Genomic DNA, 72,089 nt, shown 5'->3' with positions numbered 1-72,089 from the left:
AATTTTTTAAAAATAATTTTCAGTTAATAACTAGTTGAAACTTCAGTTACATCAAATGAAAGATTTTCTCTTTTATTTCTTTGCAAATGCCACCAGTTTGTTTCGCCCTTATCTTACTTTCGGAAAACTTGATCTCCGAAAAATGATATTAATATAATATAAAAAAATGATCAATGGCTGCACCTGCTAGCCATTCTGGTTCAAGCAGATAGGTAGAAACTAATTCGGAGGTTGTTATTTTAAACGATGAATAGTTACTTTTATCATTTAATTTTTCACATTTTATGTCAATATTCGGCTTTGAGGTTTTTATATACTGAATGAAATTTATCTCATTGTTGGTGGTATCCAGATGGAGTCTCCATAAATGAAGATGGATTTCTTTTTCGGCTACAGTCAAATGTGTATTTAATTTTGTTCCAGTTACTTTGTTCGGCTACAGTCAAATGACATTTTTTCTTTTTGTATGTCACCGTTTGAAAGGAATCTTCAGTGGTTTTGCTTTGACTATTGATACCATTATTAGTTGTCTTTGGGTCCAATATGAATTTTCCAATGGTATATTTTCATGTAAACAGAAGTTTCATTTGTTGGTATAGTTTTGAGACACTTAGTACATCAGTATTTATTATTTTATCGTTGGTCAATTGAATCATTATTGATCACTTGTTGTTGTTAAGATTCCCCGCTAACTTCACTTTGATTTTTTAAGTCGCATATAACCTTATTTAATGCTAATATTTCTGATTTAAGCTCTTTGGTCACTTCAAAAACTGCATTATTAATGCATTTATTGATTGATAATTTCACAATATTACTACTAAACTCATTCAATTTTGCTGGACCTACAACATATTTGATAATTTTGGAAATTTCGGAAACACTACGTGTACGTATTTTATCGTCGGCACCCATCTTGATTCCCATTCTGATCGCAGGCTTTAGTATAGGCTTTTCCATAATGTTCATCGACTCATTTTTTTTTCACTTCGTAATTGGTTTTAATTTTTAAACTTTAAACCAAATAGTCACTTTAACGACAGTGATGCCGACGATCAACCTATTATACCAAATTTTCATATTCATTGATGTATTTAAAAAAAAAAATCAAAATTTGAGTGTCCTATTGTCTGTAACTGAGTTTATTTCATATATAGAAGAAAAAATTTGCATAATTGAACTTGCCAAATTTCACAAATCCTCTCATAATGGACGAAACTCGCTGAGAAAATACTTTTGCTGCGTATTTAAACTTCATTTTTTTAATCTTCTGTGGATACACATGCCTATCAGTCAATCTATTTAACTTTCTGGTGTCATAATCCCCATTATCCATTTCGTATGATTTAATTATATCCTCCCAACAAGCAATTTGTTCCCACAAAGTGCTCCACAAAGCTCGAGTTTGTTTCAAGTTGTTTACCAAGCTTGCGGAGGATATTCCACTTTCCGATAAGTGGAAGAGATAGCCTGCTTCCACTTTCGCCTAATTCCTCGGACCATAAAAACCATAGCGTGATCAGCGTATTTAGACTTCAAGTCGTGACAATCATCAAAACGTATTATACGGTAGGATTTCCGATCATAATCCAAACCAGGCGTAAGGGACATTTCGTGGAAAAAAAGACAACAAAAGCGATCGTCTGCTTTCATCTTCTCCACAGAATCCTTGGGGGAATTAATGATAGGAGAAAGGATGCCACATTGAAAATTAATTTTATTCAGTAAATTAGCGATATTTCTGAAGGAATATACTGTAAATTTTGAGTTACCAAGTGGTAATATAATATGAGATGGGGTGTGTAAATTTGGTAAAAGTTATGTATATTGATGGTAAGTACCAAAAATCTATAAGAAAACCCATTTGAAAGTCTCGCAGAGTGAACCATACTGTATTCAAGTTTAAAGGTATTTAAAATAAACGTGGAACAAAATCGCTGGGCCCGGCCGATTCGTTACAGAGGCTCGTAAATCTTTTTGCTTAACGCTTTTAAAGATACTTATTGGATCTGAAAAAGTATATAAAAAAAATTAGACTAAAAATATATTTTGTTGTCACCAAACTGTAACAATAATAATTTATTAATATGTGAAAACTGTAACAACTTATTTTGCTTTGTACTATCTTTATAACAAAGCAAAAATATTAAATATAAAAATAGTTTTTTGAATTCAAAAATAAAATACAAGTACATAAATAGCGTACATACAGATAATCCATAAATTTTAAATATTTCATATCTGTGGACTGAAGACAGTCCACACTAAATTTAGATATCCATATACAAAATAACACATTAACAAATGTCATGTCATTTTTAAGCTCAAAATAAATCTTTATCGATCGAAAGAAATTATTTTATATGAAAAATGAAAATACATTCACAATTTTAAATAAATGTAAGTAAATAAGTAGAAAATTAATTAAATTATCGAAATACGAATGATGTACTTAGAATCAAATAAAATTTCAATTTAATGTTCGTAAATCTCAAACCGTGTATAACCCCAGACAAAATTCAATAATAATTGCTTTCGACAAAAGAAACAATTTTAAAAGGAATACTAAATACGACAAACAATTATTGGTTATTACAAGTTAAAATCTATATCGGTAATTATTTAACCGTACTAGAAATAGTGTTTGATTAAATAATTCTAACAAAATTTTTTGAATATTAAAACGATTAAATTAAATTAAATCAAATTAAATAAAATCCCAGAAACTATTTGCATAGTAACTGAATATCATGAAAATATTTTACTAACTTTGATTAATTGCAGAAAATTATTAATGAAATCCAAAAATATGATAAATCAATACGTACAATTTTAAAGATGGATGTTGTTAAATCGAATCAAAAACGTGGTACGAAATAAAGTATAATTGAATCAAAACAGATTGTAAATGGACAAAAAATATGCCGTCTTATGGAAAATTATAATGGCGTTAATCAAAAAATATCGGATGGTGGATGGTAGAAAATTCTTTGTTTTAGGGGAAATATTTCCGCAGCCAGTTGTCACAGAATGCTAATAAACTCAATTACGTCAGCCCAAAAAAGTTGTAAAATCTCGTAGGCAGAAAATTTTTCGAAAAAAATTAACCCAAATGATGTAAATTTATTGAGTAACTTTTCCGAAAGGAAGCATTTAAGTATTACGTAAGCAACTTTTTCGGCGACTTCACACCCCCACTCACCTCTATAGGAGAAAAAAATAAAATCGTTAACACCCTACTACCTCCCTCTCCCTTCTCTAAGATATGACGTAAGAATTTTTTCACAACTTTTATTATACATCAAAATTTAAATAATCAAAGTATTTTTAAGGTAAAAGTCAAGCACTTTCTTTAAAGGCCTAATTTTGTTTTACTAAAGTACGAAAATGATTGGTATAAATACGTACTAAGGAGAAACTTATACAATAAATTTATACCAATCACTTTCGTAGTTTTGTAAACAAAATTAGGCCTTTATAAAGTAGTGCTTGACTTTTACCTTAAAAATACTTTGGTTATTTAAATTTAAATTTTGATGTGTAATAAAAGTAGTGAAAAAATTTTTACGTCGTATCATTAGAGGAAACTGAGGGAGGTAGTACGGTGTTAACGATTTCCTTTTTTTTCTCTTATAGAGGTGGGTGAGGGTGTGAAGTCGCCGTAAAAGTTGCTTACGTAATATTTAAATGCTTCCTTTCGGAAAAGTTACACAATAAATTTACATTATTTGGATTAATTTTTTTCTAAAACATCATCAAAACTTAAATAATCAAAGTATTTTTAAGGTTAAAGTCAAGCACCTACTATAAAGGCCTTATTTTTTTTACTAAAGTACGAAAATGATTGATATAAATTCGTTCTAAGGAGAAACTTAAACGATAAATTTATACCAATCACTTTCGTAGTTTTGTAAAAAAAATTAGGCCTTTATAAAGTAGGTGCTTGACTTTAACCTTAAAAATACTTTGATTGTTTTAAATTTAAATTTTGCTGTATAATAAAAGTAGTGAAAAAATTCTTACGTCATATCATTAGAGGAAGCTGAGGGAGGTAGTACGGTGTTAACGATTTCCTTTTTTTTCTCTTATAGAGGTGGGTGAGGGTGTGAATGTTGGAAGTTTGAGGTCGCACGTGAAATATTGCGTCGAGTAAAAATCACAATAATTCAAACTAATTTTAATCTGTTTATTGTCAATCATTAAATACAAAAAATAATACACAATTATGTTGTTTGAGTTGTTGTAATATTTAATAACATTTATTAGAACAAATAAACTTATATTTGCATAAAGATGAAGCAACATAAAACTTAACATCCGTAATAGTGTGTCTTACACAAATCATTAACTTGCACTTATATTTGAATATATCTTCCTTTTCCGCTAAGTTACAAAATATAAAGAATTATCTCTATTAGAATTATATCAACAACATCAATACAATGAACTAAAGTACTAAACTATTAAGTGGCAAATTTGAAATTATTTACAACACCTTCCCTTAATTTCAAATTTCCTCTTAATTAATAAATTTATTTGATTTTAATCAAGTTAAACAAAAAATATGATATCAACAAAATTAAACAAAAAAAAATATCAACATACAAAATTGAACAAAAAAAAAATAAAAATAAACATTTTTTGATATTCTTAACAAAAACAAAAGTTATTTAAATATAAAATTTCTGTGCTGTATAAACTTATTTAAACCTAATGGTTTTGTAAAAATGTCAGCATGTTGATCATTCGAATTCACATAATCAATTTTTATCAGTCCTTCACTATTTTTTTCTATAATGAAATCTATATGTTGCGATCTTCGATTTAATGTTCCATTTTTAATTAATGTAATGGCACTTTGATTATCCACTAACATTTTTGCACTATGCTTACGTCCGCTTATTGTTTCAATCAATGTTTTTAAATACAAAAGTTCTTTACAACACTCTGCTGCTGCAATAAATTCCGCTTCTGTTGTAGACAAGGCGACTATCGGTTGTTTACGTGAACACCATGCTATTGGTCCACCACAGTAGAATATTATATATCCCGTAGTACTTTTTCGAGTTTTTACATCACCAGCGTAATCAGAATCACAATACGCCAATAATTCATCACACGAATCACTCTTTGAATAGCCTATACTTAAGTTTAGATTACCGTTTATATATCGCAATATTTGTTTTAAATTCAAAATGTCACTAACTGTTGGATCTTGTACAAATCTGCTGGCGTAGCTGACAGCAAATGCTATGTCCGGTCGTGTTTTATTTGACAGATAAAGCAGACTACCAACAACTTCTCTATATGGGTATTTAGAATCACTTGTATTTTCACTTTCACCTTTAACGTTTGGTTGAATTGGAGTTGACGCGAATTTTCCATTATTCATTCCAAATTTGTTTAATATTTCTTCTGCATACTTTTCTTGACTTAAACGAATTTGATTCACTTGTACATCCAATTCAATTCCAAGAAATCTTTTCGGAAAATAATAAATAGTAACTTTGAATACACTGTTCAAATTTGAAATTAATTCATATTTTCTTCATTTGATCCTACTATCAGACCATCATCGACGTATATAGCTAACAATAACGAACCGTCGTAATTTTTAAATATGCATTTTTCGAAATTAATTGGAGTTAATCCATGATTTTTTAGAAAATTAGAAAGATGTTCATTCCATCTTAGTGGTGCCTGTTTCAAACCATATAATGCCTTATTAAGTTTACATATTTTACCTGGTTTATTATAACCATCAGGAATTTTCATGTAAATGTCTTCTTGCAGTTTTCCATAAAGAAACGCCGTTTTTATATCGAACGTAATAATTTTTGATTGTGTAGATGCAGAAACAGCTAATATTAATCGTAACGAATTGGCATTTATTACAGGACTGAAGGTTTCAAAGAAATCAATTCCATGTGTTTGTTCGTATCCTCTGACTACTAATCTAGCTTTATATCGTCCATCATCTTTTATTTAAAAAATCCATCTACTACTTAACAACTTTTGATCTAGATTTGATTCTTTGTTGACATAAGTCCATGTTTGGTTTTCTTCAAGAGAATCTTTTTCGTCTTGTATTGCTTCTTTCCATTTTTCACTATCATCTCCAGAGATAGCTTCTTGATAAGTTAAAAGAACGTAATCTTCTAATTTTTTTGGTGGTTTTACGTTACGCTTGATTTTTGATTCAGATGAAGCTTCCGAAACTTCTGTAGGTTCTTCAATTTCTTCACTTGAATTATCATTTTCTACTGAGTTAACTTTAATTTTCGCAATAGTATTATTTGTTTTATCATGATTGAGTGTGTTTTCAGAAATAAAAATGTATGCGTCAGTCCAAAACTAACAGCGTCAAAAGTGAAACTTTTTATGTAATTCAAAAACTGTCAATGAGTGTACAAAAAAATACATTGCAGCAAAGAAAAATTGACTGGAAATTATAATAAAAATGATTTATAATAAAAATCAAGAAAAATCTACAGACTATCCCGAATTAATTACTACGGAAGTTTCACTTGTACGTATATGTATATAGTTTTATGTATATGTAAATAATAGTACGTACAAGTGAAACTTCCGTAGTAATTAATTCGGGATAGTCTGTAGATTTTTCTTGATTTTTATTATAAATCATTTTTATTATAATTTCCAGTCAATTTTTCTTTGCTGCAATGTATTTTTTTGTACACTCATTGACAGTTTTTGAATTACATAAAAAGTTTCACTTTTGACGCTGTTAGTTTTGGACTGACGCATACATTTTTTGTATCTTCATTGACAATAACTGAGAATAAAAACAATATTAAAAAATTTTTAATATGAAATAATTTAATAGACATATACATATATATATATATATAACATATACATAAACATTCTGCATTAAGAAAAGAACTATATAAGTAATTAATATGACTTATGTTAATGAATCACAGATTCAAATATCTTTATCTGCACTGTCATTTTTATTTGGCAAAATAGAAATAATTGGCTTATGATAGCTAAAGTAGGATGCAAATACTTCAGATCTCAATGAATTCAAGTGTCTTGAAAAAACAGCATCCAAGCAAGTTCCATATCTTGTTGTTGAAATATGAATGTCATTGTTTATTTTTAATTGTAATTTATCATATAAAAATGAAATGAGTGGTTCTGAACTTTTGTCACTAAAATTTACATTAAAATCTCCAGCTAAGATCATTGGAATCTTATCTTTTTCTGATTTAGCTTCGGATGCATGTGGTATAGTATATATTAATAATTTGTTGAAGATAAACTCGATAATTTCATTAATTTTTTGTTTCGGATAAATATATATTGATATAATAATTATACATAATTGTTTTGCAGTTGTACATATTACTGCACACAAATCACCGACACTTAATTCTTGTGATCTTTCTAGATTTTCAGCATCATACGGTGATGAATGATTGTTATCAGTTAATTCTAATGTATTATTACTATCTGAATTTTTCTGAAATATTGCAACACCTCCAGCTCTTCTTTGTGGTCATTTATATTTAATAACACATCTAAAATTTGTAATTTCTATATTTTCATCATCGTTCATCCATGTTTCAGATAACAATAATATATCACAATTTTGTAGGACTTGATCCTTCAGATCTAACTTATGAGCTCGTAAGCTTTGGCAATTGAATGTATAAATAGACAGTCCTTCTGCTTCTTTAATCATATCAACTATATGTTGATCTATTGTTATTAAACTTTTAGTTTCTAATCTTTCTAACTCTTTTCTTACTGCTAAAGTAGAAGGGGTATTTCGACGTCCATGATAGAATTTAAAATCGTTATTTGGTGTGACAATAAATAATTTTTCTAAAGTTGTGGCTCTTGATAATGCAACATACACTAATGATCTTGACTCTTTTCATATTCATAAACGATTTCATCGAAAGTACCTCCTTGAGATTTATGAATTGTCATTGCATTTGCTGGGACAAGTGGGAAATGGCATCTTTTTAGTAATATTGTTTTATTGTTATTTAACGGTATTGATGCTGTTCGTTGAATAATAGGAACAGCTAATTTATCTAAATTGTTTTTTATAATATAAGAAGAACATTTTTTTCGTAATTTTTCGCCTGTCTTTTTATCAGGAAATAATAACCATACTCGATTTACAGTTTGATCACTTGTGTATTCAATATGACTTAATTTACCAACTGCGCCATTAGCCAATCCATCAGATACATCAATATTAGTTGTAATTATGTAATTTTTGTTTCCGACGAAAATAATTTCTTCAGGTAAACCTCCAGTATCAATTGTTGATTTTTTATGAACTTTATCACGCAAAAAAATTTGTTGCTCATCGGAGTGACAGTTAATATAAATGTCTATTGCCTTGGAAATAACCTTATTACTTGATTTTGTAAGAACAGAATTATTATATTGAGTAACAGTATCATTTTTAAAGAATAATCTGACTCCATTTGGACATAGTCTGTTTACATCATCTGTGTCAAAGAATCTTGATTCAATTATTTTTAATTCTTCTTCATCTAATTTAATCCCATCTCCAATCTTTGTTAAAAGATTAGAAAATATCTTATTGTCTTGTCTCATTACTTCATCTAATTTGTAAAATTTTAAATTGCGCCATAGATCAATTCTTGTATCCAAATTGCCTTTGATTGGCTTGAAAATAGCTGTAGCTCTAACTGGGGCAGTTGTCTTAAATCTCCAATTAATATGATATCTAAATTTCCATAATTAACTTCATAATTTCCTGTTATTTCTTTAAGTCGTTTATCAATTTTATGAAGTAGTTCTGCGCTTATCATACTAACTTCGTCTATTATAATTACTTTTACATATTTAAAAAGTGTTCTGTATTGAGCCAATACTTCATATGATAATGGTAACAATTTACACAAAGATATTTTAAGAGCAGTATGAGCTGTTGTGCCATTTATCGCAACAGCAGCTTTACCTGTAGATGCGCATGTTATGTATGCATTACAATGTCCGTCTGTATCTGTGTAACGATTGTAAATTTCCATTAAAAGCTTGATGACATAAGTTTTTCCACACCCAGCAGCACCAGTGAAAAACAATTGCAGTGGCTCTTTATCGCCTGATAAATTCTTGTATATAAAATGAAGTAAGAGACTTAGTTGTTTTTTGTTGGCACTTTGCATTAACTTCCAAAAATTTTCATTTTCCATAAGATTTTCTTTTTTCTTCGCAATAGGACCTAACTTATTGATGCTTGCAAAAAACAAATCTTCATTAACTGGATCATCACCATTAAATATTGCTTGATCGTTATTTTGTGGCAAAACATTAGGTATATTTTCAGGCTGTGTTTCGTTCTCAAATTCACTATCCCGGCACAATTTCCTACAAATTTCAATAGTTTTACTTATATCCAAGTCTAGTTCAAATTCTTTTCTACGCTCAAGAATAGTAGCTTCATTTTCATTGTAAATTGTTATATATTTTGATTCTTGAAGAATGTCTTCATCTTCATCTTTAAATGGAAAGTGCAAGGTTACCATTTCTCTCTTATATTCATTTAAGTCGGTGCCCATGTCAAAATGTCTGTACCTTATAATGTGCTTATGTTTTCTCTCTACATATTCTTCTTTTTTATTTAAATAATATTTCGAAACAAATTGAGCTAACGTTATATTATCTAGTGATTCTGGTTTATTTTGATATTTATCGAAACAATTTTCTTTCCATATGTCTACACTTTCTGCATCAACATTAATTTTATCTAATTCTTCTTTTGTTTTCTTGATTCTGTGTCTATCCTGTGGCCACATTTGGTATAGTTGGTATAAAGATTACTTTTATTGAACATTTACACATTGGTTCTCGTAACAAATACCAAGCAGCTACCTGACTAGACATTTCAACACTGTTTAACATTTTTATTCCTAACTTTCTTGCTACTTCTATAATATCAAATTCTGGATACTCATCCATAACATGACTTATTTCTCTTTGCAAATTACTGATACCTCTATCTGTTTTATTAACATATTCTGCAACATACTGAGCACATGAATATTCTTCGGTAATGAATTGAATATCCATGTTTGACTTAGTCTTATTGAAAATAAAGGCATTAAAAGGATTTATCCACTTTTCAGTAGTATCACGTTTCAGGAAAACTCTAGGACGATTTATTCCAGCTCTTATTATATTTATATAATGATCATCACTTAAAATTCCGTTACTTTTATAATAATCTTCGAAGTTTTGATAATCATTACTTTCTAAATTACTTCGCAAAGTTTTGTATTGTTTCGAATAATTTGCATATCCTTCCTCTTCTTTTTGCATTGGTTTTAATATAATTGTTTCTTTTACAGGTAAAAATGGAGCTTCGAATCTACACGTTGATTTATTATTTGATTTTACTTTTTTGTAGCAGGTGAATGTATGCCTGTGTGTTAGCAGTTTAATATTGTCGGACGATTCTGATTCTGAAACTGTAATTAGATGATCGATTAATGTTATTGCATCACTCATTCCTTCCTCCATAGCATTTTCAGGAGCATTATCTAACCATAATAATATGTGAGCATGAGGACTTCCTCTTTGCTGAAATTCAATCCGCTTAAAATAAAATTTAACTCTATATTTTCCAAATGGGCTGAAGGTTTTTGATTGAAGTATGTTTAAAAGAATATTAACAAGTTTATTAAAGTAGATTGCACAAGTAACGGCATCTTCATTTATGAGTGTTGTTTTTTCAATAAAATGCATATCTGCAAGATCTTTTTCTGAAATCGATCCTCCACCATTCTTTAATTTGTATAAAGTTTGGAGTAAATCACTCCATCCAATTTCATTTGCACTTATAGTAAGAAAGACAGTTGGTTTTCCCAATTGTCTTATCATTGCAAATAAATCTTTTTTTCTTTGTGACCAATACCAGGCTGAGTTTGGAATACAACGTAAAAGGCTAAATTACTCTCAAGACAGTTATTAACATATTCTTCGGACTCAATTTGTTGACGTGTAATTTTACTATTTGTTCCAATATTTTTAAAAGCCACTTTCAGTGAATCACGAAGCCGTAATCTTAATATTTTTACTGCAATGTATAATAAATGATTTGGTTCAACAGCGCGTCTATCTGATCTTCTTATCTCACTTGTAGCAATCATAAAAGGTGATACCGTAATTTCATCACTAAAAGTACGAAAATGTCCTAAATAAATTGATGGAAATGACAGCTCTTCAGCATGTTCATCGAATAGCAGGCTATGTGGAATATTATTTTCACCTGGTGCTATTCGTAAATATTGCTCATCGTCCCATTGTAAAGTTTTCTGTTGTGCTAACAAACTTTCTTCAATTGGTACATCTTCTAGAAGCTGATGATTTGGATTGTCTGTTAACACATTGTCTTTACTGAAAAACGCGTCATCTACTTTTATATCATAATATTTATATAATGGGGTATTTTTCAAATAATCTAACCATAGTTTAATATCATTTTTCTTCACAAATCCTATCAAATAACTGGATTTATGTATCTGTCTTTTCTTTAAATGGACATTAATACAATGATCATCATCAATATTTCTAGGTAAACAATTAACCATTGTATTAATCTCTACTGGAACATTTATAATTTGACCTAGTATTCCATATTGTCCTTGACCATGCCTTAATCTTCTTATCTGCATGAAGGGTATTCGAGGTGATATGAGCCTTTCTGATATTGGGTTAAGTTTTGGAAGATTACTTGGTTTATCTATAAATTTAAATCCATTATAAATGCTCATAGTGGAATTTTGTTTTTTAAAATGGATTGTTTGCACGTAGAACACACTCGTATGCTATCAATATCAATTTTTGGAATAATAGTTTTTATGATCTCATCACTTGACTTTGGTATAGTTTTTAAATCATTTTGGAACCATAATCGATCACAAATTGAGCAGGCATAACCAAAAGAATTTTTAGTAAATTCTTTATCAAAATATTTATGAGCTGATGTATGGTCATTATAATTACTATATTTGTTGTTTGTGCTAATTGGAATTTCGTTTGAAAGAATATTTTCGTTATTTTGTGCTGTTTGGCTATTTTCATGATGTTCTTCACTATCGTTCTCATCATTAGAAATTTCACGATGTAAATCTTTGACATTCATACTCTGATTAAGGTTGTTGTAATCGATTGGATTTAAATGTATATTTTCGTCTGTATCACTAGAAATATTTAATTTTTCGACTTCTATCTTTTTTGTTTGTTCCGCTCGTTTTTTTCTCATATATTCTCTCATATATATTGTTTTTTTCTGCCTTAGAGTTTCATTAGTATCAATTTGAATATTTCGTTCTTGTTGATTTGATTTCATTCTATATTTTCTCATGTATTCTTTGTGGTATTGTCTTTTTTTATTTGCATCAAAATGTTTTTTTGTATCAAGTGCTGAATGTTTCAGATCTTCAATATTTTCTACCTCGTAATTTTCATTATAACATTGAATTATATCGTAATGTCCAGAATCAACTACACCACTAAGTTTCAATATTAATTGAAAATTAGATGTTGTATTTCCATGTACGACAGGTGGCCTATTATCTTGATGTATTACTATTTTTATATTGGGAAAAATATGTAAAAAAGCAGCTATTTCCACTTCACCTCCATAAATTCGTTGTTTCGATAAATGGTTGTAATAATCTTCATTATTTGAAAATTTGTATATCATATACTCCTTCTCCACATATAAATTCTTTAAAATTGTCCCAATGATCGTGAATAAATTTCACTATTATTAATCGTATCAAATAATGAAATTTTTGAGTTGAAAAAATAAAATAAGACAAACATCTGAACAAGCAGTTTCCATCGCCAACGACTGAAATTGAAGTTTTTTGTCCATTCATTTTCATTTATAAAAAAATAATTTTAAATTACAATTACAAAAAAAAATATTTCCATAAATAAAGCAACACTAGTTACAACGACTTTCTCTGATGAACTGAGACTTACTTGCTCTTCTACATACGTAAGATTGTACAAGTCTAAACTAGTCCTAAATTTTATATAAATAAATAACATCAATACTGCTTGACTGATATACAGAACATATATTGATAAACTGAATAACATGATCGCCATCAATAAACAATGCCCTGCGACTATTCTCGGCGTCTCCTCTTCCGCCTCTCTCACTCTGCTAGAGTAAATGGTAATAAGAAAGAGACAAGGAGTTTAACAATTTTGTTAGCTCGAGTTAACTCTCATGACAAAACGCTAGTGTCCCATAAAAAGTTTCACTTTTGACGCTGTTAGTTTTGGACTGACGCATACATTTTTTGTATCTTCATTGACAATAACTGAGAATAAAAACAATATTAAAAAATTTTTAATATGAAATAATTTAATAGACATATACATTGTTGTGCTACAAGATGTCGTTGTAGAGTTTAGTATTAACTATCATAAGCGTTGTGAAATCCCCCTTTTGGTGTAGATCGATATTACGTTAATCGATAATGGGTTTGTTTCACGACTAAGTGAAATGCTTTATATGCGTGCTAATTATGATGATAAATCGATTAACGAAATTATTGACCGCCCGTATAGATGTCACCACTTAGTATAAGATTTTTCACGTTGCCGTAATAGATTTTAAGGATAAATCTCAATAATGATTGATGTTTATTTGTGGAAATTTGGTCTGTTTATCCTTGGCCCATTTATCAGCGACACAACATAAAATCCAAACTTAACCCTTGTAGAAATAGAATTTCGAATTTCACGAATAATATTTTGTCTTCGAAGTTGGTACCGCACCTAAACCCACTTCATTTGGAAAATAAAATGGCGAATATGGCGTACGAAGAGTTCAGTGTAGATATTAAATTTTATTACGAAATCTTAATGGATTATAGCGAGGTAAGAAATTTCCTTGATTAATTCAGAAACGGGTAGAATATTGTTAGAATTACCTTTAGATCTCCACTAATGGGGATATTTATCCTTCCGATAACCGCCAAATTGGATTGGTATTCCACTTTATCCTATTGTCGACTCACTGTAAGACGGCTCGAACCACGTGTTCCAAATTTTCAAATTAAATATACAATTTTCTTTCAATTTATTTCTTTATTGGTTTTATTCATTTACAAAATTGTTAAAATTACATTCGTTTCATTTGAATTTAGAAATACAATTTACATGACCAATTTAATCACGAATCAAATATAATTTTTACTGTTTCGTCGACATGTTTAATTTTAACAAACAATTATTTTTAGATTGAATTATGTGTAATTGACCAGATGTGTGATCGACGAAATACGATAATCAAAGAGAGTCAATTGATTGATTTATCCACCCAGGTTGGCTCCGATATCAATATTCGACATGCGCAGCGTAAGATTTTAAATCTTGTTATTATTTTTTGGATATGTTAAGTAACATAACATATTTCCACCCTTCTTTCAGGAAGGATTGGGGTTGTTACATCCCCTTATGGTGATGGGATACTGGCCACTACTCTACCGAAGAATCAATCTGTGTGGGCCCCGTATGGGGTCCAAACAAATGACCCTCCGGGGGAGAGGGTAGCTGGGAGGATAGGATGTTAATGTTCGGGATTTGTACGTATTCTTTTCTCTTTTTTTTTTTGAAAGGTCTTAAATATTGTACATGGCATTTCCAACATTTACCATTCTTTAGATTTTTTAAAATCACCGTGTTAGCGGTTCTAAAGTTTATAATTTTGTATGGTCCTTCATATTTAGGCAAAAATTTTTTGTTGGAGATACCATGTTTGGCTATTTGATGACTTCTTAGTAATACCCAGTCGTTTACTTTATACCCATGTTTACGTCTTGTTCTATTAAAATAGTCCCTACGTCTCTTTAAGGATTTTTCCAAAAACCGATCGATGGTGGATTTAAGGGGTTTGGAATTTTTAGGCAATATAGTGTGGATGTCCCATAAGTGATCCAAAGGCATTGTTAGATTTCGGCCTAGAAATATGGAGGCAGGGGTCGTATTTGTAGAAGTACTATATGAGTTATTGTATGCGAACGTAGCATATCCCAGAAATTCGTCCCAAGTGTTGTGGTTGGCCGCAGCCGCCCCTAAAAGTGTACTTAGGTTGGCTATCAAGATTTTATTCATAGCTTCCGACTTGTTCGGACCTGGGTTGTATGCTGCTAGATACCTGGGTTTTACGCCCCATTTGTAACAAAACCGATGATATAGTTTAGCTTTAAAGTAAGATGCGTTATCTGAAATGAGGTACGTAGGTGATGAAAATGTTAAAAAAAATTTTTCTAATTCTTCACATATAGATGAAGCCGTGCAGGTTTTTATTGCGACTGTTTTCATGAATCTACTATAGGAATCCACGATTACTAGTACGAATCTTGCGCGATTTCGGGTTAATGGTAAAGGACCTAAGATATCCATATGAAGGGTTTCGTATACGTATTTGGGATTGTGTGATTCCATTATTGGACGTCGTTGTAAAGGTGATGATTTATGCTTTTGACAGATTTCGCAAGACCTTACATAGTCTACCACGTCGCGATACATATTCCTCCAATAAAAACGTCTGGCTAGGTGCTTGTATGTTTTCAATATGCCTTCGTGAGCAGCAAGTAAGCTGTTGTGGAAATAATGAATAGCGGCTTGATGTAGTTCTTTTGGTAAGAATATTCTCCTTTTCTTATGTTTTCCCACTCGTTTACAGAGAAGCCCGGCATGAATTGTAAAACTTTCATCGTGGTTGTCGTGTTTTAAACGAGCAATGATGTATTTACATTCTTCATCTCGTGCTTGTATAATGCGAACGTTTGGGAATATTTCATAATTATCAGTAAGAAAAAGTAGGGTATCGTCTGGTAAAATGTCTTGGAATGGTAGTCTATGTAATGGTTCGACTTGTGGTTGATTTAAATTTTCCGTTTCGTAAAGACGTGACAATGCATCTGCGATGTTGTTATTCGTACCCGGAATATGTTCGACCGTAAACTTGTATTGAGATAACGTTAATTGCCAACGTGCTAATTTTGCAGAGCCTTTAGAATTTTCGTCGAGGTGTACCAACGAGTTGTTGTCGATCTGTACGATGAATTCTTGATGTTGTAAGTAATCGGCGAATTTTTGTATTGAGTGGATTAAACTTAACATTTCCTTTTCATAAATATGGATTTTGTTTTCAGCTGATGATAATTTTCTGGACGTGAAGGCTATTGGATGCAGGTTCCCTTCGAATTCTTGGAGTAAGACACCTCCAAGTGCTCCATCCGATGCGTCTGTTCGTACTACGAACTTTTTGTCGAAACAAGGAAAACGCAAAATCGGACTTGTGGTGAGTTTTTCTTTTAATTTGTTAAAAGCCTTTTGATGAGCTTCTGTCCATTGAAATTTTGCTTGTTTCTTGCGCAAATCGTTTAATGGCTTGCATATGTGTGCATAGTCTTTGATAAATTTCATGTAATATCCCGTCATCCCGAGAAAACTTCTCAGCTGTTTGATGTTTTTTGGTGGTGGTAAATCGTTGATGGCCTGTACTTTGGAATTATCCACCGCTATTCCCTCGGATGATATTATATGGCCCAAATATTTAATTCTGGACATGAAGAATTTGCACTTATTGGGTTTTGCTGTCAAACCATTATCCTTCAATCGTTTAAGTATTTCTTCCAAATGTTGGAAATGTTCAGTTATATTTTTGGAATAAATTAGTAGATCGTCTACATATGGTATACAATATTTGTATTTTAATTCACCGAAAATGTCTAGTATGACTCTGTTTAAACCTTGGCTGGATGTCATTAAACCTTGCGGTGCACATTTATAACGATATTGGGCTGTGGGAGTGATGAAGCTGGTGACGTTTTTTGATTTTGCATCCAATGGTATTTGGAAATAAGCACTTGTCAAATCGATTTTGCTAAATATGGTTGCACCTTGTAAACAATTGAAACATTCACTTACGTTTGATGGTGGGAATGGATCAAATAAAATTTTTTTGTTTACTTCGCGATAATCGTGTACCAGTCGGTATTCGCCATTTGGTTTTGAGACCAGAAATGTACTGGATGCCCAACTTGAGATGCATTTTTCGATCACTCCTTGTCGTAATAAATCGTCGACAATATTTTGTAGAATTATGGCCTTTGTGGGCGGTAATTTGTAATAAGGTCTGTATATTGGTGTACGTTCCTTTAAAAGAATTTTCATAGAATATTTTGTTGCACATCCAATTTTGTCCGTTAAAACATCTTTATAATCTTGTTTTAATTTTTCCAGGTGTTTTAATTGACGTTCATGGAGGTCGATGGAGCTCTCCAAGACAACATTAAGTCGGCTTTCTTTTGTGTCTTCAAATTTTATCGATATGTATGTGTTATTTTGAATTAGCATCGATTTTGATTGATAATCAATTTTAGCTTGTATGTGATGTAAAAATTGATTTCCTAAAATAATGTTGCATGGTAATTTTTTTATTAGAAAAAATGTCGTTTTCCATGTATAATTTTTGATTTTGACGATTAATTCGACTGCTTTGTCGACGATTATGTTCGAATTATTTGCAATCGTAATGCGTTTGAAGACTTTATTTATGGTGTTGTTTTTCTGTTTTATGGTATCGAAGATCGCCGTTTTAATGAAGTTAAGATTGGAACCTGTATCGATCAGTGCTGTTTGTGTGGTGTCGTTTATGGTCACGTCTATGAAAGGTATAGCATTTTTATATTTAAATTCTTGATTTTGGGACAATGAAGCAAGTGTTTTTCGTTCATTGTTTTTCTGTTCCATCGTCCCTTCGTTTAGTTTTTTGAATTTTCACCTTTTATAGCTCGTTGGATGGCACTATCCATCCTAGAAGCCGCTTCATCAGCACGTTTGGCAATTGTGTATAATTGGTCGAATGTAGTTGGCAAGGGCCAAATGGTTGACAAGAATTGAAGGTACTTTGGAGAAGCACCGTCGCAGATGTGTGTGGTAATTCTTGCTTCGTCCATTAAATTTAAAGCTTTGGCGTTCGATTCTAAGTCATGGATATAATTTTTAAGGGTTTCCGTTGGTTCTTGGAATCGGAATATTTTTGTCAACTGCAATCGACTTTTTTGCATTGGACTAAGGAATGTGTTTACTAAGTCTGATTTTACGTTTGGCCACGCCAGTCCTGGTGTGGCACGTGAAGCGAGCCATTCTTGTAAATTACCAGTTGTATAAGTTGTAAGGCCTTTGAGTAATTTATCGATAGGTATTAAATTCAATTTAACTATTTTTTCGATGTTTTTTACGAAGGTTAAAAATTTTTCAGGGTCATCACCGTCGGTTCTTGGAATTCCCTCACAAAGTTTGTGGATATCAGGATGAAACGTTACGCCCGGATTTAAATTGGTAACGCGCTCATGTGTATCAAGCAAAAGTCTGTTATGGATAGCCATTAAGTCTGTTAACATCTGGGTCACGTGTCGATAATTGTTTAGTCTTGGTTCTGCATGTGGAGATGGTATGTGTGGTCCTGGATTATTTCCTTGAATGTTATGGACAGGTGGTGGGGTCGTCATTAGGTGGAGATTAGGATTTGGATTGAAAGTTGGGCGTAAAGTGCCGTCGGGCATAATGGTAAATATTTGATCTACCTGTGCGTTTACATGGTTCAAAGATGGTGATGTTCTTTGCGCTTGGTTGATTGACGACCTGGGTGTCTGTTGTAGGTGTGCCGGAGTCCGCTGCATCGTGAAAATTTCTGTCCACCAATTTGTTATGATGACTTCAATTTATGTTTGATCTCCTATTCGGAATGCTTGGTTCCACTTGCAAATGACGAAGTTGGTTTAGTCTGTAAATGATAAATACCAAGGCAGAATATGTTTCTTTTTTTTTTTTTTTGTTGAAGGATCTTATAAAGAAAAAATTCTTTGGAATGTTTTCAGACTCGCTATAAATAATAAATTAATTTGTTTGAAATTTTTTTTTTTGTGTTTTATTTAGTGTGAAATTCCGTGTTAATTCTATTCTTAAGATTAATCCAAATGCTTCGTTTTTTGAATTAATCTTGTTATGAAAATTTTGTTGAGCTTGGCGCAATTAGAATTTGAATTTTAGGTTCTAGACCTGTAGATATCTATTTTTAAATAGTTTAAAGCTTTGCTACCATTTTTATGTTGTGCTACAAGATGTCGTTGTAGAGTTTAGTATTAACTATCATAAGCGTTGTGAAATCCCCCTTTTGGTGTAGATCGATATTACGTTAATCGATAATGGGTTTGTTTCACGACTAAGTGAAATGCTTTATATGCGTGCTAATTATGATGATAAATCGATTAACGAAATTATTGACCGCCCGTATAGATGTCACCACTTAGTATAAGATTTTTCACGTTGCCGTAATAGATTTTAAGGATAAATCTCAATAATGATTGATGTTTATTTGTGGAAATTTGGTCTGTTTATCCTTGGCCCATTTATCAGCGACACAACATAAAATCCAAACTTAACCCTTGTAGAAATAGAATTTCGAATTTCACGAATAATATTTTGTCTTCGAAGTTGGTACCGCACCTAAACCCACTTCATTTGGAAAATAAAATGGCGAATATGGCGTACGAAGAGTTCAGTGTAGATATTAAATTTTATTACGAAATCTTAATGGATTATAGCGAGGTAAGAAATTTCCTTGATTAATTCAGAAACGGGTAGAATATTGTTAGAATTACCTTTAGATCTCCACTAATGGGGATATTTATCCTTCCGATAACCGCCAAATTGGATTGGTATTCCACTTTATCCTATTGTCGACTCACTGTAAGACGGCTCGAACCACGTGTTCCAAATTTTCAAATTAAATATACAATTTTCTTTCAATTTATTTCTTTATTGGTTTTATTCATTTACAAAATTGTTAAAATTACATTCGTTTCATTTGAATTTAGAAATACAATTTACATGACCAATTTAATCACGAATCAAATATAATTTTTACTGTTTCGTCGACATGTTTAATTTTAACAAACAATTATTTTTAGATTGAATTATGTGTAATTGACCAGATGTGTGATCGACGAAATACGATAATCAAAGAGAGTCAATTGATTGATTTATCCACCCAGGTTGGCTCCGATATCAATATTCGACATGCGCAGCGTAAGATTTTAAATCTTGTTATTATTTTTTGGATATGTTAAGTAACATAACAACATATATATATATATATATATATATATATATATATATATATATATATATATATATATATTACATATACATAAACATTCTTCTTTCGTAATTCCATAAATAAAGCAACACTAGTTACAACGACTTTCTCTGATGAACTGAGACTTACTTGCCATAAAAAGTTTCACTTCAAAAAGATAGTAGATACAAACATTTACAATTTATTGTAAATTATAAAATGAATATTCTAAACAAAGATAGCTCTAAACATATATTAAATAGATATAGACATTACAGATAACATTTAATAAATAAAGATCGACATATAAGATTTAAATGTAAGTAGGTTTGAACTATCCTTGTTTAATAAAAACGCTAGTGTCCCATAAAAAGTTTCACTTTAATAACATTTAATAAATAAAGATCGACATATAAGATTTAAATGTAAGTAGGTTTGAACTATCCTTGTTTAATAAATAAATGGTATATGTACAGTTATCAAGTCCCACGGCCTCTCTCACTCTGCTGGAGTAAATGGTAATAAGAAAGAGACAAGGAGTTTAACAGTTTTGTTAGCTCTACGAGTTAACTCTCATGACAAAACGCTAGTGTCCCATAAAAAGTTTCACTTCAAAAAACAAATAACGTCACAAAGAAGGCGTTTCTTGTTTATTTACGCTAAATTAAAAAAACTCTTTTTGTGACGTTATTTGTTTTTTACTAAGAATCTCATGTTTTCTTGCAAAAATATATTTAAAAAAAAAAGTGGGAATTGATCAAACCAATGGCATAATATAATAGTTTTTTTTAAATGTTTTTTTCAAAATAATAAAAACCAATTGAAATCAGTTCATACCCCTTCTTTAGTTGAATATTATCAAATGACATTTTTTAATATCTACTGATTATCATTGGCTACTTATTATCGAATGATAGCCAGTGAATTTACCAATTTATCAATTTTTGTCATACCTGTAGCGCCCAAATTAGGGCTCAGATCCAAAATTGGTAAATGACTTTTTCCTTCGTCTTTATGAGCTTATTCTGTAGGCCAACGATCTGCAGTTAATAACAGAACGCCCTGTATATCGCAATATTTGTTTTAAATTCAAAATGTCACTAACTGTTGGATCTTGTACAAATCTGCTGGCGTAGCTGACAGCAAATGCTATGTCCGGTCGTGTTTTATTTGACAGATAAAGCAGACTACCAACAACTTCTCTATATGGGTATTTAGAATCACTTGTATTTTCACTTTCACCTTTAACGTTTGGTTGAATTGGAGTTGACGCGAATTTTCCATTATTCATTCCAAATTTGTTTAATATTTCTTCTGCATACTTTTCTTGACTTAAACGAATTTGATTCACTTGTACATCCAATTCAATTCCAAGAAATGTTTTCGGAAAATAATAAATAGTAACTTTGAATACACTGTTCAAATTTGAAATTAATTCATATTTTCTTCATTTGATCCTACTATCAGACCATCATCGACGTATATAGCTAACAATAACGAACCGTCGTAATTTTTAAATATGCATTTTTCGAAATTAATTGGAGTTAATCCATGATTTTTTAGAAAATTAGAAAGATGTTCATTCCATCTTAGTGGTGCCTGTTTCAAACCATATAATGCTTTATTAAGTTTACATATTTTACCTGGTTTATTATAACCATCAGGAATTTTCATGTAAATGTCTTCTTGTAGTTTTCCATAAAGAAACGCCGTTTTTATATCGAACGTAATAATTTTTGATTGTGTAGATGCAGAAACAGCTAATATTAATCGTAACGAATTGGCATTTATTACAGGACTGAAGGTTTCAAAGAAATCAATTCCATGTGTTTGTTCGTATCCTCTGACTACTAATCTAGCTTTATATAGTCCATCATCTTTTATTTAAAAAATCCATCTACTACTTAACAACTTTTTATCTAGATTTGATTCTTTGTTGACATAAGTCCATGTTTGGTTTTCTTCAAGAGAATCTTTTTCGTCTTGTATTGCTTCTTTCCATTTTTCACTATCATCTCCAGATATAGCTTCTTCATAAGTTAAAAGAACGTAATCTTCTAATTTTTTTGGTGGTTTTAGGTTACGCTTGATTTTTTATTCAGATGAAGCTTCCGAAACTTCTGTAGGTTCTTCAATTTCTTCACTTGAATTATCATTTTCTACTGAGTTAACTTTAATTTTCGCAATAGTATTATTTGTTTTATCATGATTGAGTGTGTTTTCAGAAATAATAACATCTCTAGCTATTTCGATTTTATTTAATTCTTCGTTCCATAATCTATAACCATGATGTGTATATCCGACGAAAATTAATTTTTTTGTTCGTTCGTCTAATTTTTTTACATTTCCTAACACTTTGGAATAAGCTACACTGCCGAATATTTTTAGCCTAGACAAGTCAGGTGGTTTTCCAAACCATAATTCAGCTGGAGTCACATCCATTGTAGCTACAGGGCTTCTGTTTTTCAGATAACACGCCATTCTTATTGCTTCACCCCAAAATTCTTTACCTAATCCTGAGTCAAATATCAATGCTCTTGCTTTGTCAAGTAAAGTTTGGTTAAGTCTTTCGGCTTTCCCATTTAATTGCGGTGAATATGGTGTTGTATATTCCAAGATTATTCCTTTTTTACGACACCAATCTTTAATTTCATTGCTTGAATACTCACCACCATTATCACATCTTATTTTGTGAGTTTTAGAGTTCCATTTATTTTCTACTTCATTGATAAAGTATTTTAATTTTTCTGATACTTCATTTTTCGTTTTCATTAGTTCAACTTGTGTGAAATTAGTAAAATCATCCATAAATGTGACTGCATAATTTTTACCATCCCACGTTGGAGGATCAATAGGACCGCATACATCCGTATGAATTATTTCCAATGCCCTGGTTGCATGTGTTCTTTGATTGTTAAATGGGAATCTAACTTGTTTGGATTTTACACATACTTCGCATATATTGTCAAGTTTATTTAATTGTGTAGTTGATATACGCATACCTTTGCTTATTTTTATCAATTTGTTAATACTGTCATATCCTAAATGACCTAGCCTACGATGCCATAATATGACGTCGTCATTTTGTATTAGATAAGCATTTTCTGAAATACTTTTATTTAAGTTTACTAAATATAAACCATTTTCTGATTTGCTTCCATGAAATAATTTTTTCTTTATTTTGGTAAATTTCCACTTTATCATTTTTGAAAACTACTTCGCCTCCATTTTTAGTTATGGCATTGACTGACAAAAGATTTTTTGTAAGTTCTGGAAGATAAACAACATTTTTTAATTTGCATTCCTTAAGTTCTACATTACCAATTGATTCAGCTTCCATTTTTGTTGAATTTTTGGCTGTACCTATTGTCATTGATGTTTTTTTAATTTCAGTTAATAAATTTTTATCATTCACCATATGTGATGAACATCCTGAATCAATAACAAAACTAGTGGTATTTTCATTTGCATTTTTAGTAGCCATAAAAGCAACTCGGTCATTTTGTTTTTTATTTTTATAACTTTTTTTTTAAATAACAATCTCTTTCTATATGATTTTCTTTACGACAATACGAGCAAAAACGTCTTGGTTTTTGAATATTTTGTTTAAATTCCCTTTGATCGTAATTGCGTGGTTGAAAATTATTAACATTTGATTTTTGATATTTCTTACCCGAATTAAAATCTTGAAAATTTTTGTTGTATGTTTTGAATGCTATTTGATCTATTTGATCTGTTGATTTAGATTTATTTTCTTCTTGAATTAACCTAGCAGTTAGATTTGTTAAAGTTTTGTCTGCTAAGCTGGTGGAGTCCCATGCACTATTAAAGTATTTAAAATGTGGCGGTAAAATTGCTAAAATTTTTGAAATTAGTATTGTTTCATCAACACTTTGTTTTAATGATTTTAGTTTATGAGCTAAATGTTCTAAATGGCTTATTTGAGTAGCGATATCTAAATCTTTTTTGTAGATATAATTAAAAAATGACTGTAATAACATGTATTTTTGTTGTTCGGTGTCTCGTTCATATATTTCTTTTAATTTGTTATACATTTGGCAAGAAGTTGTGCAGTTAAATAAGTGTGTCAAAGATTGTTTATCAATCGTTGTTATAATTATTTTTTGTGCTTTCGCATCTTTGATCACCCATTCTTTTTTCTTTTTATCATCTGCAATTTCTTCTATTTTTGTTGCTCCACTTACTATGTCATAGAAACTGTTCGCTTTGAACATTATATCTATTTGAAATTTCCATATTTGAAAATTTGAAACATCACGTAATTTTTCGATTTGTGTAATATCATGTTTTACTCGTTTTAAGGAACGATACCAAAAAATTTTACACGTTTTTTTTAAAAAGAACGATACCTGAATTTACACGTTTTATTTTAAAGGAACGATACCTCAATTTGCACGTTTTCGTAAAATATTAAAAATACTGTTTTAATATTTAAATAAATGTTTTACGTAGTTTAAAAAAATTTTAGTTGTATTATTATTACGATTTTTAAACTGGGTCCATGACCTGTTGGAAGTTTGAGGTCGCACGTGAAATATTGCGTCGAGTAAAAATCACAATAATTCCAACTAATTTTAAACTGTTTATTATCAATCATTAAACACAAAAAATAATACACAATTATGTTGTTTGAGTTGTTGTAATATTTAATAACATTTATTAGAACAAATAAACTTATATTTGCATAAAGATGAAGCAACATAAAACTTAACATCCGTAATAGTGTGTCTTACACAAATCATTAACTTGCAATTATATTTGAATATATCTTCCTTTTCCGCTAAGTTACAAAATATAAAGAATTATCTCTATTAGAATTATATCAACAACATCAATAAAATGAACTAAACTATTAAGTGGCAAATTTGAAATTATTTTCAACAGTGAAGTCGCCGAAAAAGTTGCTTACGTAATACTTAAACGCTTCCTTTCGGAAAAGTTACTCAATAAATTTACATGATTTGGATTAATTTTTTTCTAAAAATTTTCTGTTTACGAGATTTCACAACTTTTTTGGGCTAACGTAATTGAGGTTATTAAAATTCTGTTTCAACTATGGCTTTTTATACGTTTATGTTTTTGGTAAGATATCATTTCTTTTTGTAAGGCAATGGTATTTGGTTTGAAACAAGTGTTTGTAACAATTTTAACTTACCATTATGGTCCAAGAGCACGCCGCAAAAAACCTAGCCGAAATGATAAGCGGATTGGGTAAAATATATATTTTCCGATACTATTACCCGTGAGCTATTAAAAAATCCTTTAGTGCCAAGCGTGGAGCGGTTATTTGAATCTGCAAAATTTTAAAAAATGGAGATTTCCTATGTACTAACTGTACCTACAGCCTAACACCTTAAATTTAATGGCAAACTCTTCTAGTCATTATTACTAATTAAGATTTTATCAAGTGCCTCGGATCGTTTAATTATTTTTTCGGTGCGTACAAACTATCCCTAATCGTTAACACTTAAAAAATAAGGCCAAATTATTCCTTAAACAATAATATATTGAAAAAAAATTAAGTGCCAGGTATATACAAGGATTTAATGCCTGGCACGACGCTTTATATTTTGTTATCCCCTATATGCCGTTATATACAGGCCCGCCGCTAGGTGTTTGAGCGCCCGCGTGCAATACAGATTGTGGCGCCCCTCTTGAACTATTAAGTAATAAATATACAGAAGAAATAAGTAGTTATTCTTTATGAATTTTTTTTTTCATTTTTCGCACCCATATGAGATAACTCTTAAAAGTTTTACTGGTAACTTTAGTTTAGTAAATTAAACATACCAGTAAGACTTTTAAAGATCATCTCATATCGGTGTGAAAAATGCATTGTATTTGATTTGGCAATGAATCTTCAAGATAGTTTATAATAAACTACCAGTAAAATAATTTAAAAAAAGTGAAATGTCGGTTATGTTGCATCTGATGAAAGAAATAGTTATTCTTTATGGAGCATTTCTTTCCATTTCTCACACCCATATGAAATAGCCCTTTAAAGTACTTACTGGTAACTAAACTTATCTAAGATTTTTAAGGGTTATCTCATATGGTTGTGAAAAATGAAAATAAATACTTTATAAAAAGTAATAATTTGTTTCTTTTATTTAAAGAAATTTAACTTTTCTTGCCTTTATATTTCCAAAATCTGTTATTAATTTTTTAGTATCCAAACGATCTAATATTTCATGTTCAATGGAAACTATAGCTAAATTGCTAAGTCTTTCCTGATGCATCGTTGATCGTAAATAATTTTTTATTATTTTTAATTTAGAAAAAGATCTTTCACCAGATGCAACAGAAACCGGCAATGTTAGAAATATTCTTATAGTAATAGCGATGTTTGGAAATTAAATCATTCTTGAAAAGATAGTCTAAAATAATCTGTGGATCCGAATGGTTTTCTGCAAAATGCAGCTTTAAGGCATTGATTTCGTTAAACAAATCAATGCCATCAACATCTTTTTCTCTACTCGAACTATCTTGAAGCTTCATTGCCAAATCTTTATAATGCTTCATTAATTCATCATTCGAGTAACTAAAAAGTTCATTTGTAACAAAGCCGAATACGTCCACAAATGAAATTCAACTTTGTATTTTATTCTGGGATTTTCTATGACTTCATCCCTCTGCTCATAATCAAATTGAGTTGGTTTTCTTCTTTGACGAAGAGTACCTAATGGTGGGAAAACAGGTTCTACATTTAATTCTTGAGCTACAACGGTAGCTTCTTCTAAAATCTTTTCAAAGTGCTCATCCGTCCGATATTCCGTGAAATTATCAATCAATTTCTTCAACAAATTTATACAAATTTGCGAATTCATTTTCGGATTTTGCATCATTTTGCTGAGAGCATTTATTTCGTTTAAAATATTGAACCATATTACAATAGAACAAATAAATCTGTAATTTTGAATACTTATACCGAGGGAATGAGCCTTGTGTGATGTAGTCCGATCCTATTCTGACGAGCTATTTTCAGATATTTCTAGCAAAGCATCAAATATGCTTCCTAGTAATATCGCAATGGTTTGACTGCATCAAGCTAGACCAGCGCGTAGCACTTAATGCTTTTAGCTTTAAATTTGGCAAATGTTTACAAATAATCGACCATCGCTTTGTCGACGATGAAAAAAAAACATATAATTCTTGAATTATATTAAAAAAATTAACTGTTTCATGTGAAATATTTGCCGCATCGTTGACTACTAAATTAAGGCTATGAGCAGAGCATGGGACATAAAATGCGCGATTATTGATTTCAAAAATTTTTTTTTGCAGCCCATCATGCTTTCCACGCATATTAGACCCATTGTCATACCCTTGACCGCGTAAATCTTGGATATTGAGATTTAATTTAGAAAATAAATTCAAAACAAAATTTAAAAGTCCTTCACCTGTGGAGCTAGTGATTGGGCAGAAACCAACGAAATTCTCACATATTTCTACATTTTTAGTTTCATTGTTTAAATGAACATATCTTAGAACAAGTGTGAATTGTTCTGTGTGACTAACATCGGGTGTACAATCTAATATAATTGAAAAATATTTTGATTCTCTGACTCTGTCCAAGATATTACGTTGTATTGTGTTACCGAGTAACTCAATGATTTCATTTTGGATTTGATCTCCTAAATAATGAGCCATACGATTGGAATCGGATTTTGTGGATTGAATTTTGTGGATATGTTCTCGCATGACCGAATCAAAGCATGCAATCATTTCGATGGCTTTAAGAAAATTGCCATTATCATGCTCATATAACGTTTTTGATGAGCCCCGAAAAGCCAGACACTGTTGGGATAAAAATTTTATAACGGCAATTATTCTTTCTAGTACATCGCACCACTGTTTTTTTTTTACTTCTAAAAGTCTCAATTGCGTTTGGTTAACCGAAGTCTTATTTTTTAACATATTAATAAGTTGTACCCAAACTTTTACATTTTCAATATGGAACACACTTGTTTCGTGTCTTTTCAGTGTCAATGACAAATGCTGCCAATCCGAAAAACCATTCAAACTTGACAAGTACTTATTGTTTTGCCAAATATCTTGCAACAAAAACAATAGATTGCATCTTTTGAAATTGAATATAAAAGCCATTCTCTTTTGATTTTCTCTCCATTGGGTAGACTTCTAAAATATGAATTATTTGAAAATTTTCTTCCATTGTTATCAACTGGAAAATTGTGGTTGGAAACTTGTATTGGACCACGGCTAACCAAAATATTAATTAAATCATTTGTGATACTGGCTGGCCACGCACCGGGATCACTTCCACAATCTGAACTGCTAGTTTCAGTTTCTACTGCAGTATCTTCATTTGAACTGGTACCACTGGACTTTGTCTTTGGAGGACTACTGCTTACACATTTTGTTTGAGTTATCTCCATAGCTTTTGAATTAAAGGCCGTGCTTGTTGATGCTTCATCTACATTTTCTTTGTTTTCACCTTTATTCAAAAATTTTACCAAAGAATCCGCCAATTTTTCTTTCTTAGCTTCCTTTCGTCTTTTTTGTTGTCTAAATTGCGCTCCTGATAGCTTTTTTCTTTTTTGCGCTTCCTGATTTTTTTTTTATAAATTGTAATATAGTATTATATTTTTTTAAACAACAAATTTATATAAAAATTTATATAAAACAACTAATTCAGTTAGTTGTTATCTGCCTATCTATATATTCGCGCATCAACAATCGGATTTTTTTAACACAAACATTTTTTGCTTGAAATTTTTTTGCGGACAATCAAAATTTCAGCAAATACATTTCAATCGAAATACACAACGTATTTTGCCTATGACTTTATTTTCGTAAAAACAGGATATAAATTGCAAAAAAAAATTTACGAAATATATGAATTATAGGTATAATGTGTAATACCTACTTAATATAATGTTATATACAACTCTTAAAAACACACGAGTGTTGTGAAAACATTTTTGCGGTTAAATAGGCTATTGAATTTTAAAATAAATGTTAATAAGAACCAATAATTCAAAGATAAAACAATTACGTTTTGATTGTAGAAAGGTTTTCTATATTCTATGTACCTTTCTTTACTGAAATCTTGCGGCTAAAAATCTTTGATTCATCAGGTACTGACTTTCTACCAAATACTAATACAGTTGAAACTACAATTTTATATCTAACGCAAATATACTTTTTAATAATGAAATATTAATACAATGCAAAACCTACTGAATTTCTGGGTATTTAGTGTTGATTTTGATCATATTATACTTTGTAAAATTTACAAAATAAAAAATAATCAAATTCGTTTAATAAATTATTTATACCACACTATAGATTTGTTTAGGTTTATATAGTTGAAACACGTACTTACCATAGTAAGTGTAGATAATTCTCAAGTTTTTTGCACTTAATTTGATAATAAAACACTAAGTAAGTTTACGAAATTATCGAAAAATAATAAAACGTAATATAAATGGGAATCCCTAATGTCAGTTAACTCTCTTTGCTCATGATCGTTGGTATTTGTTTCGGCTTTCTTCGGTCTTCAACGAACGCTACTTCCAGAGACAGTGATTCAAGTAAATAGGTATTATATTATAACATTTACTTCTTGATTGTGATGAATGCTAATAGATGGTACTAGTTAAATGATATATGCATAGATAATAAATATTTATATATTATAATTAGTTGTCTAGAAATATATGGTACAAAATAAAATATAAATCGAATGTATTCATTCAACATTCATATGTTGTAACCTCTAAGTTTTATAACCATGACTATGAATCTATGTGATGGTTCGATTTGCCGCCCTCTATCTGTGCCGCCCGCTTACGGCGGGCCTGGTTACATATAAAAACTAGCGCATTCATTTTAAAATAACAACTTTATCAATTAATTTTATTTATTTCAAGGTACAGAATACTGTTCAACACAATACGAACAACATCTTTATACTCCAATTATATTATGTTAATATAATTATTTTATTTTTAACTGCTTTTGCTTTGTCAAATCACCTTCCCAGAGCTCTATGTTTGCTGAGGTCCGTAGTTTTACGAAAAAAAACAAATACAACATATTTTTACAATAATTTTTTTTTTAATTATTGAAAAATTGTTCAAATCATGATTTGATTTTCAATATTAATGACAAATTATTATGTTAAGAAAATACGTACATTACATTACATCTTATACATTACAATGCATTCTTTACATTTATTCATCGTTATCGCTTACATTGTCGTTATTATCATCATTTCCATATTTTCATAATTATTAGCATCATCATCGTCATTCTCATCATAATTACAGTTATCGATATCATATTAATTTCTTCATTTTCAACTTCTAACTCCACCAAAACAATGTTTTCAACTGTTAGATGTTAGGTGTTGGATCACCTTCAAACCAATGAGGTTCAATTGTATTATCATTTATAATCCAACCACATTGTTCTGGTGAAAATCGGATGCAGTTAGATTTTGTCGCATTTTTCCACATAGAAGTGATATAAATGGTTCGCAAAATCTTTTGCTCCAGTGATCTCCAATATGGTGGGAGTTGTGTTGAATCAAATTTGTTCACTTTTTTCAAGTATTCCGCAACAGATGTTGATGTAAATCTGTTTTGGAATAACAATAATCTGGCATCATTCACATTCTTACAATTAACATTATTAATTCACATTCATACACTTCAGATTATTCATAAATTCAACGGTATTTAGATTGGCGAATTCTTCTTGTACATCTTTATTCTTTAGAAATTCTGCAAAAGGCTTTTTTTTTCCTTTTTTTTATAAAAACTAGCTGTATAATCGCATCCTGTAAATGCGTGAAAACCAGGCAAAGCGCGACATACAAGGTCTCCAAGCTTTATAGCTAATTTCATGCAATTTTTAAAATTAATAATATTAGGTTTGGTTCCTACTGTATTTAAAAATATTTCTAATGTTTCTAACTTATGAATATTTCCTAATATAGTGACGAGAATATCGGTATCAGATGCTTTAATCATTACTGTATGACTCCCTTACAATTTGCTTAAATGATAAATTATTCGCGTGTCAGCCTCTCATGATCACATGCAAAATCATCTTCAGTACTTTTCACAACTACATTGTTTTCTACCTTATATGAGTAACATTCGGCCTTATTTGTAATAAACAACTTCTTGTCGCGCAATTCCTTAAATTTTGTATTTTTTAATGATTTATAAAAGTCATGAGGCCTTTTTTGTCCGAATATCGAATAAGGCGCGTCTATTTCATTCCTATTCTATCTCTCGATATTTTTGATCGATGGTGTAAAATATTGATCGAAAACCATGTGAATTTATGATGCTGTTGTGTTACTTACTTACTTTAGATAGTATTAATTCCGAGATTCTATCAAATGTTTGCGGAATTAAGGGGCCTAAATGATATAAATAATAAAATCCATCTATTATAGCTACATTGACTCAGGTCGGTGCTACATGTTCAAAAAATGAATGTAAGGTCTTTGATAACGCGGACATAGGACGTTTTGTGCATTTAACCAGTGCATTGAACTAACGCGAGTGGAGCTGGTGATAAGGGATACGATAAGCAATGGGCCATGTCTATTTTATTATTAAGAGAAATCGCTAATAACCCCCCAAAAATGTACCTCTCCATCGCTATTGATACTTGCTTAGTACCATCTTTATTTTTTTTGTGTTTTCTTTAAACATTCTGACGCAAAATTCTTGATTACATTTTTCTTGATTGGTAACTCAAATCTATCGGGATTACTTTTGCACGCTACAATAAAAATTTTTTTCTGGTTTTCTCCCAAGTTATAAACATAAAGTAGGAAATTATCGGTTTCAGAGGATGTAGCCCGTCCGGTTACAATATTAAATAAATTACCCTCATTTATTAGTTTGCTGAACGGATTGATATTTCTATTAATTGCTTCAATAATGCCTTCCGAGCATTTCCAATCTTTACTTATCCTATGTCTTTCTAATTCTTTGACTATCATTTACGTCAATCATTCCTAATTCATCTAAAACTACAGAAATAATTTTAGTCCTAATACTATGTCTTAATGCCCAACACTGCCTAGCAGTGATTGAATTCGTAAAATGGCTTATTCCTGTTAAGCAATTAGCTGCATCTGCATTAATCGTTTGCTCGAGAGTTAGATCAACTGGAGCCCGTGAAAAGTTATTGTTAGTTCGTTTAACGCCAAATGGTGAATAATTTTTTTTTAGATTCAATAATTTACTGACGTAATAAATAGCCCATCGGGCGTAATTGGGTTGATTCATCGCCAAAAATAAATTCCCGATTTCATATAAACTTGAAACATACAGCTCCAAATTGCCCAACAGGGATGGGTCCGTTACGGTTTGAAATACTAGTGTCGATAAAAAACGGATTTTTGACAAAAGTGTTGCTTATGATAATTTGGCGGTAACGGCTCGATAAGTTGTGATTTGATGAAATCAACTGAAGTTATCTTTTTTCTCTAGGAAATGAAATTGACCAAATTTATCTTCATAATCAAGATCTGGAAAACATTTCACTTCAATTTCTTTATCACAATGGTCTAAAGTGGAAGCATTCACTATGGATATATGATATATTGTGTAGTGTTCATATTCATAATTTTGTTGCTTATTATCTGTCATTTGTGTTAATAATGCCGAATTAGCAATACCATCATTTGATGTCTGATTATTTATATCATTTTCCGTTCCATATTGAATATTTTTATCTAAAAGATTTAATAATTTTTTAATATTTTGATTCAAAATTATATTTAAATAATGTTTATTATTACTTTTTTTAAATGTTAATGCTTGATAAAGCTTTTACACATCTACCAAATCTTTCCAGCTGATTTTCTTTTTGGTTGGGCAGCCACGTACTATAATATACATGTCCTGATTTTCATTTAAAGGTTCTTCAGGTTTCGGTAATTTTTGTAATGTTGCTTCTAATGGTAATGGTACGTGAAATGTTCCGCCAATAATTTTTTTTATAGTTTGTCTGTTAGGAATATATATTTTTTTTGATACTGGAGTCATGGTGGTTACCATTTGAAAAGCTTTGGCTCGTTGAATTAATATTTTTTCATATTCATTCAATTTTTTCAATTCGCTTGGAATTCTCTAACATAAAGATCATTAAGAATGCAATTTGTGGGTAGAATTGTTTTTCGTATGTTATCTAAACATAATTGACAAATAAAATTACTACTTTTAATGTTTTTTTCTTCAATAAATCGTTTTAAGCGTTCCCAGACATTACTTTCTATAGGTTTACGAAATGCAGATAATTTTTTCAACTGCGCTAAACAAAATAATTTTTGACAAGATATACATTCATTTTTAGGTGTATCGATACATTTTTTCTTCATATCATTGAATTAATTATTATATTTCTTGATAATTTAGTCCTCAGGTAAGTTCATATCAGATGTTACATCACCAAAATCTACTAAGCATACCTGCTTATTTGTTTGGAAATTTTTCGGGTTCCCTAACACTGATAGTTTTTCTTCATTAACAATGTCTAAAGCACTATCAATTTCACAGATTTTATTATAATTGGCTTTCATTTCATATAACTGTCGAACCAAAGTTCGCATTTTAGGAAAATGTGCCTTGAGACTATTAAAGAACACAATATTATTATCAAATGATTCTTCGTTTTCTGATATAAAATTGAGTATTGTTTGGGAACACCAATTTGACATGTCCATAAATCTCGATTTTAATATTTTAAATTTATTTTCCGTAAGTAAACAAGTGTTTGAATTGCAGCAGCACTTATTCACTCCAATAAATTTTATGTTATCCTGTGGAAAATTATATAGAAGAGAAGCTTTTCCACCATCGTTTATAATAATGATTTTATCATGCTCTAATGGTTTATAAGGTGTTTCTACACAATATGGTTCTTGCGTAGAACGATGTAAGCTTTGGCCAAGTAACGATTGAAATTTTGTGAATGTATTTGAGTTAGCCGGTAAGTAACGATATTTCGCAAGACCTACAACAAAATTTTTTTTTTAACTTTCATAAGATTTTAAGTAATGGCCTATTAAATTTCTGCGGTTTACAAGGGTCCATTTAATATTTCTTTCAGCTTCAACTCTATCGCCATTGATTTTCGTTAATTCGCGAATTATTTTTTAAGTATTTCCATAATTTTTTTTAAACGATAATATTTCACGGATTTTTTATTAATATTCATAGTTTTATTTGTATATACAGAAACAGCTTTACTATGAATTTCAGGTTTTTTCATACGATATCGTCGATCGGCATCAACACGTAATTCGTTTAAAGATTTTCTGATAAGTTTGGTCGGTCACGTTTGTTTTTTCCTAATTCAACTTCATTAGTTTCTATTGTATAATCTTCGTTACTTAAACTACTGCCAGACTTTAGTGGTTCGCATGCGTCGAAATGGCCGAACAGAGGATTTTCTCCCGAAAAATATCTCCGTATAAGAGGGTCAGTTTTTTTTTCCAAATTGATACACTTGGTTCTGGGTCCAATAAACTTCAATTCGACGGTGATAAAACAAAACAGCTATTTTAATTTCGATGATTGAACCAAATGTCCCTGGTTTAGACATAGCTGTGGCGTATTCTTCTTTTGTTGTATAAGGATTGCCATATTCATTACTGGTTGCGTAATTGAATTCATCCCAGATATCTGAAATATATTCTACAACATTATTACGGCTGATTTGAGTGTAATTTAAAAAATTTATTTTTCCATAAAGTTTATATGAAATGGCCTTAAACAAGCAATTTCCATCACTGGGCATAATAATTTTTGTATTTATTTATTTATTTATTGCCAGGGTAATATACATACACACATACATATGTATGTATGTATGTGCGTCGTATTTATCTTCTACCATTAATTTTATAATATTCTTGGAAATTTCCAGTTGACTTAATTAACTGTTTCTTTTTTGATTCGTTTCGTTCAATTCATTTTCATTTTCTGTATCATTTGAGTTGTATTCACGAGGCTCGCAAACGTCACAATGGCCAGACAAAATTTTTTTTCCCCGAAAAATATATTCTTGTAAGAGGGTTTGTTTTTTCTCCAAATTATTGTACGTTGTGTTCGTTACCATAATGGTTGAATAAGGATTACCATATTGATTACACGTAAAGTTTTGATATTCATCCCAGTTATCTGCAATATATCGTACAACGTCTTTAAGTACAATTTGGGTATAATTTAAATATTCTTTTTCTCCATAAATGCTGTACGAAATCAAATGAAACAAGCAGTTTCAATCTCGAGGTATATTAATCTTGATATGTGGAATATATCTATCTTCTACTTTTAAATTTATGATATCATTAGAAAATTCAGATTGGCTCTAGTTGCTCTTTTTCTGTTGATAGTATATATTTGTATTTAGTTTTTTTGTATTTTCGTCTAAAATTTAAAAATTTTCAATGTGCCTATTGTCCTCTGGATGCACTTCCATAGATACGAAAGATAAATTATCTTCGTATTGATTAAGTGATTCGCAATTATCATCATTTTCAGAATTCCCATTTTGTATTGTGAAGGTTAGGATGTTGCTGTTACCTTGTGAATTCGTATTTTTATTTTATTTTTGTAGGTTATTAAAGCCTTACTTAAGTTCATCTTCATCTGCGTCTGTTTCTTGAATATCTTCCTATATATATTTTATAATTTGAATGAATTTCTGTACAATCTGTTCTTTCAGATTTCCAGTTAATTCCTTATTATATAACGGTAAACAGAAAGACACCAAATGCACTTATATACATAATAAATAAAATTGAAGTTGATTTCAAATATCAAAATATACTTTTACTACACTGTTTGAAGTTTTTACGCAAAACAATTTAGTAAATTTATTAAACAAAATCCTCAACTCAATTTGAGAGAATTACAACATATTTTTGGAAATTTATCAAGCAGTTCCAGAAAGTTTATATAGTAATTTTATTAAACAGTTTTGTAATTTTATTCAATAATTGATCATAAAAATGTTTAGTAAATTTACTATGCACTTTTGTAACTATACCATTTCTTGAGGATAAACAATATCGAATACATAATAACATAAAAATGTCGTTAGAAGTCCACTAGAAAACGATTCAGCTTTTATTATAATGTGTTTGTTGATAACAACATTATATAAATTGTCCGAATGATGCAAATTTTGATCTGAAACAAAAATCATAATTGTATTTAAAAATTCGTTTCAATTTATTCAAACGAGTAGTATTAAATGAGTATGATTATTCAACTGCAGATAATTTAAAATAGCTACTTAAGAGAGTAGCATGCAAACGATTTGAACATTTATCAAATAAATTTTTATTTTTTTTTTTTGTAGAAAAAAAATAATTTTATGCATTTAATAAAAATATACAAAATCTCTATACCTCTGATCATTAAAACAGGATTGACAACAGGAACGTTATTAAGCAATTTTGTATCTTCAATCGCTTCCTGCAAATACAAATTAATAAAATTAAATTTCGTATTATTGCTTGATTAACATCTTTGATTAAGAATAATGAAAATATTTACAACTTACATCAATTAAATTGTAGAGAAATGTTAAATTCTTTTTCATGCATTTCGCGATAAATTCAAGCACAACCGTGTGATATGGTTCGTCGTTTTTTCTCATTTCACTGTATTTTGTTGCGAGTTTTAGCCGATTAAGAACCAATTTTTGTTCATCATCAACCGTATTTTTTTTACTGTTATCTTTTACTTCTCGAGCGACTTCTAGATTTTTGGCCCAGCGGTTGATGGGTTTTGATAAATTTTTCAATGATGTTTTCCATATCACATTTGTAGCTTTACTTAATAGTTCATCAGCGTGGTGCAATATTAATATTAGTGGTGGAAGAAAGGCCACTGTTGAAAAATTACTGCAAGATCTTTTCCAGTATGAATTTCTTTTCTTTGTAAAAAAGAGCATTTTTGCATCAGAGTTAATATTTCATCGGTAATGTGCCCATCCGGTGTATCATATATATCTATTAATTTTAATTTTTGTTGACACTTTAACTCTAATTCCTCAGAGAAAGGTGATGCTGGTTAATAAGCTACACATCCATACTCATCCTGCATATTTGGCTTTTCGACAAGCTCATCATTGTCATCCAAAAAATCAGTTATTTTACTGCTATCTCTAGCTTAACTTTTTTTGATAGCGTAATGCGCTGTATACGGCTTGTTGTAGTGACTAAATCTCGCCATCAATACTTCCTATTTTTGTTGTAAAGCTTTCTTGATATTTTGATATAAGTTGATCGATGATGGTCCCTGCAATACCTAGCCTCAAATCTTTTATATCATAAATAATGTAGTCTTAAACTGTGTGAACAACGAGCGTTCTCTCTCTTGGTTTTAAATGATCTCCTTTACATAAAACAGTCAGGAAATTTGAAGTAAATTTTAGATAAGTGATCTACTGGCTGTAAAGATGATACTGATTGTGACGATTTGTTATCTGCCGCTGCTTGAGGTACAATGAGAAGCATTTTCAGAAGGTGTTTCTGAATTTAAAAAAAAAAAAAAAAAATATATATATATATAATTAATTATTTCATCGGTTAGCATATATAATTTAAAAGTAATTTATTTTTTAAAACAAGACATTTTCGTTTAGATTTAAAACAAATTGATAAAAATTACCATTTGTTTGAGCCAGACTGACTATATTGTTGAGCACTTTTTGGATTCAAATCAACCTCATCAGGAACAATGGTGAAAAACAGTTGCTGCCCATGAGTTTCTTTAGCTTTAGCCAAATAGATCAAAATATCATCTTGGTCTATTTCAACGAAATCATCGGCGTGAATCTGTTTGAATAATAAATATCTTAAATTTCACTTAGGAAAAAAATTTTTATAAACAAAATCTTGTTCTTGACTAAAGTTAATATTTTTTCAAAACAATTTTAGTAAAAATGAAAAAACAATAAATTCTAGAAAATTATAATTCATAGTTTACTATAATTATTAATTATGATAATGCAAAATATTAGTGTATAATAATATTTTCTTTAATACTAAAAATAAAAACATACGTAAGTTTCAGTGGTATTTCTATGAAAAGAAATAAAAAAAGTACACGTAAGATTAACAATTAAAATACCTTATATTGACATTCTCCAAGTTTTAGTTTAGCTTTCACTCCAACAATAAGCGTATCAATTGATGTGGCTTTTAAAATCTTCCGCTCTTCCGGTTTGTTGTATGAACAGACTTTAAACAATGCCGCCATGACTCCAATGCTGTTGTCCATCAGTTTTAAAATTTTATAAATAAATTTTACATTTTCATTAATATTTAAAGTATGCTATATATACGACTAAAAGTTTATTAATTTTTCTTTAATACTTTTTAATAATAGTCATCACTTTTGGTTATTGTAGCTTCAAATATACTGATTTAATAATAATTATAGGTTAATTATATTTCATAGCTTAATGATAGTATTAAATTAATTAATTACTATTTAAATGAATAAAAAAATTTCTGGTGCATTAAAAAAATCTTGCCAGTGGACTTAAAATTAAATTATGTACATGTTTGAAAATTGAAAATTTTTAGTATTTATGTAAACTTGGTTCAACTAACCAGTATTTTGGTTTTACGCATGAAACACAATTTATGTTATAAATATGTAAATTTTCAAAACTTATTAGTTGATTAAATGACATGCATTTGTAACCTGTTCTGTTTCCTAATTTATACAAACCTATGTAAGGAATAAATTCCGTTTCTAAAACCTCCACTACAAAATGCACTTCAACATTATCATATCATATTATGGAAATTTTGCCTACAACTATTTCGTATTGGTATCCTGATCTTGAAATTAATAATCCATCGCCGTTACGGTATGTTATACCGTTTTTAACAATTTCATGACACTTTACAGTTTGGTTACATAGTTCAAACTTTCACAGAGCTTGTTGAATGGCTTCATTATATTTTCTTAGGTTTAATTTTACGTTCTTTTTTAATTCAATGTCAGAATTAATTTCTCCACCTGAACGGAGGTAGCATTGATGAAGCTCATGCTTGATACTTAGTGATTTTGTAATATTTTTGAAATTTCTTGAAAATCGCACAGCACGTTTCATGAAACAATATTTACTCTCGCTACGTAGAGTCCATGATTTCATTAGTGGTCCAAATTTGCGAATAAGTTCTCCGTAATGTTTAAAGTAGTGGTGTTTTCGACGAAGTGAAATATGTGGAAATAACATTTGACGTAAGTCTATGTACTCGCAAATAAGTTTACACTGTTAAAAATTTCAATAGTAATTTTACTCAATTTGTGTTTTTATGCACCACATTTCTGTAATTGTGGAATTCAGTCTTGTAATTTTACTACACAACTTATCACAACTCAATTTCAAATTATTACAAATCATCAGTCGCAAAATTACTAATCATTTACTAGAATTATGTTTAGTAATATTACTATACATTATTTGTAATTTTACTAAGCCAAATGTATCAAATAAATCTAGTAATTGTACAAAAATTGATTGTAATTATACTAGACAATTTATACCAATTTAGTTTAGAAAAATTACAAACTTTCTGTTGCAATATTACTAATATTTAGTAAAAAATTGTTTAACAATATTACAGTACAATAATTGAAATTTTATCAAACAAATTATACCAAATAAATTTAGTAATTCTACAAGAACGTTTAGGAATTTTTCAACCCAACTAACATCAATTCAGTTTAGAAAAATTACAAACCATTTGTTGCAATATTACTAAAAAATTGTTTAATAATATTACAGTACAGTAATTGAAATTTTACCAACCAAATTACATCAAATAAATTTAGTAATTCTACAAATACGTATTGGAATTTTACAACCCAACTAATACCGATTTAGTTTCGAAAAATTACAAACTATTTGTTGCAATATTACTTTGCATTGGCTTATAACTTGTGTAGCAATATTACAGTATAAAACTATAAATTTGATGAAGATATTTGTTAAATAAATATATTAATGCTACAACAGCGTAATGCAATTTTATAACGTATAATGTGTTATTTCATAACACATAAGCTATATTATGGTTAGAATAAGTGTGGCGATATGACCGGATTCTTATGAACAATTTTTTAGAAGCATACACTAATATTACATATCCATAAACGTTTGATTTTAATTTCATAAACCAAACAAATTAATGCATGTATCAATTTAATAATATTTTATTGTAACATTAAAATACAGTTAATATTTTATCAAGTAAGGATTATAACAAGCAAAAACAAAAGTGAATTATTTACTCACATAAAAAAAGTAACTATCTGAAATTATTTGGCATAAATGAAGTCTTCTTTCCTCATAAGGCTAATATAATCATTATTTATAATCTCTACGTTGAAATAGTAAATTCTTAAAATAAAAATAAAATATTTTAAATATTTTAAGATCAAGAATAACATAATAAGTATTTTCTTGACTTTTTTTCCAAAATATTAATAATATTAATCAGCCTTATCATTGAACTTTTCACTCTATTAGTTAATATGCCCAGTCTACATCGAAATAAAAACTTACAACTCAAAAAAATTTTACTTTCTTTGAAAAAAATTATAATAATAATTATAAAGTTCAAATATATTGAGAACAAGAATCAATAAATTAATGAATATTTTTTTCTAAATGTAGGTGTAACAATATATAAAATATATAAGAAGTGTTAAATATTTTAATCAAACGTGTCGTTAATACTTATTGTATCATCAAGAATTTCTATATGAAAATAATAACTTAATACTAATCGAAAATTTATACTTTCTTTGAAAAATAACTAAAATTAGCAATTATAGAGATTAAAGATAGTTAAATTTTTTTTGAAAGTTAGGGTTTAAGTAGATAATTTTTTTTTTTATAAATAATAAATATTTAAAATGGTAGGTATTTTAATGAGACCCATCATTCTTATTCCATATAATTTTCAAGTTGTGGCATTTTTAAAGAACTTTGAAAAAAATCTTTTAAAATTTTACCAACTGTGGCATCGATGTACAAGTGGAAGCGTTTTAATCGCGATCTTAGTAGTTGTGATCGAATCTGAAAGAATAAAATTTGACGGAAAAAAAGGGATGCTCTAGGATTGCGTAGTAGTCTGTGAGAGACTACAACTCTATGGTCAATATCGGCGAAATGTCAAATTATTTGACAACAACAAAGACGCATGTACGTATTATTTTTACACTTAAGTTAATTTATTAAATTAAAATATAAATATTCTTTTCTTTGTTTTTAGAATTTACAAATATGTCATTAAAGAAAATCATTAAATGTTTTAAAAATGATATAAAAAACTAAAAATCAAAATACAAACAACTACACATGGTTACATAACCTCGTCGTTCCATGCATAGGTAAGTTTTTAATGTAATGTTTTTAGTTAAATTAACTAAGTGTTTTCTTTTTTTTTTATTAAATGTGTGAAACTAGATTAATTTGAACAGTTTCGATTTATGTGTCAAAAAAAAAAAACGTTCTCGAAATGACGTAAAATTCTTCTTGTTTAGTGAACCAAATTCACTATCTTCCGTATCTGACCCGTGACTCAACTTATTCAAGTATTATTACAGGGCAGAATACTGCGAAGATTACGTACCGCGAAGTGTAGCTCCGCTCGAGGACCAAGACACCCATAAATAGGGGCTGTCTGAACTCGTGGTCAGCTACACCTCTAAGCTCGGTATTCGTTCACTTGCAAAACAAATTTTTATACTTTTTAATTAAAATCAAATCGGAACTGTTCAATTGTGTATTCTAAAATACGTATATTAAACGTTTGAATTTTTACAAGGTAAATCTCCAACTACGTACGATACGGATTGGGTTGACAAGTAATAAAAGTCGTAAAGCACCGTACCTGAAAAATCTTAGCAAACCACCACAGGATACCGACCGATACACAACCAAAAACAAATAACACCAGCCGTTGATGGAATGTCCAGGTATAATTAATTAATCGTTCATGTAAGTCCACTTCTTTGAATTTATACCAATTATCTTTATTTCCAGAGTAAATTATTGTTGCAAGATATCCAGTTACTCCACGATAGTATAATTTTAGAGTAATTCCGTCGTTGATTTACCCCAATCCATCATTCGTCGATGTAATATTAAAACGTGCTCGCGTTGCGGGCACGAACGTGTAAATTGTTAATTTTGATAAAATTTATATTTGATGTGTACCATTCAAAGGTGTTTTGTTCAAGAGACCTAACTTTTAAATTGTCTAAGCTTTTAAGCTCGGTTCTGTATTCATACGCGAACTACGTTGTTTTTGTTTGTTAAATTTTAATAATTGTTGCGCGTGGTACACGTTAACGTGTACTAACGTCCGTTCACACGCTAGCGTGATTTTATTTCAACTTTTTTAATTGAATGATTTTTCTTTGTTTTTATTTTGTGTGTGTGTTTAGATTTATATAGGGTTTTTTTTTTTAAATGTTTTTTTTTTTTTGTGTGCTTCTTTTTTATTTATTTATTTATTTCTATTTTTTTATTTTTCACTTTTGTAGATATTTCTTTTCGTGTTTAAATTTAAATGATTTTTAATTACTGTCAACCAAACCTACAATCAAAATACTGTGAACCTTATTGAACGGTTCAAGTTCTTGGATCATTGTTGTTACTTTGGGGTGGATGTTTGTGGCTTTTCTCTAACCACCGCGTTTTGTTCCTTTTGGAGGGTAAATTTTCAAGAACAACCTGAAAAAAAAAGTTGAAAAACTTTATTTTCAAAATAAATTTGAAGAATAAGTACTTAATGATTGAATAACAGTTTATGGGGAAAATTGAAGGTGTCAATTTTTTTTAAATACTTTTATCAATTAAGTTTAATCCATTTTTTAATTTTTATCAAGTACATCATGAATTAATACTCGTTGTTATATTTCGAATTAGTATTACTAATCTATGTAGAATAATGACGATACAGTTTATTTAAATTTTTACTTTTTAAATTAGAATAAAATATTGATTTCGAGATTAAAAATATTTTTCTAAACATACCATACAAATTTGAAACTGAATTAGATTGGATATTTTGATTTTTAAAGATTATTTTATAAGAAACAAAACAAATAGAAGGTAATTTTAGAGATATTTGTCTTTTCTTTAGAAATAATTGAGATAATATAAAATTTTTGAATAGATTGCTTCTAACGTCCCTTCAATTTCCTTCGGATACACAAAGCCAAAGACGTAATAACTGAGAAAAGTTGTTAATAGTCCATGGAGGAATGATTCAAGGGGAATTATAATTTTTTCTCAATTACTACTTTATAAGTATTTCCAGAACTATACAAATTTGGTCCTACAGGAATGAAATATAGATAAAATAATTACAAAAGCGTACGAATTACGGAGTTATACATCAACTTAAATCATAGTTTATGTGATTTTGATACAAATATTTTTTTACATTTTGTAAACAGTTAAAATAACAAAAAATGATATTATTTACATAAAATTAAAAAATTGTTCATTAAAAAAAAATTATTATATTTTTCAAGAGTAATAAATGAATAAATTCTCAATGAAATAAATACTTTATCATGTTAATGTTTTCGAAATATTTTGAATATTTAGTTTATTCAAATTATAAAAATATTTAATATTGCAATACCCATAGAATGGAATTTTTTAATTTGTTTATTTTCTGTTTAAGTTACAGATAGTTCTAGATTTTATTATGTTCAAGTGAAAAAGATTTACTAAACAAATTAAAAAATAAAATTCGTTAGTCATAAAAAATAAATATTATTCATAGTTAACAGTAATAAAAAAATTTTATTTACCTCTTATAATCAACACTGGGTTAGCCACAGGCACATAATTAACCAATTGATCGTCATCTATATCTTCCTATAGATAAAATTAAAATAAAATTAGAAAATATTCGAATTTTGCTTATTTTATATTAAAATTTTAAGTATTATACTATTAACTTACATCAATGAAAACGTAAAGATAGTTTTCATCTTCTTTCATGAATCTAATAATGAATCCAAATATAATATTTTGATATGGTTCATCATTTTTGACTACATCATAATGAGCTTTTGCGCTTTTCAAAATTCCACGGACGTATTTTCCGTTTTCATCTGGGTTGGAACTTTTCTTTCTATTTTTTTTAGCTTTCATTTCGCGAAAAATTTCTGTATTTTTTGACCAACAATTTATCGGTTTCGCAAACGTACTAATGGATTCTTTCCAAATTTGATGACATTCTTTGCCTAAAAGTAAATCTGCGTGTTAATTATAATTTTATGATGGTAAAAATGCGGCCATTGATTGAAAAATTTTACTAAATGTTTAGTATTGTGAATTTGTCGTCGTTGTAAGAAATAACTTGCACATAAAAGTTTGAAAATTTCATCATTTATTGTATCATTTGAAGATTCGAAATGCTCAATAAGTTTTAATCTATTTTCTTCTTGAGAATCTAGAGTTTCAGATGGCGGTAAAATGGGCAAGTATGATACACATCCATACTCATCTTGAGCCTTAGGTTTTTCTGTAGATTCATCGACTGATTCATTTAAACTGAAAGATAGTCTAGAAGTGTTTCCCGATTGTCCTTCTTCATAATTGACATCATAATAAATTGTTTGTCTGAGAGCTTCCATGGCACCATCAATGTTTTTATCTCCAATTTTAGAGGAAAATGACTTTGGATACATATTAATGATCTGCTTACTGATATTTTCGGCAGTTTTACGAGATGTATTTTTCAAATTATAAATCATGTATGGACCAATGATTTTCTTTCTTTAGGTTCTAGACTTTTACCATTCTTTAAAGCAAATTGTACATTATTCGAAAATTTTTGAAAAATTTCAGATAAGTTATCACTTTTATTATGCATTAAAAATTGATTGATAAACAATCGATTTTTCTTAAGAAAATAATCGATTTTGTTATATTAATCGATTTTTTCTAATTTGTCAATCAATTTTAAAATAAACTCCATAAATATTATGTCAATAAATTTATTAATTAAAAATAAACAACAGAAATAATAAATTTTATATAATGAACACAAATTAAAGTTTTAAAACAATCAAAATTTTTTTTCACATAAGTCAACAAAATTAAATTATCCAAAAAAAAAACTAGATATTCGTACTGAACTAATAAGTTCTTATAAAATCAACACAAATTAAAGTTCTAGAATAATCAAATTATAAAAGGTTCAAATTAAAATAAATCAAGAAAATCAAATTATTTAAATGAAAAAACTAGAAATCCGTAGGCAACGAGTTAAGAAATAACAGCTTGGGTAAGCGTTTGGATAATATTCGGCTCCTGGTCCTTGTTAATATGGCGCCAGCTTTCGAGAACAATCTCTCGGCTGGAGCCGAAGAAGCCGGTACTAATAGGTGCTTACACGCCAAATGTGCGAGTTTGGGATAAGCTCCCTCATAGATTTTCCAGGATTCCAAAGCATCTTCTTTTAATTCTATTAGAGGCGCAGCTATGTACAAGCTTAATTCAGATGTCTGAATGTATCATCAGCGGCCGAAGTTATTGACAGTGGGCAATCCTCAGGTTGTCGGTTTTCTTCAATGGATCTTTTAATATAATTCATAGTTCTTGCCAAAGATGCTCCGTCATCAAGGTGTAATTTTTTAAAACGTGGATCTAAAAATGTTGCAGCATTAAATAAATGAACTTTTTGTATGTGCTCAAATCTTTTCTTAAATTCTTTTATTATTGAATTTTTTAATTGAATGGCCAAATCATGCGATGGATTTGTTTTTTCCAAAAACTGTTTCAAGCACATTATAATGGGAATAGCTTTACTTGCGCTAACATATTTTTCAGTATACATCTCTTCGCTTACTTTTTCAAACGGTTTGAGAATTTTTACGACCTCTTTCAGTACAACAATTTCACTAGCTTGGATCATAGGAGGAGCATTAGGGTAATTCAACAAAATGCCTCCTACTGTCCCACTCATAGCTATAAACCTTTCAAGCATATGCAATTGTGAATTCCACCGCGTTGAAACATCTCCTATCAGGTGTTTAATTTTTCCTTCCGGTACATTTTCAGCCTTTTGATAATTTCTCAATTGGTCTGCAGCAACTCCGCTCTGATGGAACCATTGTACAATTCTGCGAACTTTATCAATGAATATTTAATAGCTTTTTTTTCCTCGTATTTTCCATCAATGATGCTGGTTATAATGTCTTCGACATGGGATTTTATATAACGGTGCAAGTAATTTAATCAATTTTCCAAACCCTTCTCCTTCGACCACACTGAAGGGAAGATTATCGCGGTATATCAGTTCTGCTATAGCGTCTGTAATCTGTTTGTTTTTTGAACCCCCTGATGCAAATTCTAATATTTTTGAGAATGATGCTTCTACGCCTATTTTTTGTCGTTTAGGAGTTGAAGGCTCTACAGGATCTTCAATTTGAGCTGCGGAAGTAGTCGGTATCATAATCACAGAGTCTTCAAAACGTGTAGATGTCGATGGGTTAGGAAACAAGTCTGCAATTGATTCTCCCTGCGTATTGTTTCCTGACTTGTCAGTATGATTCTACAAAAAAATCAAATTGGTTAATAATATCCTTCACTAAACTAAAAAATCATATATGGTCACTAAACTAAAAGAATATTTCGTATTATATAAGCCAATCAAAATAAAACTAAATTTTGACTTGATTAGCCACTGTTTGCATCGTAAATCGATTTGTTATCTGAATCGGTAAGTAAATCTTCCAATTTGTATACGCCCAACCCTAAACTACAATTGTCAAAATGAAAGCGGCGCGAATTCGCCGTGATTCGATACGCACGATTTGCCTACGAGCGTTTCGAGATACTAGGAGCCCATGCATCGCGTCCCGAAGCACGGCGAATTCGAGCCCCGCCTGGAAAAGGTCTATATAGTCTTAAATGGCCCTGATTTATCATTTGGTTGGTTGATAGCAACGAAAATGTGGTACTATGGCAAATAGTGTTCTTATTATAATTATTTATTAGAAAACTAATCATTGACAAGTCAGAAAGTGGTCCAGTTTCTTTGTAATTAACAATAGGGTATTATCGTTAGTCAAAAATAAATTATGAAATTTGAAAAAACTTAAAATTTATGTAAAAATATACTTAAATATTTTGATTTCAAATCATAAAAGTATATTTTTCTTTTAAAATATTAAAATTAAAAATCGTAATTTTTAAACTGAAATCAGGTGATCTAAAACGCGGGTAAGCTCTGCTGTAATGTCATGGCGGTATGAGTTTTAATGGTTTGCTGAGGAAACAATATTTTATATATTTTTAAATAAATAATTTTCTTTCAAAATTTGTGTTAATTTGTGCAGTTGTTTTTGACAGTTTAAAAAAGGTTAAATTTTAATTTAAGTTTTTGGCAAGAAAACGTGAGTATTTTTCCAAAATAAATTTTTGATGGCTTTTTATTAGCAAAATCAACATTTTGACGTACTTTTTCAATAATAGTGGAATACCCTATTGTAATTAAATCCAAATTGTAGGTACTTACCTCTTTATTTTCAATACTAATGATACCAGAGTGTTTCCTTTCCATGTGCTGTTTTAAATTGGTAGTACTACTGCACGTTTTTAAAATTTTAGGGCAATATTTACATTTAGCATTTCCAGATTTATTGTCAACATGAAAATATTGACGCCAACTACTTGTCGTTCTTTTAGTTGAAGACATTGTTAAAAACGACACTTTTAATAACACTAAAAACATTTGTCACGAAAACCTATTGAAATGTTGTCTGTTTGAAAAATGAAGTTTTAGCAACGAATAATGAATGACATGATATCAACCGGATGTCGCCGATGTCGGTAAAATAGTATAGTTTATCGGCTAACTCCATCTAGTGAATGTTTGATTAAATGAATCAATTAAACTTTCAAAAGCACAGGCGGAATGTCATCATAGAATTTAAAAAAATCGATTATTAATCGATTATTAATATTAAAAAAATCACGTATTCAAATCGATTTTTACTTTAAAAAAATCGATTTTTAATCGATTATTTTTTCACATCCCTACTAAATTATCTCCAGTTATAAATACCAATGATTCTTTGATAAATTGATTTGGAAAAAATTCAACACCAACGGTTTCAATTTCCTTTAAATCTTCAACAATTTTTCCGAAAACTCGATCATGATCGAAAATTTTTTCTCTACATAATGCTAAAATAAAATTAATAAATTGAATTCACGTGAGATCTAATTTTATCTGGAAAATTTCCGATAGTCAAATAAACTGCAAGAATTTTATATTTTGATTTAGCCGAGCCTAACGGATTGACTGTTTCGAAGGCATCTTGATATAAAATTAGTTTTAGACTACCTGGATTCTGTTTGAAAAAAATATTCTCTTTAAATACAGAGCCATCAGTAAAATCTCTTAAAATTTTAGTATTATTTTCCGGGAGATCAAATAGTAATTTACTTGTGAGAGATTTATTATAAAACAAATTTTTCAAGGTTTCTTTCAATGGAATGCAATGCCAAAAACGTTTTTTGCCGTTTACAGAAGGTAAGGGAATTTGGACGGGATCTACATACGGGAAATGTTTTTCATAAAATTTTCGGCACTTGAAACTTGTCCCCAATGGATCATAAATATTATCGAATAGACTACTTTTTAAAGAAGAATCAATAACATCATTTATTGTTTTAGCTGGCATATTTAATTGTTCTAAAATTTTTGTTAAATTATTTTTGATTTTCACTTGGTTTTTATCACTCATTTCACATATTTGAGAAGCAATATACTGAACCGTTGAGGCCGGTAATAAAAATTTACACTCAAGCTTTAAAAAGAAATGGGCTAAATTTGTTAAGAAAACGTTTTCTGTATTATTTTCTTCATAATTTAACAAATTTTCATTTGAAAAATACTCTTCAGCAAACAAATTATCATTATTATTATTATAAGAATCGGAAATACAGATACTATTGTCTTCACTATCATTGGAAGGAGGTAATTCAGATAGGAGCTTTCCTTTTTTACTATGGTATTTTGTAAGATGTGATGAAAATGAATTGATTTTGTTATAAGTTTTCTCACAGTTTGAATGACAACATCTTATTGTCGTGCCATCATTAATATGCATTTTTAAATGTTTTATCATTTGTTGTCGATTATCGTACTTCTGGGTACAGAATTCCACTGTACAACAAATTTCCTCGGATAAGAGTCCATTATCAATAATATCGAAATGCACGTCTTTAAATATTTTGTAATTATGAAAACGATGTGCTTTGCAAAGATGTTAAAACTTTATAAACTTTATCACAATGATCGAATCCACAAATAAATTTATTTAGGCTCGAATGTACTTTCAGATGTTGAAGATAGCAATTAAATTGTGGATGAATGAAACTACAATATTTACAATAAAACATTTTTCTCTGAATCTTGTATCTAAACTAACCTTGATTTATATTACAGTAGAATTGACTTTTAGAATTTTAATAAATATTAACGAACAAAAAATACGTGATTATATAGTTCTTTGTTTTCTTACTAAGCTTGAAAAATGACAGTTAATTTCAAATATAGCAATCAAAAAAATATTTAAACCTGAATTAATGAATTAAATACACAAAACTAATATAATACGAATATTGATCGATACTTTTATAATCTGTAAAATATTAAAATCAAGAAATTATCAACACAAAAAAAATTATTTGTCCTTACTACGATTTATCTTGTAGATTATTTTTCATTTTTCAGAGATATTATAAGCTGGAATATGAATCAATAAACTTTGCTTAACATTAAATGATTAATATTTTAATTCAATCACTGAGATTTAGTACAATTACTATTTTATATAATTTAATTGTTTTAAACAACATCAGTTAAGATCATTACAAACCAGGCGATGCCATAGTTTGAGAGAGAAACTGATAGTCTTATAACGAGGTTCGCCTGTAGATACAGTACAAGCCTGGTTATACGTTATATTTCCTTCTCTCTCCCACTTTCCGGAAATATTTTATATACAGGTATAGTTGTTGTGAGAGGGACTAGATCATTCGATGTGACTTATAATCAGGTTTTACTGCGCATAGAGACTGAGACTAAATTTTATGAATATAGAACGACGCATTTCTCTATTTTTGTCTCTTCGCTACTCAAATTAAGCCAAGATAACAACTTTTTTAAATAAATTGAAAATACGTCTGTTCTTACATGAATAAAGTAGATCTTTTAAGAATTTTAGAATGTAACTTTTAACGATTATATAAAAAATATTTGAGTTATATTATATTTCAAAAATAATAACGTGCATTGGTCGTGAGTATATACCATATAGTCCACGTTACTTGACTCATACGTTAACCATAATGGCAAAGATTATAATAAATTGAAATTATTTATTTATAAAAAAATTGTAAAAATGCAAACAGAATGTTCAAAAAAATTATAATTATTTGTAAATTTCATATCATTTTATGTAGTTGTAATCGCAAGTTCTGGTTAGTAATTTTACTGATAGTTGTAAAATTCAATTCCCAAAATGTATAGAAATTTTACAAAATTTTAGATTGTAAAAGGAGATAATGCTCATGACTAGGATGAAATGTAGTAAAAATACAAACAAAATTTTCAGAAAAAGAATAATGATTCGTAAATTTCTTCTCATTTCATGTAATTGTAATTGCAAATCTTGTTCAGTTATTTTACTGATAGTTGTGGTAAAATTACATTCCGAAAATGTATAAAAATTTTACAAAACTTTAGATTTAATCCTACAGCTTTGGAATTGTAAAATTACAATAAGTATCTGATGAATAAAAAAAATTTGTAAAATTGCAACTTGCTCAGTACTCTAGCTATTACAAAATGTAATATTACAACAAATACATGTTAAAATTTCAATACAATGCAAGACTTTGTAATTTTACTATGCAATGGCTTAGTAAAAACGTAGTAAATTTACAAAAATTTTTAACAGTGTACCTACATAAACAATACAGGTCTCATGTAAAGCAGGAACACATATTATTTCAATTATTTCGGATAACAATAAAATACATTTCCAAACAGGATTATCAATTTCATCAATTTTGTCATAAATTAGTTACGGCAGTAATCGAATAAACGTCCATAATTGACAAGCAGCGCCTGATAGCTTCCTCTATGGCGAAACAGAGCATAATCTTTAGGAACTATTTAAAAGTTTCTATTCTTTTATTTCATTATTTGTATGAAAACCAACCCTGTTCGACAATATAATCAAGAAATAATTTACCATCATACGCTAGTACACCTTCGAAGATGTCATGTCCCAAGCAAGGGGGTAAACCAGGGAGACAGACATGATAAAATCCTAACTTATTAAAGATAGAATCGAACTTAATACCATGGATCATTAAGGGCTTTTTTATCGCCTTTTAATTCTGATACGTCTTTGTTTCTTATTATAAGTATAAGCTCTAAATACTCCTCCATTTGATTCGAATAATTTCTTTGTTATCAAACAGAAGCGACAAAAACATTGTGATGTGCTGAAGTTTTCCGTAAATTCTTCTAAAGCATGACTACCTAAATTATCGCCAGTTATAAATTTTAACGATCCTTGAATGAATTGATTTGGCGCAAATTCTATTACTCTCAACAATTTTACCAAAAACTTTATGGTTATCAAAATTTTTTTCTTAACATAATGCATTATTATAATAATAATTAACATAATTTCTTAACAAGATACATCGAATTTACGTGAGATCTGATTCGATCTGGAAAATAATCGATACTTAAATACACAGCTAAAATTTTATATTAAGATTTAGCTGAACCCAATGGGTTGACAGTTTCAAAAGCCTCTTGGTATAGACATTGTTGTTTTCTGGTTGATTAAATTTCAATTTATGAGTAAGAGTTTTGTTATAAAACAATTTTTTCAAAGTATCTTTTAGAGGAACATAGTGATAAAAACATTATTTACCATTTTGTGTAGATAGCGGAGTTTGAACAGGGTTAGCGTAAGGAATATTTTTTTTTTTTTTTTTAATTTTTGACGTTTAAAACTAGTTGCAAAATTTTCTTCAATGTTATTAAATAAATTACTTTTTAAGGCACTATCAATAGTATTTGTAATTAATTGTTCTGAAATATTGCATTGTTCTAAATGTGTAAGTAAATTATTTCTTATCATTTTCTCATTTGTCTTGTTCATTTTACACATTTCTGTCGCAATATACTGCACCATAGATGTTGGTAAATTCATTAACTGTATTGGAAGAATCTATATTATCACTCCTAATATTTGAATCAGATAATTTTTCTACAGTTGTTTTTTCGTTATGAATTTTTGTGACATGCAATGCAATGAATTAACTTTATTATCAGTTTTGTCACAACTTAAATAACCGCACTTTATCGTCATACCATCGTTAATGTACATTTTTAAATGACCCATCATTCACTTTCTATCAGTAAATTTTTGAGTACAAAATTGTAGTGAACATCCTTCAGATAGAAGAGTATTGATATTATCATTTTTAACGGCAGAAGAAACATCATTAATAGCTTTAATTAAATGACAACGAATACAAAAACACTGTAATATCGATATCACTGTAAAATACTCACAATGATCGTAAATTAACGAAGCTCAGAAACGAAAATCGACAACGTGTTTAGTAAAATTACACAAGGCTAAAGAAAAATTGTATTTTTTAGTGATTTTACAATACAATGTGTAATTTTACAATAAGAATAGTAAAAATACTATAAAAAAATTTTGAATTTTTTATACGTTGGTTGTAGTTTAAATTAGAATATTTTTTTGTTAATGCACAACAAACTTAGTAATTTAAAACACAAACAATATTAGTAAATTTAAGGAGCTTGGTATCGAAAATTGATAACTTATTTAGTGAAATTACAGATAGCTGTAATTTTACAATATACTGTGTAATTTTACAGTTCAAATAGTAAAAATAATAAAAAAATTGATAAATTTCTGAACACTTCACAGTAATTCGAATCATGAAATATTTGGTAATTTTACAAAAAAATATAGTCACTCAAACTACTAAAAATTTTGGTAAATCTTCAAAGTTTTAATTTGTTCGCGCAAACCGTATCGTTTTTTAGTATGGTTTTGCTGCGTATAAAATTATTTAACGATCTTATTGTGTCCCTTAGTTTTATTTGGCACATGCTCCTCTCCATGCTTCGCTGACAGGTTCGAAGTTTTTTTAAGGTCAGAGGTATTGTAAGCTAGGGTCTGAGCGCCGTATGTGAGGATTGGGAGAATGCAACTGTCAAATACTTTGCGTTTCAGGGCCGAAGGTAAATTGCTCTTGAAGATGTACTTCAAGGACCAATACTTTCGCCACGCATTAGTTGTTCTTTGCTGAGCCTCCATAGATGTGCTATTCTTGAAAGATACCAGCTGTCTTGCTGGTTACATTTTCGATTATTTGACCATTGAGGGCGATAATTGAGTGTTCGCCTGTATTGGACATTATCCTAGTCTTCTCGATATTTATGTGTAGCCCGACTCGGTTACTATAAGTATTTAGTTTATCGAGTGAAGTTTGGAGTGATGTGATGTCCTCAGAGATCAAAACAATGTCGTCTGCAAAACGTAAGTTAAACAATTTTTCACCGTCAATCCTAATGCCAACATCTCAAAGATTCATTAGATGCAAGATATATTCAAAGACAGCATTGAACAACTTTGGCGACAGTTGATCTCCCTGTTTGACTCCTCTTTTGACTGGAAATACTGGTCCCAAACGTTCTAATTTTATTTGCGCTGTGTTATTGTCATACAGTGTTTTAATAACGCGTATGTATTTGTCATCAACACCAAAAAATTTAAGCGACTGCCAGACGTATGCGTGTTCGATGGAATCAAATGCCTTGGTATAGTCGATAAATAGCAAGAACAGGGGTTTTTAGTATTCATTGCACTTTTCGATTAGTTGGTTTAGTGTTTGTGGGTGGTCCATTGTAGAAAAGCCTCGGCGGAAACCAGCTTGTTCTATCGGTTGATGAAAATCTTAAGTTTTTTCAATTCTTTTCAGCAAAATTTGAGATAAAAGCTTGTATATGTTTGACGTGATACTAATTGGTCTGTAGTTATTAATTGATGGCGTCCCCCCCTTTCTTGTATATTAAAGATATTGATGCGTGCACCTATTGTTGAGAGAAGCATTCACTTTGAAGCACATTGTTAAATAGATTAGTTAGCGCTTGACACACTTTCCACTAAACACTGACCACCAGATTTTACAAATTCAGTTTTTATATTGTCACAGCCAACACTTTTTTCACTTTTTAGGTTATTTACAACCGAGGTTACTTCGCTTTTTAAAATTGCTGGATCGTTTTTAATATTTTCCAGTACAGGTGTTAATGCCATTTGTTCCGCTCTTGTCATTTGGCTTTTGTACAAGTTGCTATAGAAGGATGTGGCAATATTTAATATTTCTTTGCGATTTGTTATTTTTGTTCCTTTTTTGTTTTCTAGTGAAGGCATTCAATTCTTGCCACCGTCAAGCATTTTTTAAGACGAATATCTTCTCGTATTTTCTTTTTGACCAGCTTGTTAAACTCGTTTAACTAAATTCGTTGTGAAGGGGATTTATTTTGCATCGCTCGGAGGTTCCTACGCTATTCAATCAGTTTTTTGGTATTGGCTGAAATTTAATTTGCTTATTTTTGGTTAACTACTTTGAGCAAACTGGCTTTAGCAACATCCGCTATGATATTAATTAGTGAATCGTAGCTCTCCTGTATTTTGTCACTATTCACCTGAACAGTCTTTAAGTTGATGGATAGATCTTTTTGGCAGTCTTTTATGTTGTTTTCTGATAGATATACAGTGGAACTACCATTGAACATTTTCCTCGATTTTTTGGTGCCGGATAATTTAAATTTGCATCTCAAAAGTCTATGATCCGAGGAAAAATTGAAGCTTGTCACTACTCCTATGTCTGATACCTTTCTTACATCGTTCGTTAGGATGAAATCTATTTCATTGAATGTTTTACTATCATGTGATGCCCATGTCCATCTCCGAGAGTCTTTTTTAATGAAGAATGTGTTGCAGATGCTTAGCTGGTGTTCTATTGCAAATTGTACTAAAACATTGCCACGTTCATTTCTAATACCTAGACCGTATGGTTCATTTGATTATTTCCTCGCTTTGTTGCCTGGTTCCCATTTTGCAATTGAAGTCGCCTATTATAAACAACAAATATCTTTTTTGAGAGATTCTATTATTGTACTCAATGTAGAATAAAAAAGGTCAATTTCTTCTTCTGGGTGACTTTCTGTTGGCACATGTACTTGGAGTATCACTAGGTTTTGTATGTCATTTCATTTCAAATGGAGCAAACACATTCTGCCATTTCAAGCCTTTAAATTTAAGGATGCAGTTTCTCCAGAAATCTTTTACAAGAATGCCGACTCTTACAAAACCTTGCCGCTCTCCAAAGTAATGAAATATTCTGCCGTTTTTCTCTTCTATATATTCTCCTTTTCGTCGCACTTCGCATAATACAATTGCATCCCGGTTAATCATTTTAAAACTATTCGCCAGCTAAACGAGTTGACTCTCATGACAGAAAGATCTTACGTTCAATGTACCTAGCGAGAAATACTTATCTTTTCTTTGCGTAGCCTTGATGCCTTGGGTATTTGGGGGGTTATGGTCATACTCTCCCACGTTGACCAAACGGCTTGGGAGCTACTTGTTACAGTATTTAGCATTTTTATTGAGACTGATGTTGGTCTCTTTATTTGGGTTGTGAGTTATTTTATGTTTTATCGTCGTATTCCGTATTCTTAGGTTGGGGTCAACTTTTGTTTGTATTGTGGTTTTACTATTGCTTGCTACGTTTTTATAACTTGTTCCGGTTGTAAAAAACTTTCGCTTTTTGAAGTCCAATGTTGGTTTTTGTAGCAGTGGTTTTTCCCTCTGTGGTTGAATCAGAGAGTGGGATTAATTAATAAATTTTGAACCCCCTCCCTCCTCGGAACACAAAATGGCGCCGGCCACCCTGACGGCCATTTCCATCATCTCGATGACCGCGAACACCTCCACGACCTATTTATGAATTAACATCATTTAATAAAACTTTTTTAAAATTTTACTTAATTTCGGCCAATCGCAAAAACCAGTTCTTGCATAATATTTGAATTTGATGGTTGAACATTATTATGCTGAACAATTTGTTCAGCATTCTGTTGAACATTTTCCTGTTCTGTTGAACAGCATTCTCATCAATTTGTACAGCATTATTCTGCTCCAATTTCTTTTTTATTAAATGTTCTTAAATAAATATCATAACCATTTTTTTTTATTATGATGATTTTGTTAATGAGTGAAAACATTCCATAAAATGAAATTAATAAAATATTTTACAAATTATATAATTTCAATTCAATTATTTTATTACGTTTTTCTTTTATTTTTGGTTGCCTTATTTTTATTTGAAGGAGAATTACTTTTTCTCTTTGCAGTTGGTTTCCTTATCGAAGTAGTGTCTATCATTTCTGTAGAAATAATATTCGGATGTAACGACCACTGCCCATTTTTTAGATATGATATTATTAACTGTAAGTGTTTGCAAATTATTACAATAGAGTGATCTAAGTCTGTTATGTTCTTCTATTGCACTTTCTTGAGCTTTTATTTGACTTGGATCAAAATTAATTAGACACCAGAGAATTTTTTAACTCTTAATAATGCCACATATGCTTGGCCACAAGAAAATATACACGATCCAGTATCTAATAATACACTATCAAGACTTAAGACTTGACTTTATGATTTGTAAAAGCGTATGCCAAACATATTGGAAACTGTTCTTTGTATACAAATGATCGAGGTAAAATTTCAAATTTAGTTTTAACTCGTTCTAAATTGTATTCTATTACATGATTAAACTTAATTTTAATTTTGTTAATTTTATTTTTATCATGAATGCCATAATAAACTTGTTTTATTATGGCAATTGAACCATAAATTTTACTAAAGCAATTGAAAAATTTAAAAAAATGTAATATCGATATTTCTTCGCAGCAGTATGCGACTTCCTATTTTTATTATTATTTTCATTTCTAAGCCGGCTGTCATTGAAGAACCATTTTCATAATTTTCTATTGCTGCACGCACTTTTTTATGAAAATATTTTGGACAGTCATTAACTGAAATTAGTTCAATTTCTGGTTCTTTAATTTGTTTTAACATGGCCTCATTTAATTGAGTGCACATATTTGTAAGTTAGAAGTAAACAAAGTTTGTTTTGTTTGATAATAACGAATAATGAACAGTTAACTCTTGCAGTCTGTCAAACATTGAAGATGAATTAAATTTAAGTAATCTTGTAGATTGTGAAACGCCTAACCGTACACTGTTAAAAATTTCTATTGTAATTTTACAAAAAAAGCATTGAAAGTTTTTACGCACAACAAAATAGTAAAAATAAAATTCAGTTTTGTAATTTTCCAAGACAACTCATTCCAACTCAGTTTAAGAAAATTACAAAACATTTTTTGAAATTTGCTTAGCATTTATCAACAATTCATTTAGCAATATTATATTACAAGTTTTGTAATTTTATTGAACAAATTTTATTGAGAATGTTTGGAAATTTTAGTATACTGTACTGTTAATTTACAATGCGATTTATTAAGACTAAGATCGGGCAAATTACAACATATTTGTTGGATTTTTACTAAACATTTACAAAAAATTTGTTTAATAATATTGCAATACTAATGCCGTAATTTTATTGAACACATTCCGTAAAAAATGTTTGATACTTTTGATATGCTGTATTGTAAATTTACTACACAATTTATTTCAAGTCAAATTGCAAAATTACAACATACATAATTTTAAAATAAAACAAAATTATTTAGCAAAATCCACTTATCAATTTATTGTTAAAAACATGTTAACAGGACATTCTACACATAACTGAAAAGGGTTGTAGGATGAATGTATTGGAGGGATTGGAAATTTATAAATGTTCCAAAAGGCCTAATACATTACTTAATGACCAAAAGGATGCTTATTATTCATCATTGTTTTCTGCGCTGACTTAACATTTACAATCTTCTAGTCATTAGTTTTAATTATTATAAGTTTTAAATTAAATTCTTTTTAACCCATTTTAGATTTATTTATATTTATGTTTTATATTGTTTTGTTTTTAAATTAATATCACCTGATATTGCGTCACAATAAGTTTAGTATAAATAAAGGTGTACAACGTAATATTGTTTACTGTTTTGATAATGGTTGAATAAGCCGAAACAGCTGTTAACATATTTTTAACAATAAATTGATAAGTGGATTTTGCTAAATAATTTTGTTTTATTTTAAAATTAAAAATGTACTTCCACAAATTAACGCTCTCAACAATTAATGAAGTAAAGCAAGCAAGCTTATCTGAGCAACTAAGACATTATTACAAATTACGCCTAAAAACTAGAAAATATGGACAAAATCTTTGGTTTATCAAGAAATGTTTAAAAATGAAAATTTTTCCAAAATTCGTACAATTGAAATGTAAAGTCAATAATGAAGTCACACAAAAAGTTTTGAATATTGCACAGAATGCATGGTTGAAGATGGAAGCACAAACTTGGTATATGAAAAGAAATTGTATGTTTCAATATCTCAAGGTTTTACATGATGAACTTGTTCATAAATTACATTATTTAGAATTTGAAACTTTTTCCGAAGATTGTAGAATAAAAATTAATAGATTGGTGGACATTAAATTCAAAAAACAACAAGAAAAATTAACTAAGTTCATAACATCTAGTGCACCAGTTACCCGAGAACCAAATTTGATGACGTTCGAAAAACGAACAATAAACTTGACGGAGGTGGTCTTCGAAAAAAAAGAACTGCAATTATTGGACAAGGGTTTAAAATATGCCCCGAAATTCAAATAATGCCAAAGAAAATTTAATTGTGGATTCAGAAATTGCATTGAAAAATATCAAAAACAACCTGGCCAAAGAATTGATTAGAGATACTTTAATAACTAAACAAATAGACCCAGGTGTGTCTACTGTTCCAAAAATAATAAAATCCATTAATCAAAAAATCATAGACAATAATATTATTTAACGAAAGCAGACAAAGGGAATTCCATTATTATTATGAAAAAACAAGAATACACAAACAAGATTTCTGATTTTATCCACAAAGAGAAGATTCAAAGGTTGAAAACAGATCCTACCAACAAATTTCAAGTAAAAATAAAAGAGCTCTTAAAATCCACCAACGCTTTATTTACGGATCTCGAGAAGTATCACCTGACGGAAATGAATCCTAGACCACCAAGACTTTATGGACTTTTAAAAATCCATAAGGACAATGCTCCAATACGCCCAGTTGTTTCCCACATTGGTTGTCCAGCTCATAAGTTAGTAAAAAAACTTTGTGAAATTATAGTCAACTTGACAGGTTTTGAAAGCAAATTCAGAATTAAAAATTCCTTGGAGCTTTCAAACCACTTATCACACTTGGACATAAAAACGGGATATAAATTAGCGTCACTTGACATAACCAATATGTTTGGTAAAATTTCCGGTACAGAATGCTCACACATTATATCAGAGCTATTAGATCAAAAATCCATTAACCCAATTATTAAAGATGAGCTACTAAAATGTTTGGAGTTTGTCCTTAATCAAAACTACTTCGAGTTCAACAATAGATTTTTCAAACAAACTTTTGGTCTAAGTATGGGTTCTCCGATAAGTCCGCTGTTGGCAGAGATATTCATGGCGAATTTCGAAGCAAATAGAGTAATTAATCAATATTCCATTAGCCAAGCAGCACATCATATGTTGGTACCGGTATGTAGATGATGTCTTTGTTTGTTTCGATGGCTCAAACAGACAGTTGGATAATTTCGTCGAACACATAAATTCATTGAACCCCAAAATACAATTCTCAACTGAGAACGAGTTGGAAGATACCCTATGCTTTCTTGACCTAAAAATTAAAAAAATGGGTAATAGATTGGTTTTTGATGTATATAGAAAACCCACTTTTACTGATACAACTATCCCGGCAGATTCACTTCACCATCCTGCACAAAAAATGGCCGCCTTCAATTCCATGATACATCGAGCCCTTAGCCTGCCGCTATCTCAAGCCAACCTAAAAAAGGAGATAGAAACCATCACTCAAATAGCTACTAACAACGGGTTTGATCGACAACTTATTCATCAAATATTAAAAAGAAGGACGAATAATATCGCAAAAAGGGCCATTTATTCCACAAAGGATAAGGAATCCATTAGATACAATTCCATTACATATTATGGAAAAATATCGGTAAAAATCGGTAATATTTTGAGCTCATACAACATAAAACCTGCTTTCAAACCACCGGTGAAATTGGGCAATATTATAATAAATGACAAATCCAAAATTGATAAAGAGAAGCAGTCGGGCATATACCAATTATCCTGTTTGGGGTGTGAAGGGGTTTATGTCGGGCAAACGGGAAGAAGTTTCCATATTCGAGAACGTGAACACCTGCGTTGTTTCAGAAACAACAAAGATGCATCTACTTTCGCCACACATTTGCTGGAGACAGGACATCACCCCAATGCAAAAATGGACATTCTACACATAACTGAAAAGGGTTGTAGGATGAATGTATTGGAGGGATTGGAAATTTATAAATGTTCCAAAAGGCCTAATACATTACTTAATGACCAAAAGGATGCTTATTATTCATCATTGTTTTCTGCGCTGACTTAACATTTACAATCTTCTAGTCATTAGTTTTAATTATTATAAGTTTTAAATTAACTTCTTTTTAACCCATTTTGGATTTATTTATATTTATGTTTATATTGTTTTGTTTTTAAATTAATATCACCTGCGTCACAATAAGTTTAGTATAAATAAAGGTGTACAACGTAATATTGTTTACTGTTTTGATAATGGTTGAATAAGCCGAAACAGCTGTTAACATATTTTTAACAATAAATTGATAAGTGGATTTTGCTAAATAATTTTGTTTTATTTTAAAATTAAAAATGTACTTCCACAAATTAACGCTCTCAACAATTAATTACAACATACATGTTGGACTTTTACAAAGCATTTACAAAAAATTTGTTCAGTAATATTACAGTACAAAATTGTAATTCTGTCAAACAAATCCTATTAAAAAATTTTGGTAACTTCAATATGCTATATTTTAAATTGACTACACGACTTTTGTAAGTATTCATAAAAAATATAATTATAGCAATATTACATTACGGCTGTTGTAATTTTATCACACAAATTTTATTGAAAATATTTAGTAATTTCATAATGCAACATGGTAGAATTATAATTGATTTTTAGCTAAATTAACTACTTATTTTAGCTTTATTTAATATTACTACATTTTTTTGTATTTGTTCTGAATATTCGCAAAAAATATATTTAGTAATATTGCAATAGTAATATTTTTATTTTTTGAAATAAATATTATTAAAAATATTTTGTAATTAACAAATAAAAAATTACAATTATTTTACGAGACATTTTAATTCTGATTGGAGGAGTTTTAAAATTACCGTTACACTTTCATTAATCGTATTGTCACTTCAAATCTTATTGGAATCTAATTTAAAATGTTCATCGATCTTGAAGTAGTGACTGTGGATAATTTCGCTGGTAGGAAAAAGGATTTAATTAACAAGCTTTTTGTCAAAAAATCAAAAAGTAATTATGAATATCTTAGGTTTTATTAAATAAATTCGGACAATATCATAGGCAATCCACTTGTGTAAGTTAAGCAATCCACAATACAGAGTAATCGTTATAATTATATTAATAATGTCTTATAATCTATAGCTAATACAAACAGTAAGTATCAAAGGTATAAAGTGGTAATATACTTAAAAATCGAAGTAGTGTACTAAAGTAGTGGTAAAACATTAATTATATGATATAATGTTTGATATGTAATTCGATATATATTAAGTATAGCGTATTAATGACGTAAAGTAATGTATAGTAATTATTAGCTGAATAGAAATAACATCAATAATCTATTATAAGTGAGTGATACTACGTAACAAAAAGTAAGAAAAAAAGTAAAATAATCATAGTAATGTAATCTTGTGATTAATCACGAATATATCGATTGATCGCCTTCATCAATTTTGTTACTTTAGGATGTACGTTGGTTCCTTTTCTTTTCCCACCCCGCTTGTTCCCTTCAGAAGGAAAAATTTCAAGAAATAATAAAATGAATTCATTCGTAAATTAAGTCCACTCATTACAAAAATGTGTAAAACGGAATAATATAATTATCTTTAGACAGTAAATCGAGAAGGCGCGAGTGATGAAAATTTAAAAAGAATTTATGGAAAACCAGACTATGTAGGAGCCGAAGTAAAGCTATGTAAAAGTTTTCTGCAAAGAGATCACTAAGAAATTCAAGTTATTTAAAAATAGAGATAATAATAAATTGGATCGGAAAAATAAGAACAAAAAAAAAAAAAAACAAAAAGAAGGAACTTAGTGTTGGTAAAACAATCGATGGAAATTACTTGCAATGACAGAGGAAGTATAAAAAATCATCATGTAAAGTTTTAATTAATGATTGAGGATAAAAAATCTACACTTTTTGAGTGCCTCAAGCTGTCTTGTGCGTTAGAATTTTTTTGTTAACAAAAACAAAAACTGAAGTTAAATAAAAAATAAGCATTATTCAAACTAACTAATTCATCAAATAAAAATAATTAATATCATCATATAAAAATTGAATTTAAAGATTTTACAATTATCATAAAAATAGGAACTTTTTCAAATGGACAAATTCATACTTCAGAATATAAAATTCACATCAAAAATAATAACGGCTCTCAACTAACAAATAATCAAAAGCCAAAGTAATAGTATCCACGAATTTAAAATAAATTGATTGTTAACACTCACCGCTGAATTGCTTCAAGCGTTCCTTCGATTTCCTTGGGATAAACAATCCCAAAAACATAGTAGCAGAGAAAAGTTGTCAACAAACCGACAGTAAATGATTGAACATGCATCGCAATTACTTTATTAATCACTACGTGATATATATTTTCAGAATCATGGAGATTTTTTCCTGAAACAGTAAAGAAGTTTTATTCAATTAATGTATTTCAACCTATATTTTAATTGTTATTGTAATTTAAACACAGTTGTTAATGTTTGAACGTTTTACCAAAAAAAAAAATTAAATTAAAACAGCTATCAGTCTAACATGAAGTATACTAATTTTTTTTTGTCACAAAAAAGCTAATTTTAAAATATAAGAATTTTACATACCTCTAATCATCAATACTGGGTTCACAACAGACACATGCTCAAGCAATTCGTCGTCAGTAATTTCTTCCTGTAAAGAAAATTAAAAAAGCTTTAGAAAAAATTAATTGCATTAGAATATTTGTTACTTACATCGATTAAAACGTAAAGAAACTTCAAGTCTTCTTGCCTGAATTTTGCAATAAATGCAAAAATCACGTCATGTAATGGGTTATCATTTTTGAGCTTATCACTATACTGTTTAGCTAGTTTGTAAGTTTCACGGACATAATTACTTTGTTCATAGGCTGATGATTTTTTTTTTCATGGCCTGGACTTCTCTATGAATTTCTTCATTGTTGGACCAACGAGTAATGGGCTAATTTTTTTACAGACGACTTCCATATTGAATCAGTTTTTTTACCAAGTAGTTGATTTGCATGTTGTATTATCACTTTATAATGATGGAAGCATGGCCAGTGAGCGAAAATTACTGACAGTTCCTTTTCTTTATGTATTTGTTTTCGTTGCAAATAGTAACATGCGTCCATTGCAGTGAGTATTTCATCATTTATTTCTTCTTCCACAACTTTGTACATTTCAATCAAATTTAATCGCTTTTCTTCTAACGAAGCTAACATTTCGGGTGCCGGTGGAGGCGGCAAATAAGCCACGCATTCATACTCATCTTGCTTTTTTGGTTTTTGCACAGATACATCATCGGTATCATCTAAATCATCAGATACCTTACTGTTATATTCGGGTTGAGCTTTTACATAATGTGTTGCGCTATAAATTCGCTGTCTAAGAGACTCGATTTCACCATTAATATTTTCTGTAGCAATTTTTGTCGTGAAAGACTTGGTATACGTGGTGACAATTTGTGTGCTTATTGTTTGTGCGGTACCGCGAGTGACGTCAATTAGCTCGTTCATTGAGTAGTCACGAACAGTTTGTACCATCGATCTTTGATCTCGAGGGCTCAATTCGAAGCCATCGCGTAAAGCGGTTTGGACACTAGTAGAAAATTTTGGGAAAGGTTGTGATAAATGTTTAACTGAGCGTGACAATGATAATGACCTTGATGATGACGCGACATTTTCATCTCGTTGATGTGACGATGCTGAGACTGTTTTTTGTTGTGATTCTGAAATCAAATCAACAGCTTAGTAATCAAAAAAATTAGTTATTATTTAAAATTTGAAAAATTACGTTAATGTATGAATGAACTTTTTTTGCAATAAATAATTTTTTATGAATGCAAAATAATTGACAAATCGTGCCTTTTGACAAAGCAAGAGTATTTTCTGGTATAAAGTTACCCTTCCAAGGTACGTCTTCTGGAACTATTGTTGCAATAGTTGATCACTTCCTTTAGCAGCAGCCAAGTCCATCAATATTTCGTCCTCATGAATTTCCGTGAAGTCATCAGTATGCACCTATTGAAAAAAACATAAATTAAGAACTCTACATTAAAAGTTAAATGAAAACATTTTTTATCGTTGGAAAATAAAATTAAACGTTTCAATTTATTTAACTAAAAGATATTTTTCCATTCTCTTGTCTTATTAAAAATGTAAAAAGATTGTTTACAATCATACTTAATTTACCTTGTAGTTTTGTTCGGTAAGGTTCAATTTTACTATTGCTCCAGAAATAAGTCCATCTATTGATAAAGCTTTTACGGATTTTCTCTCTGTCGCCTTATCGTGACGAGCAACTTTAAATATGGCTGCCATGTCTTACTTGCTGTAGTCAATCAGTTTAAAAATTGTATTATTAATTATTAATTTCTGTATAATATTTACACTTTATACAATATTATGAAAACTTCATTAGTTTTTTTTTTTTTATTTATTTATTTATCAAATCATGTGAACTTTATGTGATATAAATCATAAATTCGTATCTTTACATATACTACAAGTACACATGATTTATTTTTTACGATTAATGAGTTATAATTTTAAATTAATAAAATATAGATAGCTTATAGAATTTCATACTACGCAATACAATTTTAGTTGCAGATATTTTATCAATATAAACATCAACTAATTAAATATTTTATAAATTTATCAATGTTATATCAGTGTAATACAAATTATCACCAACTTATTGTAAAATTAAATTATGTACATTTATAAATTCAAAAAACTATTTTATAAGTGATATGCAACTAATCCAAATTTTGGTTTCACACATGAAAAAGTACTAAGATAATAAATGTGTAACTTTTCAAACACGTGTACTCTATGACTTTCCCTACATTATATGCCCCTAAATAAGGAATGAATTCGGTTTTTAAGACCTCTACTACAAAATACACTTCAATATCATCAAATAGTATGATACAAATTTTTCCTACAACAATTTTATATTGGTAACCTTCTCTTGAAATAAGTCCATCTCCATTACGATATATAATACCATTCTTAACTATTTCATTACACTCTACTGGTTCAGTACCAAATTGAATGTTTGATAAAACTTGTTGGATTCTATCATTGTATTTTTTCACATTGAACTGCATGCTACCTTTTAATTCGGCATCGGAATTAATTTCTCCACCCGAACGTACAAAACATTGATAAAGCTAGTGCTTTATGCTTAATGACCTCGTAATGTTTTTAAAATTTCTTGAGAATCGCATAGCTCGTTTCATGAAGCAATGCTTACTTTCACTCCGCAATGTCCATGACTTCATCAGCGGTCCAAAGAGAAGGATAAGGGCTCCATAGTGTAAGAAATAGTGATGTTTTCGACGAAGAGGAACAGTGAATAATGATCGCCGTAAATCAATATAATCGCGAATGAGCCCATTTAAATAAATAATACAAGTTTTATGAATAGCCGGAGCACATATTTTCTCAACAATTTCTGATAGCAATAAAATGCATTTCCAAGTATCATTATCTATGTCATAAATTTTGTCATGAATTAGTAACGGTAATAATCGAAGGAAGGACCACATTTGACAAGCACCGCCAGATAATCTCTTAGAAGTTGGTGAAACAGAACATAATTTGTCACGTTGATCTCAAGAAAATATTTGAAATTCTCTATTCTTCGGTTCAACAGTTTATATGAAAACCAACTCTGTCCCACAAGATCATCGAGAAACAGTTTCATATCGTAAGCGAATACACCCTCAAATATGTCGTGTCCTAGACAAGGAGGTAAGCCAGGAAGACAAACATGATAGAATTGTAGTTTGTTGAATACAGAATTAAATTTAATTCCTTCAATGACAATTGACTTTTTTGTGGTTTACTTTTTTATTTTACTAACACATCTTTTTTTTTTATCGAAGCGATCTAATACTTCATTATAAGATTCAATGGTTCTATCAGGATAAACTTTAAATACTCCATCATCTGATTCAAATGAATTTTTAGTGACCAAGCAATACCGACAAAAGGACTGAACTTTGCAAAACTTTTCCGCAAATCCTCCTAAAGCATGGGAACCAAGATTATCACCAGTGATAAATACTAATGATCCTTTTATAAGTTGATTCGGTGCAAATTCAATCCCAACAGTTTCGATTTCTTTTAAATCATCTACAATTTTTCCGAAAACTTTTTCGTGATTAAATATTTTTTCTTTGCACAATGCTACCAAATACATTGAGTTAACATGTGACCTAATTCTATCCGGGAAATTTCCGATACTCAAATAGACGGCCAAAATCTTATATTTTGTTTTAGCGGAACCTGACGGGTTGACTCTTTCAAAAGCGTCCTGGTACAGAATTAACTGAAGCGCGCCAGGATTTTTTTGAAAAAATTTATTGTTTTTAAAAACGCTTCCATCTGTAAAATCTTTTAAGACTTCGCTATCATTTTCTGGAAGATTAAATTTCAATTCATTAGTTAGAGATTTATTGTTGAACAAATTTTTTAAAGTTTCTTTTAATAGAACGTAGTGAAAGAAACGTATTTTACCATTTTCAGAAGGCAATGGAATTTGAACAGGGTTCACGTAAGGAAAATTTTTTTCATAAAACTTTCTGCGCTTGAAACTAGTTCCTAATGAATCTTCAATGTTGTGGAATAAATTATTTTCTATAGAAGCATCAATAATATCTTTTACCATATCAGCTGGTATATTACATTGATTTAAATATTTTGATAGATTCTGCTGTAAAGCTTCATCATTTTTTCGACTCATGTTACAAATTTCAGTTGCAATATACTGCACCGTGGAAGCTGGTAAAGAGAGTTTAAATTCTAATTTAAGAAAGAAATGTGCTAGGTTCATTAAAAAACATCTGAGCTATTTTCTTCGAAGTAATGAGCATGTTCTTCTAGAGATAATGTTTTGTCTATCCAATCACCATCATTATTCTCAATAATAGTATTGGGAAAACCAACATGGTCATTGCTATTATTTGAATCACACGATTGTAGTGCAACTGTTTTTTTTAATGACATTTTGTTCTGTGTGATGAAAATGAATCAACTTTATCATAAGTTTTACAACAATCTAAATAACCACACTGTATTGAAATGCCGCCATTAATGTGCATCTTTAAATGTGTTTTCATTTGCTTCTCATCAATAAATTTTTGAGTACAAAATTCTATGGTACAGCTTTTAGAAATGAGATTCCGAATGGTATCAGTTTGAGGGGCCTTATTAAGGGCTTTGATGTTGTGACAGCGATGTAGATGGCTTTGTAATGACGTTAAAACAGTATAAGTTTTATTGCAGCGATCAAATCCATAAATTAACTTATCAGTCATGCTTGAGTGTTCTTTGAGATGTTTGAGATAAAAAGTTAATTTAGAATGTACAAATGTACAAAATTTACAATAAAACATTTTAATTACCTAATATTTTTAGCTATAATTTTTAATTATATGCATAAAATGAAAACGAAATTATTTACATTGGTTTTTGCAAATAAAATAAGAAATTAATTAGAAATAAAAAACTGACTGATGTTTTAAAAATGTGAAACACATTTAAATATAATTTGTAATTCTTTAATATTCATTTAAGGATTTCTAACCACTCAATGTAAATATTTCATGAAAGAAAATATCACTTTTGTATATAGAAGTTATATATCCTAGTTATTAATTAGTATACTTATATAAAATATGTCAATTGTTATTGAATTTAAATTAAAATAAGTTTTAACATTGTATTGTTGTTAAATTAAATAAAGTATATTTTTTTATACATTCGAAATCTAAAATATAATTTAGATATAATCAGTACACCAAACGAGTATCGTTCCCGACTGACTGTTTAAACAAAATATTATATAAATTTGATATATTACTATAGTTCTTTATATGACTTACTACAGTTATGAAATATTTATTGTTATAGATCTTTATGATCTTATAATCTCGTACTGCTTTAAAACCTTTCAGCTGTTTATAAAACCAAAAAGAAATTTAAAATAAAAATACTTTGTTCTTTTATATTTAAAATCAATGAAATTATAATTCAAAACTCATAATTTATTATTGAAAATAAAATAAAAATTTTCAGATCCAATGGACTGTATTTTTAATAGTAAATTTATTGAAATAAATCTACAAACTTCAGAATTCCGACAAAAAATAAAGCTAATCAATACTGCCTAATTTTATAGAAACATTTGATAAATCATTAAAATAATTATTAAACATTTTGCTTCAAACCGATAGCTACTGAAATATTGTTTATTCATACTTAAATAATGATTAGCTTGACACAATTAAATTTTAAATTAAACTTTAAAATAATAAGTAATAATTAAAATAACTTTAAAATAATAACTATAAAAATAAGTTTGTATATTTAAATGATTATTGTTCTCTTGAAAGTTTCGAAGTATGAAAAATTATAACTTAAATTTAAAGTAATATTTATTTTAAAATAATTATCATAACACAAAATTATCGAACAAGAATTAAAAATTTGTACCAGCAATATTCTTAAATGTATTGTAATTCAAAAGAAAGTTCTGACTTCGTCAACACTTCCAATGTTTCGGACGATATGTCTATAAAACAATTTAATATATATAGGAATATATTACTTGGAGAGAAATTACTTTGCTTTCGAAAGACAATAATTGTTTTCGCAATCAATTCAAACTATAAACTATGGCTCTTACTATTTATTGAATATGAATTAAGAAAAATTATTGTTATAATTTAATTAAAGATTATTGGGATTTATAAATTTCGTGAATTAAAATTTTATAAAAGTGAAATATAATAAATTTTGTTCGATCTTTTAGTTCTTATATTATTTAAAAAATTTTTTATTGAAAAAAATAATTTAGTGAATCAAATAAAACGTTACATTTCACTAATTAATTCATACCAGTTTTCAATTACAAAACTAATCATTATGCGACCTTCGAATCATTATTGATACCGCAACTTCTCAATTTTATTCGTTAAGAGAATTTGACTTTGGGTTGTATTCATTTACACACATTTTTGTTAAACGGATAAACATAAAAATTTACTTAATTAGTTAGATTCCATTATTTGTTATAAAAATATAACATTTAATATTTATTGTTACAAATATAATAAATTTTTTTTAATTTGAAAGTACAATTTAGTAATTATTCGAAATAAAATTTAATTATAGCATTGAAAACCCTCAATTTAAATTGTTGAATTGTGTTGATTGAAAAAAAAAATATATTTTTTAATTATGAAAATATTTAAAAATAAATTATATTTCTGGAAGAAAAATTTAAAGTTTATCTCTTGAATTTGTTTTTTAATTTTATATAAAAACAAAAATTTCAGAATGAATTCTATGGATTTTTCCTGAATGACTATCGACAATTAATAAATGGATCATTATTTTAATTAATATTAAATTAAACAACAATGCTATTATAGTGAAAAAATAATAATTATTTGAACACTTTTGAGTATTTTCTATTTTTTCTTTCCAACAAAAATTTCAGTTAAATAATGTTTAAGAAAATTTACATTTATATTTTTTTAATGTTCCCACGTGCATATTAATTTTTTTTTTAATCATAAAAAAAGTAAATCATTAAAGAAATTAATAACCATTTAAATTCATTAAATTATATTATATAATAATTTATGCATTTATTGAATTATAATAACCAAAAAAATAATGACCACTTTAATAATTATTACAAAAAATAATCATATTTTTTTTAATCATAAAAAGTTATAAAATAATAAAAATAATTCAGATACCGAAATCCGTAAACATTTTTTAAATGTTGTAATAAATAATTCATCGTAAGTAATTCAAAAATAAAATATAATTTGTAGAAATTTTATAAGCAATCATTTGTTATCAGTAATTACTTACCAATAATTTTGTTTCCTCAATTTACTTTCAAACAATCACAATTATAAAAATATAATTATTTAAACTTCACTGACTCACTGTGACACTAAATAATAAGGGTTAATGATTGTGTTGCGTTCACTTGTAGGTGTCAACGCCGACTGTCTCGGAATCTCCCAAAAACAAAAGATACAGTTCTAACACGTTTGAACTTGCAACGCTTGTCCTAACTACTAACACTCGATGCAGTCACACATGACACTATACATGTATTAATGCCCAATAACCGTGAGCGTTTGACTTATTACCAATGTAACCGGTCACCCAGCTAGCGATGCCGCCAAAACAAAAGATAATATCGATACTCATAAACTTTTAACACCAATAATACCTACAGCGGAGCTGTAAGTTTCCAAGGGCTAATGAAACCGCTGCATGCACTTGTAAGCATCGAGGCTGACTGTCTCGGAATGTCCCGAAAACAAAAGACACAGTTCTAACACCTTGGAACTTATAACGTTTGTCATAATACCCAATACTCGATACGGTTACTATACATGGTACTATATATATTTTATATATTATATATTGAAGTGAAACTTCTTTAAGCGCGTTGAGAGTAAAATTTCAAGGTAGCGTCACGATAATCATAATAATAAGCGCAACGATAATCATAATAATAGCCGCAACGATTTTGTCAGAGAGAAAGAGAAAAGAGCAGAAACTATGATGTACTCTATTGCTGTAGGGGCTTTTCTTTCTCTTTGTGCTACATTCGTTCTTAAAGAAATTGCGCTAAATTTTTTTTAAGATTATTTTTTAAATTTTATTCCTAATTTCAGTCTTTAATTTTTATCTTTGACTACTTATTTGACAATTGAACAGATTTCAATCTATCTTGCCAAAAAAGTTTCACTTAAGTGAAAGAACTTAAGAATTCTGACACTCGAAGTACTCAAATTCCAACGGCTTTTTCTAAGAACCATAAAACTGGGTTCACGAAAATACAGGAAACAAAAGCCCACTGTTTACAGATCGTCGCCAACGAATTCGACAACGATGAAAAAGCTGATGGGCATTCGAGTGTAGGATTTTCAATTCAATTGCCGTTAAAAATAATATTAATACGACCATTTGTTTTAAATCTCCAGATTATATTACGATATTATTTTATATTATCTTTCGTACAAATAAATCGAATAAGTTATAAGCAATAAA

General features: G+C 29.3%; 1 protein-coding gene and 1 long non-coding RNA gene across 3 annotated transcripts; one reads left to right on the top strand and one right to left on the bottom strand.

The window, feature by feature from the left end:
* The first annotated feature begins 41,559 nt into the window (after positions 1 to 41,559).
* On the top strand, positions 41,560 to 42,679 carry LOC123302447. Its single transcript, XR_006535528.1, has 3 exons — positions 41,560 to 41,631; positions 42,069 to 42,219; positions 42,287 to 42,679. It is a non-coding gene; the product is annotated as an uncharacterized LOC123302447 (long non-coding RNA).
* A 203-nt stretch (positions 42,680 to 42,882) lies between these two features.
* On the bottom strand, positions 42,883 to 64,098 carry LOC123302411. Of its 2 annotated transcripts, none has more exons than XM_044885338.1 (6): positions 63,730 to 64,098; positions 63,601 to 63,667; positions 63,229 to 63,397; positions 44,225 to 44,508; positions 44,071 to 44,137; positions 42,883 to 42,979 (listed from the first exon to the last, which is right to left on the bottom strand). In XM_044885338.1, the coding sequence occupies exons 3-6, from the start codon at positions 63,284 to 63,286 to the stop codon at positions 42,969 to 42,971; spliced, it is 420 nt and encodes a 139-aa protein (XP_044741273.1). In that variant the 5' UTR covers positions 63,287 to 63,397; positions 63,601 to 63,667; positions 63,730 to 64,098; the 3' UTR covers positions 42,883 to 42,968. The 2 variants fall into 2 exon arrangements, with proteins under 2 accessions (XP_044741273.1, XP_044741272.1); XM_044885337.1 differs by lacking the exon at positions 42,883 to 42,979 and adding an exon at positions 43,430 to 43,586.
* Positions 64,099 to 72,089: the final 7,991 nt, after the last annotated feature.

The sequence above is a fragment of the Chrysoperla carnea genome, chromosome X (assembly GCF_905475395.1).
Source record: "Chrysoperla carnea chromosome X, inChrCarn1.1, whole genome shotgun sequence".
Taxonomy (NCBI): Eukaryota; Metazoa; Arthropoda; class Insecta; order Neuroptera; family Chrysopidae; genus Chrysoperla; species Chrysoperla carnea.
The sequence above is the reverse complement of the archived record's forward strand: the minus strand, read 5'-3'. Positions and strand labels throughout refer to the sequence as shown.

Bases quoted from the DNA above. Each gene is read 5' to 3' on its own strand.
- LOC123302411 (XM_044885337.1), bottom strand. From the start codon at position 63,286: ATGTTTTTGGGATTGTTTATCCCAAGGAAATCGAAGGAACGCTTGAAG. The intron at 44,138-44,224 runs GTAAGTTAATAG...TTTTATCTATAG, and splicing joins ATCTTTACGTTTTCATTGAT to GAAGATATAGATGACGATCA. The intron at 43,587-44,070 runs GTAAATAAAATT...TCATTCCTGTAG, and splicing joins CCCAGTGTTGATTATAAGAG to GACCAAATTTGTATAGTTCT.